At 34.8% G+C, this 72,089-nt stretch overlaps 6 protein-coding genes across 6 annotated transcripts in view; 1 reads left to right on the top strand and 5 right to left on the bottom strand.

The window, feature by feature from the left end:
• LOC130816044 (protein BIG GRAIN 1-like A) overlaps positions 1 to 1,613 on the bottom strand; it is a 1,955-nt gene extending 342 nt beyond the window's left edge. Inside the window, exon 1 of the mRNA XM_057682615.1 lies at positions 1 to 1,613. This exon is cut by the window's left edge and continues 342 nt beyond it. Within this exon, the coding sequence (XP_057538598.1) occupies positions 1 to 1,104 (1,104 nt within the window). The 5' untranslated portion in view covers positions 1,105 to 1,613.
• A 20,429-nt stretch (positions 1,614 to 22,042) lies between these two features.
• Positions 22,043 to 31,887, bottom strand: LOC130814450 (protein Brevis radix-like 4). The gene is made up of 6 exons (XM_057680515.1): positions 31,627 to 31,887; positions 31,372 to 31,538; positions 30,860 to 31,287; positions 25,289 to 25,424; positions 23,852 to 24,261; positions 22,043 to 22,578 (listed from the first exon to the last, which is right to left on the bottom strand). The coding sequence occupies exons 2-6, from the start codon at positions 31,510 to 31,512 to the stop codon at positions 22,500 to 22,502; spliced, it is 1,194 nt and encodes a 397-aa protein (XP_057536498.1). The 5' UTR covers positions 31,513 to 31,538; positions 31,627 to 31,887; the 3' UTR covers positions 22,043 to 22,499.
• A 2,122-nt stretch (positions 31,888 to 34,009) lies between these two features.
• Positions 34,010 to 39,845, bottom strand: LOC130814451 (nuclear transcription factor Y subunit A-7-like). Its single transcript, XM_057680516.1, has 6 exons — positions 39,505 to 39,845; positions 37,385 to 37,767; positions 37,189 to 37,298; positions 37,013 to 37,084; positions 35,633 to 35,800; positions 34,010 to 34,653 (listed from the first exon to the last, which is right to left on the bottom strand). Exons 2-6 carry the CDS (start codon positions 37,629 to 37,631, stop codon positions 34,294 to 34,296), a joined length of 957 nt encoding a protein of 318 aa, XP_057536499.1. The 5' UTR covers positions 37,632 to 37,767; positions 39,505 to 39,845; the 3' UTR covers positions 34,010 to 34,293.
• A 6,638-nt stretch (positions 39,846 to 46,483) lies between these two features.
• Positions 46,484 to 47,997, bottom strand: LOC130815695 (uncharacterized). Its single transcript, XM_057682183.1, has 3 exons — positions 47,964 to 47,997; positions 47,544 to 47,851; positions 46,484 to 46,582 (listed from the first exon to the last, which is right to left on the bottom strand). The coding sequence occupies exons 1-3, from the start codon at positions 47,995 to 47,997 to the stop codon at positions 46,484 to 46,486; spliced, it is 441 nt and encodes a 146-aa protein (XP_057538166.1).
• Positions 47,998 to 54,146: 6,149 nt separating this feature from the next.
• Positions 54,147 to 59,896, bottom strand: LOC130815321 (flocculation protein FLO11). Its single transcript, XM_057681746.1, has 2 exons — positions 58,815 to 59,896; positions 54,147 to 54,685 (listed from the first exon to the last, which is right to left on the bottom strand). The coding sequence occupies exons 1-2, from the start codon at positions 59,787 to 59,789 to the stop codon at positions 54,527 to 54,529; spliced, it is 1,134 nt and encodes a 377-aa protein (XP_057537729.1). The 5' UTR covers positions 59,790 to 59,896; the 3' UTR covers positions 54,147 to 54,526.
• Positions 59,897 to 61,434: 1,538 nt separating this feature from the next.
• LOC130815215 (alpha/beta hydrolase domain-containing protein WAV2-like) lies at positions 61,435 to 71,094 on the top strand. The gene is made up of 8 exons (XM_057681603.1): positions 61,435 to 61,781; positions 64,351 to 64,386; positions 64,510 to 64,588; positions 64,673 to 64,727; positions 64,823 to 64,939; positions 67,640 to 67,804; positions 69,393 to 69,637; positions 70,418 to 71,094. Coding segments are annotated over exons 1-8 (936 nt in total). The 5' UTR covers positions 61,435 to 61,543; the 3' UTR covers positions 70,419 to 71,094.
• The last annotated feature ends 995 nt before the right edge of the window (positions 71,095 to 72,089 follow it).

Here is a 72,089-nt window from a genome sequence, read left to right as displayed (position 1 = left end):
AAGATCTGAACTCGCACAACTATCACCACCATCATCATCATCTTCATCCTCCTCCATTTCTTGATCATGATCTTTGACAAAACTTGAAACATGGCGGCGATGATTTTTGTGATTATTTTTGTTACAATTGTTCTTGATCATCATCAACAATGTATCAATTTCTTTCTCTCTTTTCTGCTCATATTCACCATTTTTGTTAACAGTTGGTCGTGGTGAAACTAGCTTTTTCGGTTCGTCATTTTCGTTTTTAAGCAATGATTTATGGCCGCAAGGTCTGGAATCTTCATCGACGATTACACTTATTGGATAGAATCGAACTGATCGAGTAGATTTTCCTGACGACGACGTTTTGTTGCTTAAACATGACCTAGCAAACGACGACGCCGATGAACAAGCTGAGTTTGAGGTTGTCGTCGTGGTTGGTGGAGGTGATGGATTTATCTTAATTTCCGGCGAATTTCTCGCTGGAGAATTACCGGAGTTTCGAAAAATTGAGTTTAGAAACGCTGCGATTCTTCTTCCAGGAGAAATCGGAGTGTTTTGTTGTTTCGATTTCTTGAAATCGCCATAGATCTTCAGCGCACGAGATTTGGTCTTGGTAAAAATTCGCGAAGATGATAACTGATCGCGCGAAGATCGTGGAGTGAGATTAGTAAAGCAAGAGGATAAATCATTCGAGGAAGAGGAGTCATCCAAAACTCTTGCTCTATCCGGGACAGATTTCTGTCGAACAATTTTAATCTTTCGATCAATTACATCCCCGAGATTAAAATGTTTCCGTTGTTGTTGCTGTTGTTGTTGAGGTCGCTGGTGTGGTTGTTTCTCCATCCATGATTCAATCATAATAGCACGACGAAGATCAACAGTCTCCAAGGTACTATCACTTTTCATTTTAGTTCTACGTTGGTTGGATGATGCACAATCATTCTGTTTAACAATGCTATGAATTGGAGATGTTGGGGTAGTATAAGGGTATTCACCATGGTTGTGATCATCATCAATAGACCTATAAATTGCATCTAGAAGGATAGAAGAGAAAGATGGTGTTTTAGTTCTTTTTCTATGTGAAATACTGGTGTGAAATGGGTCTAATGTGGAAGACATTTTGAGATATCTTTACTATATCACTTATAGTAGGTAATGACAATGAACAAGAAGGATATATTTGATCTCATACTATATAGACATAAGAATCCTCCATTAGGGAGCTAGGATTAGGAGGGTAAGTAAGCATGTGAAAGAAGAATGAAATGGAAATTTGGAGTTAGCAATTGTCTGCTAATACAATGTCAAAAGCTGCAAAAAAACATTACCATGTGATATACAAGTATATATTCAGACGAACAACATGAAATTTCTTTGACAACCCAATAGATTAGGAGTATTTTTTATACAACTAGGAGTAATATAGAAGTATAGAACAACAAGATAGACTGACAGATGCTTAATGTTGGGTTTCTGTGTGAAAAAAGAGACAGGTTTGGAGAAAATGAAGGGAAGGTTGAAATGGGGCTGAATCAGATGAAGAGAAGAGTAATAGAGTATACTCTTATGTGAATAGGGAAGGTACTTTAAAGTGGAAGGGAGGGAGGAAAGAGAATCTGCCGCGCGTGCGGGTAAGAAAGGAAAAAAGAGAAAAGGCTGACAGCTATGCCTATATTGCAGAATTGTCTAAGCTAGTGAAATGAATAATAAGGTACTTGTATTATTACTAGTCAGATTACTGTTGTTTTATTGCGCCTTTTCATAGATTACTGTTTGTGTAGTTAGTGTTTCTTTACAGTTTACACGTACGTGTGGGTGGTTTCCCTTTGGTCTTGCCTGTATCCCTTCAGCTTGAAAATAATGCTTGTATGTTCCATTATTGTCTGTTGTTCTACTATATAATACTCTTTCGTATTAACCTTAAGAGTCCTATTTGATTTTTCATGCATTTTAAGGAGAGTCAAAAGTGAGATCCTAAAGATAGAAAAGAGAGTAGTATTATGGATTTTTAATGTAAGGGAGGAAAATTAGTATGGGTAATGGAGTGTATAATTGAAAATAGGATAAAGCTACTAAAGGCATAAAAGTCAAAAACCCATACCAAAAGTAAAAATGGGACAATTAAGGTGATTTGACCATAAAAGGAAATGGGACACATAAGCTGAATAGGAGGGAGTATATTTTAGGGTCTTAACCATTAGCTTAAACTTTTGGTTAAGTTGGTTCCTTGAAATGGTATCAGAGCCAACGTGACATGAGGTTACGGATTCGAATCTTAACCACCTCTTATTTAAAGTGGAATATTTAGCGTCAGGTATGAAGAAAGTTTATGCTGTAACCACATTTCTAGCCCAAAAGGCTCTCGTATAAAGGGGCGTGTTAAAGCATACAACTTATCTAAAGCCTTAACTATCTGCTTAAATTTTTGATTAAATTGATTCCTTGATATTTGTCGACTCTTAGGTGCATGCTAAATCTTTCTTCATTCCATGTTGTGTATTGACTCTTTACTGTTTCATAGGTTGAAAATTGAAATTTCAACCTAAATCATTAGTTGGTCAAGGTAGTGTGCTTTTATTTTTTGGGAGTATTTGCAAATTATGAAATGCCATATTTTCAAACACATTACTCAATTGCATAGATATATTGTGTCTCGACAGTTTGTAAACGAACATACTTGTCATAGCAAAGTTTTAATAAGTGTATATACTGAGTTAGTTTCTTAAAATACCATATTTGATATTATATGCATTGAAATCAAAGCTTTTTAATTTGAGAGTAATTTTTTCGATTAAACAAGAATAAAATTGTTCTCAAATTTTTTAAAACCTTGAAAAGACTAGCATATGGGTGAATAGTTATTTGTGCAGTTAGAGCAACAAAACAAATAAATACAAGCATCCTTTATACATGTAAAATACGAAAAATTGATATTATAATAGCTTTGCTCGATCGAGCAGATGGAATCACCTCCTGCTCAATCGAGCAAAACAATAGAAAGCTAGTGCATGCTTGTTGCTATTTGGCTCAATCGAACGGGCCTTGTATTAACATATTTTGCTCCTTTCATATGTGATTTTTTCTTGCTCATCGATATCATGATCATCAATTCAACCATTGCTTGCACAATGAGATGCTCAAACACTTCATCTTCAATTGATGAATAATGAATTGGTTCTTGATTCAATAGTGGTAATAAATTTTAAGAAACTATAAGTTGATATATGATAATTAAATTTGGTAAATCATATGGGACGCAAATATATATGCAAGTAAAAGCATTATACTTATGATGAAAAAGTGAAAGTATATCTTATGTGTTTAATTAACTATAATAATAATAATCATCAACAATAATAATAATGCTAAAGTTTTAATTAATCCAAAAATTAAATATCGGAATCGGCTACATGAATCAATATGTCAGTTTCAATGGTCGTTCACATGGATTTTCTTCTCCATTCATTTTAATTTTCTACAATCTCAATATATAAGTCTAGATCCTTCATTTCATTTTCTACTCTTTCTGTTTAAGTCATCTTCGATCGTCCTTGTCCGCTTTTCAAGTCCCTCAAGCTCTAACTTTCAATCTTTTTTAACGGTACTCTAGTACCCTGTGTTTGCACATATTCAAACCATTTTAAAATTTTCTTTTAAATTTTCTTTTTCTCGATATTTACGTGTCTTAAACCCTTTCTTATATGTTTGTTTAGGCTAAGGTATCATTTTAAGAAAAATAATGTAAGTGTACGAACTCATTATTGAAATGATGTGGTTTGGGTATAGCTATAGAGGGATTAAAAGGAGTCTAAGGCTCAATTAGTGGTCCAATGTTAGGTAGTTGAATAGAGTTTCTACAGTAATTGTTGGGCTGTAACTGTAAATCATGCTAACTTTTTGCCATAGCACATGGCAGCCACTACATTATAAATCAATCCTGTGAAACTACCACACTACATTTTCATACTATCCATGAGTTAAAGGCTCTCAAATCCTTTGTTGGTAACTTAAATTCGCTCTTCTATTAGTTTTTCTTTTTTGTTGTTTTAATAATCAAAGTAAAGAAAGTGCGTTTGTTATACGAATAAAACTAGTTAAATATTGTCTATGCACAGGCACAGCAGAGGATTAACACCTATAAATATATCCATTCATATGTACCTTATGGTACTTATTAATTAGTGGTCCATTAATCTTTCGGCTTGTGAATGTATGTTAAAATTTAACCTTTCGAAACAAACTTTTTAATATATTTACTTCTATGAAGCTTCCAATGTGAAAAACTAATACATATCAAAATTAAATTAGTTTTGTAATATATAAGATTGTAGTTTTAAAAAGACTTTTTCATGAAATTATTTAAAAAAATAACTTTGAACCAAGCTAATGATTATCTCAAAAAAAAAGCTAATGATAAGAGGGTGGTTCTCTTCATAATATATCTGTTTATGGGCGAGTTACCCACCAAACTCGACCCACCTGGCGCAAAAAACAGATGGGCTTAAACAACGTTGTTTAATAAAATTAAAATTTGGACAGATAATACCCGTCCGTTAAGATAAATAAGCGGGTAACGACACAATAAAAATACCCGCATATCCGCCCACCCATTTAGTTTAAGTTGGCCCATTTTGTAGAAATTAAGTTGATTTTGAGATTTAATTGTGTGATGGTAAAAGTAGAGCGGAAAAGGTGGGTTTGATGGAGATTATGGTCATAAATTGTTGATCAATTTGATGCATTTCTGTGTTGGAAGCAGCCGCATCTCGCATTATAGAATTTTGAATAACTGAGCCCGCATCAGCTTATCCGCGGGTCCCGCTTGCTACGAAAACGGGCAGATAGCGACAAAAAAATAGGTCTGCAAATACGGGCAGACTTTTGAATAATTAAGCCAGATGATAGATATTTAAGGCGTTACCCGATTCGCTACCACCCATAAACATTTCTACTTCATACCACTAATGTTCAATTTGACGTAACTGTTTGAGATGAGTTGCATTCCTTAGGATATGTCAGGGTTGTTTTTGACCCTAGACAATATAGATATTTGCTTAGGGCTCAAAACTAAAAAGAGGTTCAATACCTCAATTCAATAATATTATCATATAAGATGTAGAACATCACTTGTAAAATTATAAGTTTACTTTTTAAAACATCCATTAAAGATTGAATTGATCCTCTAGCAAGAATGAAGCGAAGCAAACAAACTTTCAATTTTTGGCATGTGCTCAATCTAACTATGTCTATTAAGGTTTGGCACTATAGAAACCTTTTTTCAAAGTAATCTATAGAAGGATACTATTGAGTCTTGGCACTCATGGTATATGGGTCATGCATCTTAAACATGATTCCTTAAAAACAAAAGTAGAGCATTTTATAGGATGGTAGGAGTAAAATAGAAGGATACTATTGAGCACATCATTTCCTGGATAAGAGCACGCTCATGCTCTATAGCCATCAAACAGATTGCTACATTTGAAAACAAAAGGAAGAGTAGCAATGCCATTCTTTATGCTTATTGGCCTAACTCATAATGTTCGACTACATTTTTCATAATGAGTTCAATCTCTTAGCTTCTTAGAACAATTTTTAATGGTTTCAATAGTCATAAAGGGCGGCATGTTCACAATGTTTGATTTGATCTGGTTTTATTCTCATCTCTAAAACATATCAGTCGACATATTTCACTTGAAAAAATAAATATAATTAAATTTAAATTTATTTTTCTAATGATAACTTGACTTAAATTAACATCAATTTTTTGTTTTCTTTAATATGTACTCCTGTAATATACTTTAGTACACATAGATCTATTAAATTTAGATTCATAAAAATTTCGAGTGATTAATAAATTAAAAGTACTAGTTTTAAACAGTAGATAGCAAAAAGTATCTAAAAAGTCATGATTGTTTTTTTTTTATATTTTTTATTTTATATATGTTTGTATACAATTCAAGTTAGAAAAACATATAAAGAATATGCATTTCCTAATTAACTTTAATTATAACTCACAAATTTTCTATAAGACGTTCTCATTACAAAAAATTATAAATCATGCTAAATATTGCAACTACATTAATTAAAATATCTATATTCTTATTAAAAATACTCATTTTTTATTGTTTAATGTTTAAAACATTATTTTAAATGTTAAAAATGAACTTTGAATATTTAAAAACTCTTTTTTCTTTTGAGCTCCTTATTATATACACATGTCTTATTATAAGGCAATCTTGCACAAGAATTGTTTGTTGTTTATAGAGAGTAATGAAATTGAATATTTATCATGTTTATTTAGGATTAAGTTATTTAATCTACTTGATGGAGTTGTGAATTTAATCATTGGTGGTTAGTTTTGTTATTTAATAAAACAACGATTATATATTTTGTTATTTTCTTAGATTCTTTTCTTTTATCATCAATTTTCCAATAAAGGAAATCTCTTGTGTTTTGAATTCGTAATTTTAAAATTGTTTCAATGTAGAAGAAAGGGATATTTTAACCTTTATTTACAAATTAAAAAAAAAAGATAAAACTTAGAAAATTAAATAGATTCACTTAAAAATAATTTCTTAAAGTAAAAAAAACATTTAATTTAGGTTGTATTCTTTATTCCTGTACTTTGGTTTCTATTCCCCATTTAAATCCGAATAACGTATTATATATATCACTTGTTAACCCAAGTATTTAGTAAGTAATTCTGAGTCAATTTATGTAATTAGTTTTTTCAAGTAAATAAGAAAAATCTCTCAAAAGTGTATTTAGGAAAATATAGTTGATGGACTTCCTAGACAACTACTCCAATAAAGCTTCTTAGACTACTCTCAAATTGAAAAATAGGCTTAATTGGATATCTTGGAGAATTGAATAATAATGTATATAATTGTTGAATAATATTTCCAAAATAGTAGTATACGTCACATCATTGACATTTTTTTCATAAGTTTGTGTCTCTTACTTGGCTCACCAGGGTTGTTGCCGACTAATTAAGATTTAAGTGATCAATCAACATAAATTAAGCTACCAGAATGGGCTATTAATTGGATTTGACTTAAATTAATTTGAATATCATAGCTTTCTTCTCAAATAGACAAAAAAATATCACTAAATTAACTAAGAGTTAGATAATTAATTAACATATTTTATGAGTTAGGAATTTCAAATCAATGTAAATCACTTTATCAGACTACTTTCAATATTTGAACTTCTTTAAATCTGTTGTAGTTGTGAATTGAAATTCAATAACTCTTATTCATCATTAGAATTAGGACAATTATCCAAGGGTTTTTTTTTTTTTTTTAATAAAAAAAAGCTTCTAATATGAACTAATTTAGTCATGATTTTTATTTTACTAATTAAAACAAAAATTTATTATCTTACACCTTTCAAAACCGAATTATATTTTTGTTTATCTAGAGCAAATACTGTAATGCTTTTGAAATAGCAGTAAGGACATTTGACACAAAGATTAAAAATGAATAGAATCATTTAAATTGTGTTGATGATATTGAAAAGAAACAAATTATGTGTGATATTAAAAGAAAAAAAAAATGGTAATCGCATTGAAAAAAATGTGATGGGGACATTATCACATCACTAGAAAAGGAAATACAATTCTTTTTTTAATTTGTTCTTCTTATTTACTTTTGTGCAAATCTCAATGTAAACTTAAAAATCAAATAATATTAATATATTGTGAGTTTTTAAAAATTCTAAAAAGTTGATATTTAGAAAATATATATTGAGACGTATTTATTAAAATTCCAAATAAATATGTTTTTCATATAGATGATGAGAAATCATAGTCAAAGTTTGACACTAAAATTTGTAAATTTTATTTAATAAGAACATATAAAAACAGAGTATGACAAAGTAGAAAAGACAGACTAAAATAAAAATCGTGGCAATTTTAAAGAGACATAAAGTACTTATTTCGAAATATAATTACATAGCTGATTACAGCAAACACAGCTAAGTCTCAGTCTGTAAACCAAAAGAGGTACCAAAAATAGGCAAAAAAATAAAAAAGCAGGAGAAACAATAAATAAATAAATGTACTTGGCATTAGAATTAATTAAGACTTAACAAACATTAATTGGAAGCAGTTATAGTCTATGGGCCAAGAGCAGTAATGCAATGCATTACAGACTACAGAGTATTGGAAAGACTATTAACCATTTATAATCAACAGCTCACTAAGAGCCCACAGGGCACAGGCCAACTCCACTAAACTACTTCTATTATTGGAATATACTGCTGCTCAATGCAGATCACCAGTTTCTCTGTATAATTGAGTTGTATCATACTGCTACTGCTAAATTCCAAACTGTTGTGTCACATTTTACACAGAAATATTTTACAAGATCTTTCGCCTAATCATCCTAGGAAAGAGGGCAAAAGAAGCAAAGTGTAACATAATTAGCTGGCTAATTCCATTTTGCATTTGTGATTCGCTTAAAACTTGCCAAAAATAACCCAAAATGAATATAATTCGCTTTTCGATTCGTGATTTGCGAGGAGATCAGAGAATTATGTGACAATGAAACTATAGCTACAAGGGTGATTGGCGATTTGCGAGTATCATGAGGTAGCCTTGGCATTCAGTCTCTCAATGTCAACTAATTGGTAGAAATCACCTCTTCTTTGGTTAATGAAGGGTAGATGTACTCTGCACATTACATTTCACAGAAGGAATTTCATTAATAATCAAGGATTACGTTAGAAACTAAAGCAAAGTTGAAACCTTTCAGAAAGTAAGCGCACATGATATTTTAAAAACTTAATGGGGCGTTAATGGGGCGTTTGGTTGTTGGTATTAAATCGTGATAATGAGAATAAGTTTTAGTTTTAGTGTTTATAAAATTTGTTATGCCATTCCTATATCAATGAAGCTCTTTCATTTAAATATGTGTTTTCTTTAATAATTTCTCATTATAGCTAATACAATCTATCTAAATAGTAATAAATGAAAAAGAATTTTGTGAAGAAAACAAAAATAATTAGAGAAGGACAAGCATGATCATAAATCTTGTCAAAAATATTTATTCTAGCTAAATTACATTAAATTTTTATAACCATTTCCCCCATTTAATACTAACCAATCAGGCCGTTATGGAATGATATGGATGATAATAATAATATTATGATAGAGAAGATTAGAGCAGGAAATATCTAAATATCCAATCCATATTAGCCAAAACAAACTCCAACTCAAAGAGCGAGTTGTGACTAGTGTTTGACATAAACCTGGTTGCCTCCTCTTGATACCAGAAACATACCAAGTACAGGAAAACGTACAAAGAGAAGTTACCTTCTTTGCTCAAGCAGCGAGTAGTCAATCTCTGCTATAAAAATTGCCTCGTCATGATTGGTCGATGCAAGCAGTTCCCCACACTGCCTAAAGCAATTGAGATGCATTAAAAACAATCGTGCGTCTATACTCATGCGATAGCCTAAAATTGAAAAGGGTGACAGCTAAGCCGTGGACAGATGACTTACAGGTCCAACCAAGGTAGGGTGTCCACAGCGACTTAACTTGAGCTAGTATCACGAGCCGTTGAACATGTGGCCACATACAACTGTTAAGAAAATATTGAATAGAACATCATCCACCTAACTGTAGGCTTGTTCAGATGCAGTATCTGTATAAGATCATGTTAACCACACATTCTAGGACATGATATTCAAGGGACATTAGAGTCCAAATTTCTGAGGGGCTAAATCAGTGTAGCATAATTCGCTAGCTAATTCTCTTCGTGAATTTGCGATTCGTTCAAATTTGCCCAAAAATAGCTCAAAACCGACCATAATTCACTGTTGTGCGACAGCGGAAGCAAGGCCGATGAACAACAATGAAACAACAAGAAATTCAATGCAAACAATAAGAAAATGACACAAGAAATTTAACGTGGTTCACTATCAATGTGATAGCTACGTCCACCGGCACCGAGAACAAACAATTTCACTATAATCGCAAAGAATACAAGATGAATTACAATCACGCTCACAAATTATGATGGCTCTCTTGTGATCTCTCTCTCAATTTGTGAATCATACATCCCTAGTGCTAACAAGAAGGTGTATTTATAATAAAACAACTTGAAAGACGGTTTTAGGAACTAAGTAACCACAAATAACCAACCACAAATAAAGGTAACCGTCCCAAAAGACGTTTCCAGTGAAAAGAAACTGGCATCTCGTGACCCGTGTAAAACTACGCGAGCCGCAGAGTGAGATCAGACCCAACTCCGCGCCCCGCGGAATTCTACGCGTCCCGCGGATCAATGCAGTGTGGACTCCGCACCCCGCGGAGGTCACTCTGACCCAAATTCATCTTCTTCCAATGGTGCTAGCAAGTTTGAGTCACCATTTAACAACAATCTCCACCTTGACGAAAACTCGTATTCAGCAAACGATCTCATCAACACATAGTGAACATATCTCAAGCCAAAACCCGATGTAAAGCTCATGCATAAGCCGTACATCTCGATAAATCTTCAACCAAGACTCATCCCGACAAGTCTCCAACCAAGACCTATCACCTACTTGTCACCAAGTATAACAACTCATAATGCTCTACCTGCATCACAAGCCCCGGGCAAGCTCCACCTTAAGGCCAACATGCCTACAACAGGAGCTCCCCAACACCGCCCCTAAGGGCCTACTACATCACATAGTAATCGATATTTAGCAAGTCTAAGCAATGTTTAAACTTATTAAATGGAACAGATTTAGTAAGAAATCAGCTGGGTTGTCAGCGGTCCCGATCTTCTTTACCTTTATCCTCTTGTCAGTACGCGAGAAATGACACCTGACATCAATGTGCTTAGTCCGATCATGGTGTACTTGGTCTTTAGCTAAGCAAATGACACTTAGACTATCACAATACACCGTAGCAAAATCCTGTGCGATACCCAGTTCACCTACAAGGCCTTTGAGCCATATAGACTCCTTAGCTGCAGAAGTTAATGCCATGTACTCAGCTTCAGTAGTAGACAACGTAACTGAAGACTGCAGTGTAGACTTCCAACTAACTACAGAACCACCCAAAGTAAATACATACTCGGTCACCGACCTCCTGGTATCCACATCAGCTGCATAATCAGAATCACTATATCTAGTTACCAAACACTCCTTACCATTCCCATACACAAGAACAATATCAGCTGTCCCTCTCAAATAGCGAAAAATCCTTTTCACCCCCTGCCAGTGCTCTCTCCCAGGTCGAGCCATGAACCTACTCACAACACTGACAGCGTGCGCAATTTCCGGCCTAGTACAGACCATAGCATACATCAAACAGCCAACAGCGTTGGCATAAGGGACCCTAGACATATAAGCCAACTCCTTCTCAGTTTGAGGTGACATAGACAAAGACAATTTGCAGCTCATAGATGTTGGTGTACTTATAGGCTTCGATTTCTCCATCCCAAAACGAGACAAAATTTTATCGATATAACTTTTCTGAGTCAAGAAAAGCTTACCTCTAGCCCGATCCCTATAGATCTCCATACCCAAAATCTTCTTAGCTGAACCCAAATCTTTCATGTCAAATTCCGAGCTAAGCAACTCTTTAAGTCTAGCAATATCCGATTTATTCTTTGTGGCAACAAGCATGTCATCAACATATAGCAACAAATAAATCATGGAACCGTCATCCAGCTTACTATGATACACACAGCAATCATACGAATTCCTATCAAAACCATGCGAAACTATAAAAGAATCAAACCTCTTGTACCACTGCCGAGGGGATTGCTTAAGTCCGTACAACGACTTTAGCAATATGCATGCATAGTGCTATTTCCTTGGAATCTCGAATCCCTCGGACTGCTTCATCAAAATCTCCTCCTCCAAATCGCCATGAAGGAAAGCCGTCTTAACATCCAGCTGCTCCAACTCAAGGTCATAATGTGCTACAATTGACAATAGCACACGAATAGAAGTATGTCGAACCACCGGTGAGAATATCTCCACAAAGTCAACCCCTTCTACCTGACTGAACCCCTTTGCTACTAGCCTAGCCTTAAAACGAACTTTCTCAGATTCAGATGACCCTTCTTTCTTCTTAAAGATCCACTTACAGCCTACAAGTTTTCTCCCCTCTGGTACCTTCACAAGTTCCCACACTCTGTTTTTGTAAAGACATTGCATCTCTTCACCCATTGCAGCAAGCCATTGCGCAGACTCACTACAACTAATTGCTTGTTTATACGTGGCAGGTTCATATGACTCTACATCATCAGCTACACTCAATGCATAACCTATCAAATTCTCAACAAAGCAATTCCTTCCTTCCATCTCTTCAATCAACCTAACAGGCTTCTTGATAACTCGTCTAGGTCTCTCAAGAATGGTGTCAAATTGACTAGATGACCCCTGATTAGACTGCTCCACCTCCTCCCTAGAGTTAGGAGAAGATGGAACAACCTCAGGTTCAGGAGTACTCGGCACTGGAACCTCAGCATCATCATCAATAAATTGCACTCGAGGTAAATCAGCAATGGGTGACTGATGTACCTCAAGTACTCCATCTGTCTGCAGCAAGTTCTCCCCTTCTTTTCCCAAATCAGAAGACTCCGAGCTCTTCTTGGAATACATGGTGCTCTCATCAAAAGTGACATCCCTACTAAGAATGACCCGACGCTCCAAAGGTGAATAGATCCTAAACCCTTTCACACCATCACCGTACCCAACAAAACACCCCGTCTTGGCTCGTGGATCTAGCTTACCCTCACTCACATGATAATAAGCAACACAGCCAAAAACCTTCAAATTCGAGAAACTAGGCAACTTACCACTCCAGATCTCAAACGGGATTTTGGAGTCAATTCCTGAATGAGGATCCCTATTGACGATATAACAAGCTGTCATCACAGCTTCACTCCAATACCTCCTCCCAATCCCTGCATTAGAGAGCATGCATCGAACTCTCTCAAGCAGTGTCTGATTAACCCGCTCTGCGACACCGTTCTGCTGTGGTGTCATCCTGACGTTATGATGCCGACCAATACCCTCATCTGCACAGAACTGATTAAACTCTTTTTTGCAAAACTCTAGCCCATTGTCTGTTCGTAGCTTCTTGATCTTCCTACCCTGTCGATTCTCCACCAAAGCTTTCCATTGCTTAAAAGCTTTGAAGGCCTCATCCTTTGACTTAAGCAACCTAAGCCATGTGTATCGGGATTTGTCATCTACAAAGGACACAAAATAGCGGAAACCTCCCATTCCTTCAACCCTAGATGGACCCAGCAATCTGAATGGACATAATCGAGCACTTCATCAGTAATGTGAGCACCGTTGCTGAACTTTGACCTGTGTTTCTACCCAAACACACAATGCTCACAAAATTCAAGGTTGGCAACCTTGATCCAGGATAGTAGACCCGTCTTAGACAAAAGCTGCATCCCCTTCTCCCCCATATGACCAAGCCTCATGTGCCAAATCTTGGTCATCTCCTGGTGAGATACTGATGCACAAACCGCAGAACTAGACAGTGTGACACCCTCAAAGACATAGAGGGTGTTTCTCTTGATACCCTTAAGTACCAACTCCGAACCTCGATAAATGGACAGCTCCCCATCTGAAAACGTTCCATTATACCCCAAATCATCTAAGGTACCCAATGAAATCAGATTCTTTCCCAAATTAGGGACATGTCGCACCCTAGTCAATGTCAACTTTCGCCCATCTCTAGTCCTCAATCTAATGGATCCGATACCCGTAACCTTACAAGGTGCGTTGTTACCTACAATAACATTACCCCCATTGCAAGACTCATACGTGTCAAACCAATCTCGACGTGGACTCATACCCCGAATCTAGAACCCAATCATCAGAAAGATCCCCAGACTTAGCAGAACTCACTAATGCCAAGTCTTCCTCCGAATTATAGTTCTCCTTCGGTTTTACTTCAACTATAGCAGCTTGGGACTTGCCCTTCCTTACTGGACAATTAGCCCTAAAGTGACCCGGTTCTTTGCAGTAATAACAGGTTTTCCCCGCAGTCTTACCAGATCCCTCATTGCCGTTCCCAGCACCCGACCCAGTATTGTTGCCCTTGTTATCACCTATAGCTTTTTGACGAAGTTTCCTAGTATGAAGTGCTGCCTTCACTTCTTCTAGGGTCAGGGAGTCTTTACCAACAACAAACGACTCCACAAAATTCTCATAGCTAGACGGTAGAGACACAAGTAAAATCAACGCAGCATCCTCATCATCTACTTTAACATCTAAGTTACGCAAATCTAGTAAAATAGAGTTAAGTTTTTCAAGATGTTCTCGTAAGGGAGTACCTGACTGCAATCGGAGGCTGAACAACCGTTGCTTCAGCAATAATTTGTTGGTCAGCGACTTAGTCATATACAATGACTCCAACTTCATCCAAAGTTCCGCCGTTGTAGCCTGATCAGCGACCTCCGTGATGATATGATCATCAAAACTTAGCAAAATGGTAGAATAAGTCTTTTTCTCCATTACTGCTAATTGTGCGTCAGTTAATCCTTCATCCGACCCCACAATGGTACTCCATAAAGCCAACGAACGCCAAATTTTCTGCTGTTTCAACAGAGCCTTCATCTTTATTTGCCATAGCCCGAAGCTATTTTTCCCGGTAAATTTCTCAATTCTTATTTTAGAATCTCCAGCCATTGTTTCGCTCAAAAAACTCTCCAAGGACTTTAAACCTGAGCTCTTGATGCCAATTGTTGTGCGACAGCGGAAGCAAGGTCGATGAACAACAATGAAACAACAAGAAATTTAATGCAAACAATAAGAAAATGACACAAGAAATTTAACGTGGTTCACTATCAATGTGATAGCTACGTCCACCGGCACCGAGAACAAACAATTTCACTATAATCGCAAAGAATACAAGATGAATTACAATCATGCTCACAAATTACGATGGCTCTCTTGTGATCTCTCTCTCAATTTGTGAATCATACATCCCTAATGCTAACAAGAAGGTGTATTTATAATAAAACAACTTGAAAGACGGTTTTAGGAACTAAGTAACCACAAATAACCAACCACAAATAAAGGTAACCGTCCCAAAAGACGTTTCCCGTGAAAAGAAACTAGCATTTCGCGACCCGTGTGAAACTACGCGAGCCGCAGAGTGAGATCAGACCCAACTCCGCGCCCCGCGGAGTTCTACGCGTCCTGCGGATCAATGCAGTGTGGACTCCGCGCCCCGCGGAGGTCACTCTGACCCAAATTCATCTTCTTCCAATGGTGCTAGCAAGTTTGAATCACCATTTAACAACATTCACTATCATCAGATTAATGCTTTCAAATTTTAGCAAATGACAGTCAATGGAGTACCTTATTATCTGCTGCCCTGCAAAATTTTTTTTACTGGATTTTGTCAGTAAAAATATGAGTCTTTCAATTTAGAACTAATTTAAAGGTTGGATAAGTCGCTTAAGGTAAAGCAAATATATGCCTTCTTTTCCGATTGTCAAATACACTTTTGAGTTTTGAACGTTATATTATCAGCGCAGTGTCAACTTTATAGAAAGAACATGTAATCATATTCTGGAATTCTAGAAAAGCTTAATTTCAACATTTCATTTCTGTGGAAAACGCTATATGCCGATATTCTCTCTATATATATGAAAAAACAAGGTGGTAATTCTTATTGACATTTAAAATTTGACCTTTAAAATTTTCAGTATAGATAAACAGAATTAAAAAAAAAATGTGAAACTAACTTTTAGTGCAAATTTAATGATATATTGATATTCAACAAATTCAGAAAAATAAAATAGAAAGTCAAAGTTTGGCCACAAAATGTATGTTGTGCCTTACATTAAGAATAAGGAGTACTCAAAAGGACAAAGGAGGTACATTACATTAATCCTCCATTCCATCATAGCCTAAAGTGTTTACAGTTTTGTTTTGTTTTTCAAAACTCAAATTGGTGGTACACATTTCTAAGACTACTTTATTGCTCCTACATGGGTCCATCTATTAATTTATCAGACATCATTTATTTAGTAGCATTCACAGAAACTTGCAAATAATGTATTAGAGATACATTCTGACATGGACTAATTCATGAAATATATGAAGAGCCAGAGTGGGTGTTATTCAATATGCATGGCTGTTTCAACTTGTACCAAATGTACATACTTGTCCTCAACTCATTTCCCTCTCTTTTTCTGCACAGGGCCGGAAATGGGGAAGATTATTGTAGAAGATATACACACGAACTACTGGAATAAATCTTCAATCATCTTAGGGCTGCCCCATAACATAATTATCAGTTCTAAAGTCTAGCTGAATCATGGATTGCACAGATACGACAGAATACCAGACATCAGACATACTGTCATAAGAGTATTAATAACTCGATGGCTATTTCCTTGTCTACTTAGCACCAAAAGACGTTTATTATTGTTTTTACCAAAATAACAGCCTACACAAATCACAAAACAAGCTCTTTCCATCTACAAAGAATAGGTTTTTGATCCAAATAAAAGCATAAAACTGCTTAACTTGCTCTCTGTAAGTAATAGCTCCCAGTGTAATGGACCAGTAGTCATATTAAATGTGCCAGGATAACAGAGTAAGTGAGCACCTAAAACGATAACATTCACAACAGAACTCAAATCAGCTAACAAGGTAGCTGTTTTTGCAATAATTACTACCCACTGTGAAGACACAGGAACAAAACTGAATTTAATAACCTATCAAAAATATCAGGATATAACAAGCATACTAAAAGTCAAAGAAGACCGTTCATGCTCAAAAGGTGTGGCATGCGTGAGGGACGAAGATTCCAACAAACAAACAAATATGATTGAGGAACAATATTCAGCTACATTTTTCCCAGATTATGCATACTCACTGACGTAGAGAGAAATTGTGCAGCAGCCGGGGAAAAGACAAAGAGGAAGGGAGGGGAAAAGGTGTCAATCACATACTGCACACTGCAGAGCATCTAAAACAAACCTGGCAACAATAAAGTGATGCAGGTATACAACTTTGTCCTCTAAGGGTTCTTAAATTTTTACTTATGCAAACATAATAAAAGGTTCTGGCAGCCCTTTCCGACTAACCTCATGCATATGCAAACCTGCATCATATGTGATAAGATATCTCTATTGTTTCATGTAGGGTTTTATTTGTGAGGTTCAATAATAAATTTTAACATTTGTGTTGGACATTCCGATAGGCTCTAAGCTTAGAAGTTAGTCATAACGTTTTTCGGTTATGATTGCTTAGTCATCTTTAGTTTGTTAAAGGCTTGTATTAATACCTTCTCCTTATATATAGCTCTGTTTTTTAGATATCAAAGTAATAAGAAATGTTTTCTGTACTAAGTGTTTGATGATGTCTCCTTTACTGCATTCCTTCAATTCGATTTAACCAAGGAGTTCTAACATGGTATCAGACGCCATTAAAGGTTTTTTGATTTTTTTCTCTATTCCGTTGTTGCTCTTTCTCTTCTGATTCTTCTGCCTCATTGTTTCTTTTGCAATTTGTTTCTTGATCACCCTTCGTTGTTGAAATCATCTTTGCATGTGTTCTTTATTCATTTCTGTTTCTTGCGTTTTGTTTTATTAATTCAATTGTTTTTCTTTCTTCTGTTCTTGATCTTCTTCTTTCTTTGTCGACCAAATGTTTGTCGAAATGTCTGAACCAGCACAAAATCCACCAAATAACAACAATAATACTCAACACAATCAAGATCCTTGCACCATTTATGAAAGCCATTTCTACATTCATCCCGCAGATACTACTATTATTAAACTTGTTCCTGAGCCCTTAAATGCATGGCACAGGGTTTATTGATTGGAAAAGATCAGTTATACTTTCCTTATCCCCTAAAAACAAACTTTGTTTCATTGATGGCTCCATTCCTGAATCTCCTTTAAATCATATCAATCATGCAGCTTGGCATAGATGTAATGACATGGTCAAAAATTGGTTACATTGTTCATTGGTAAAAAATATTGCAAAAAGTGTATATTACTGCAAAACTGCAACTGAGATATGGAATGAATTGGAAGAAAGATATGGCCAAGCTATAGCTTCACAGTTATATTCTTTAAGGCAAAGTCTGTTAGATGTTAAAAAGAATCTGATGAATCAGTTGCTGATTTCTACACCAAAATCAAAAGCATTTGGGATGAAATTGATATGCATGATCCTTTATCTGTATGTTCAAAATTGATAAGGTTAATTATTAGGTCATTTAGTTAATTTATTGGGCTTATAATCCGCAAGCTAAATTTGAATTTGAAACATTAACATTGTTGAATTAGGGAAAACGGTAATTTCACCTAAAAATAATGGTAGGGATATCCTGATTATTGGAAACCGATTATTATATCTTGTTCTTAGATTGGCAACCAAACAATATAGAGACTTTAAAGACTAATCCCTATACCAACCAAACAAGAAAACTTCAAAGCACAATCCCGAAATTTATTTGTTGCATGTTTATCGCCTTTCGCATATGACCTTAGTTTTAAAAAGTGTGTATGTTTGTGCATTGTGCGCCTCGAGCTAGGCTCGACTTAAAACGCCTCAGCTAGGTGAAACAAAGCCCACTACAAGAGGCGTGAACTTCAATGCGTTTCGTGCCCCGTGCGCCTTCTCATTGGGTTGGGTAATTCACTTAAGCGTGTATGCTCGGAAAAGAAACATAAGTTGTTGCTTCATAAATAAAACACTGTAGAAAGCTAGTGATGAAGAAGAAAATAACATTTGTTATTCTTCATACACTCATTATAATAATGTGCTAAAATAGTGTTTAGCGCAATGATAGAGAATATTTTCAAGCTTGTTGCTATTATAATATAAATGTCATGTTGTTTTAAGTAGTATATATGTTTTAAAATTGTTTTTTAAGCTTAAGAAAAAAAGTGCATCTCGCCCAAAATAAGTTCGCACCTTTACCCAACGCTTTGCACCTAAGCTCTCTGGACCTTTTGCGCCTTATAGCACCTCGAGCTTATTAAAACTAAGCATATGACATACTAGTGGACCAAATTAGAGATGTAAAGATTGATGTTAGAATTTAAAGGGTTTAAACTAAGCCAAAGTAAGACAAAACATATAGAATATTGTATTTACATCGAGGATCACATGAAAGCTATTGTAAAATTAGATATAAGGAGCTCCATCCGGATTGGAGGTTCAAGTACTTAGGCTTAAGCTTTTATAGCAAAGACATTAGTCAAGATGTAAAACATAAAATTCAATAGGGTGGTTCAAAAGAAAAGTTGCGACATTAATAGTATACAAGAAAGACCTACCTAAGGTTAAAGAAAATAATCTACTACATTGTCGTTAGACTAACACTACTTGGAGAGATCATAGGAAGATAGAGGTGATTAAAATGCGTATGTTAAACTGGATCGGTGTACAATTCCTAAGGGATAAAATTTTTAAATGACAAACAAAGGATAATTATACGCACTGCGTATTTATGTGAAGTTGCACATGATATTATCAATCAGGGGTCAATCGAAGACAAGCTCTTTGTTAGTGTAATCACTGACGAGTGACAAGAGTAAGGTTGCATACATCTGAATCCCCCAAACCCCACCCTAGGTAGGAGTCACTTAATGGCATTTGAGTAATGGATTGTAGTTGTAAAGTTAGATATTTTTAAGACAGAACAAGAGAATTAGTTACATCTTTATGTTATTTTGGCCATGTACAAAGAAGATCGAAAAATGAACCAATTAGTAAAGTAAAATGTTGGAACTTCGGGTGGCTAATCATGCCTAAAGGCCCTAAACAGAAACCAAACAAGTGTGCCCTCAAGTTAATGAGGGAACTTTAGATTTTGGGTTATAATCAAGGCCATATTAACTCAGTATCCAAAAAGACTTCCGTTGAGACTTGAGGACCAATAAGCTGTCTAACCCCAAGTTACTGGACCAAAATCCAGCCTGGCCAAACCGTTTTTCTAAATCTACTCAAAAAGTAACTTGAGACACAATATCACTTATGTAGCCAAAAGTGCACTTCATTTCCTAATTTGATTTGCTATAAAACCACATCTTAGGGCGCCTAGGTGTAGAACGCACCCAGGCACAAGAAAATTTTCAGTTAACACTGAATAATTCCAAACAATTACAAAGTGTTTTTGCGCAAGCTATTTTCACAAAGTGCATAGCTAAGCTACAACATTCTCTATTTAACTTGCCACATCAACTTTCTATGAACTCTCACAATGATCCTGCCAAAGCTTCCTATCCTGACCAACTTTAGACTACTTTTTTTATTCAATTTACAATAATCTAATTGCTATATACAAATAATCATTTTCTATAACAGATTAGTTAAAGCAAAAAAAATTAGAGCTCAAATCAATGGGAGCCACAACATAACTTTTTAACCCTAAAATATCATTCCCAAGTCTCGTGTATGTTTAATTCACTCCTCAATCTTTAAAAATGAATCACCACACCTTATTTTGCTTTGTGAATAATTGCTTCCAAGTTCCTCAAGCTATATCGCTAGAGAGACATCCTCCAGTAGTATGAACAAAAGAAAGTTTCTTTAATGGTCAAGCTTACCTACTTAGCATTCCCTATCTTTGCAAGTGCATCCTTTAATGGATTGTTGAAGCTGCTCTAAGGTTCTTGATGCAATAAAAATGCTAATGGCTTAACCCAACAATATGGGGTGAACCACATGAACATAAACAAATCAACAATGGAAATTCCTCGCTAAAGAAAATCATTTAACCCTCAACCCCATCTAATACTTCTAATAAGAGTATAATATTAATCTACAAGTAACAAAATTAATTTCAATCATCATCTACATATAATCTCTTGCAATACGCTCTTGAAAATTCCAAGTGTTTTTGATGCTCAAGTACCAACCTTTTACTCTTCTAACTTGTGCATTTTTTCGTCTTCTATGCACATGACAAAACCAATTAGACATTTTTCTTCTCGAATTGCCTTCAGTATTTGTATCTCCAATGTATTTCTTATGTCTTCATTTTAAATTCTACCTTTTAGTATATGCACATTTATCCATCTTAACATACGCATCTTAGCGACCTCTATTTTCCAACAATAATCTCTCCTAAAAAGCCAATATTCTAACCCATAAAGTTAGATTGGTCCAATGGCAATCCAGTACAATTTCCCTTCAACCTTGGCTCTGTTCAACAACATAATACTACGGTCGCAACTCTCTATTAAAGTCAACTGAATTCTATGCTTAACATCTTGATCAACATTTCATATTTTGTGGAAATTTGAGCCAAGGTGCTTAAAACATGCACTGAATGGAAGCTTTTTCATATCTAATAAGCATCGACCACATCTTAATTTTGTCCACTTGTACAATGTCATTTACGAACAACAATCATATCTCACTCAATAAGGTCTTATTATCAAACAATAGAAAAGGGCTCAAAGCATAACCTTGATGTAACCCAGTCAGCCTAGCAATTGATAACTAGTAATAAAATTTTTAGTTGAAATTGGAATTGAAATTGGAATTGGAATTAGAGGATGGAAAAACTACAGATTGACAAGATGAAAAAGAAAGGTTTCTGCTATGGCGTTTCAAATATTGCAGTTTGATTGAACTTCTTGGGGCTTCAAATTCATTTATCATGCCTCTCGGCTCTCATGTGATATTGCTAACACTTGAAATTTGAATTTACAAATTTGCTTTATATATTCGGAGAGTAATTTAAAAGTCTGTTTGAAAAATAATATTTGCTATTAAATTGAGATAACACGTTATTTTTACATTTCTCTACTTTTTAACAATAGAAAAGTAACAAATTTTTTGATGGCTTAGGCCTTTAAGAGCAAATATGTCAATGGAGCACACCAAAACAAGTTTTGAATTTCTCAAATCTTAAAAACTTTTAATTTTATTTAGATATATACATTCTTGTATTCGAGTAGATTTGAAATGAAATTGATTTTGACATGCTTGTTTGTGTTTATTAGTCTAATTTGATTTTTATATGCGACTTATTTTCAGGTCAAATCGAGTCATAATAGATTTTAATTAGTTAAGTTAATCTCTAACTCACATTGGCGCCTTCTCAACCTTTCAAGGGTAAAAACTTGATATTCATTGGACATTAGTATAACTTTCAATATACCAAAAGGAAATATATCATATCTTCCTTTTGAAGAATTTTGCCATTGACAATTCGACATAATTCTCTATTCTAACATCTTCTTATCAACATTCAAGGTCTTATAATTAGTCCTCTATAAACTTACTTTTACTCATCAGTAAACCCTTATACCAGTAGCATACACCAGAATGAACAAAACAAGGAAGAGGATCAAAGAACGACAAAACTCGAAAAAAAAGGGGTTGAGGCAATGCCTTCTATATTTGATGCATGTAGCATATTTCGTACTTATCATAGCATTTCTTCGTTGAAGGCAGCGAACCATTCTTTAGGTATTTATACTGAGGTAGTAACATATAAAGAATGTACTCTAAACACACATTTGTTCTTCATCCATAAGTAGTCGAACTTCTGCACTTGTTCTTTCTGATCACAAATATTGTTTGTGTATCCTTGCTCTATTCTCTTCCCACCACACTCTAGCATGCATCTCGCCAAATTTTCCTCGGCTGCAAATCGAAAAATTTCAGTTTAGTCACCAATTGACATGAATATACTTCATCTATCTTTAAAGTGTACATAAAAGCTTAAAAACAAACAAAGTAAATCTGTACTCTTTCAAGTGAATGTTTATCATTATTATGCAAACCGATATTCTCTTACAGTATGTAACGATATCCTCACAGAAGTCAATGAAGGGTCTTGAAGTCAATTGACTTCGAGTCATTCATTAGCTAATAGTCAATACCATTATACTCAAAGGGCAGAAAATCATATCTAATCTAATGTCTTCGAAAACGAAACAAATATCATCATTGATTAGTAATGTAACATGATGTCATATTGTAATCTTGTTCAACATGATCCTAAGCATTAAAAGTACAGCATCTCTAACTTCTTTGGAAACGGACACAACATCATTGTAGCCCTATTCAAATTTCGGTTTGTAGTCTAGTTCATCTAAATTCAATCGTCAATCTTAGATGGAAAAAAACCTTTTTGCTTTTAAACAACCCCAATAGATAATTTAGAGAGAGGATTTCGATAGAGAAGCAAATTTCCTATAATTTCTCTATCATATCTAGACATCATAGGATTGATTGCACTATGGACTTTAACTAGAACTTCCCAATGTAAAGATGAAATAGATAGGACTTGGAAAGCAAAAAAAGTGGTCCATATGATTTATATTTTTCTATATATTTTCTACTTCTCTTAAGCCTAATATAAGACAGTACATTTATAAGATGGGGTTGCCATGTTTACATGTACTATCATTTTCTCTCATTGTCAACTTAGAATACATTATATAAGATAGCCTATGCAATGGACAGTTAATTCATGTATATCAACTACCTCATAAAATGAGAATTCCACCTTAATTGATATCACCAACTCTTTTAGACATTTTGGTAGCTGAAAACTTTATCAACTATTAGAGTTCAGGAACAGATAAACAGGAATCATGTTCTGGTGTACTAATACCCACAAAACAATTCTTAAAAAATCAAAAAAAAAACCCACTTCCAAGAATTTTTAGCTGCTTGTCTCCATGGAGATTTGAGCTGTTTCGCCAACTTTAAACAATTTATCATAGAAGAATAAATTGTGTTGACCGGATTTCATTAGGCAAAGTTTTGTTCCGAATTTGGTAGTCACAGAAAGTAAGACTAAGCTCAGTTCATAGAAAAATATTGATCTAGCTGTTTGCATTTACTTCAATCTTTCTCCCTAGGACTGACTTGTTTTAACTTAAGCAGATATTAGAAGGAAGTTTAGTACCTGAATCTAACACGTCTGAGCTCCCTTCGGCCACCAGGCAAAGCTCTAATAGTGATGTAAACTCCAGGCTCATCCTCTTCAACCCATTCAGTCTCCATGTCACTGGCATTGCTGACTGACAGCTCTCCAGATCGATCTGCATCCCTGGAAGAGGTAGATCTCAGCGACTCATCCATAGACGAGGTCTCTGTTTTAGCTGTGATTCCGCTGATGTTGGAGTGTTTGGGTGTTGAGGCAAGACCACTTGATTCGTTGTATTGCTGTGATTGCTTCGAGTGTTGCTCAAAGGAATCTGAGGATGAGTATCCCATTGCTACACCTGTTCCACGATACAAGTTGCGTGGTAGACTTTCTTTTGTTAATGGTGGTGTGACAGGACTGTCACCAATTGATGACTCCATTTTTGAGTTCTGTTAAAGGAGAAATTGAAATAGTTATGACAACATAGATATTCACTTCACTTGCTAAGTAAAAAGTAATAATTTGTAAATCTCCTCCCTATATTAGGTATTCAAATTACTATCCACACAATATATAAAAGGCATTTTAGCAAAACAGAAGTAAATAACCCAAATTGCAATTCTAAATTGCAGTTGGGATCCTTCAATAAATTTACCAAGAAACTTGGCCCTTGTTGGGCGTTAGCTCTTGAGGCAGAGTTTATTTTTGATGCACAGACCTTTTTTGTCATTTTAATTAGCCAAATCCAACAGCTACTTTTACTGAAGATTGTGAAAATTAGTCTTTCATATTACTACTTTTAGCAGCTAACATCTAATTTTGGCGAACTACCCTTGCACCCCGATTTTCTTCTCTCGGATCAATAAATACTTAAAAAATGAAAAAAAAACCTTCTAAGAGCAATTATCTAGTTGTATCTGAATACGACAATGTCATATCCTTAATACTTAATGGGGTTGGCTCAAAAAACTAGTAGTTCACTTTTCTTAAAATCATCTATCATCAATCTTCATCTTGCATTGTTTATTTATGCCATTTGCTTACCATATACTACCTCTTTTTTTTTAATAACTACATTTCTCCTTTTTATGTGAGAGTTTTTTGAGGGAAGTATCTTCACTATTTTAATTTAATAGTATTTATCAAACAACAAACAAAAAAAAGAAATTAAATCATTTAGTTGCTATATAAAATTTAAAGGCTATAAAGGCTATTGTAGGCAAGATGGCCAAGTCTCTTAATTCTCTTTAAAAATAAAGTAGGTGATTAAAGAAGCTGATAATTATAATTTAAATGTCAATTCAGTCCACAACAACCTCAATGATTAGTTATTTTAATAGTGTTCCCACTTAAACCAGGGATCTGGCTTATGTGAGTCAAGAATGCATCATCTTGTTTATATTTTGATTAGCAACTATAAACATGACATTCAAGCAATAAACAGGCAGCACATATGACACAAAGTCGTAAGGTTACCTCGTCTTCAGATCTCGGAGGAGTTGGCAGTGGAAATGCATTACGACTAAGCCTTTGTACATTGTACAGCTCCATGATCTTCTCGTAGTTATCTGTCCACCATTTCTGCGCTTGCCATTTATTGAACATATCCCGGCTGATCATAACCAATCAACAATACAAATAATCAGATTTCACCGTAAATATACACAAAAAAAACATTAACAAATATTGATAGAGTACAACCATCAGCTTAAGCTTTTGGTTGAGTTGATTCCTCAACAAGGTATTAGAGTAAACAAACAACATGACTCTAGTACCATGCTAAGTAACTAACTAAACCAAAAGCTTAAGCTAATCATTGAAACCCCAAAATTTGTTATATACTCTATACGATACCCAGAAAATGAATGGTACATAGGATCCTCATCATAAAATTGAGCGTGGTAGTAGGATTTTTTTTCAGTAATATCATGAATCCCCACCATTCAATTCCATACCAAGTCTACAGTAGTAAACTTATACAAGTGTGAATGGCTAAGTGGAGTAAAATCATGATTCATTCTTCTATTCCTAGCTATATTCTTACTGACCTCTACTTTTACTCATGCTTTAGCGCAATAACAAAAAAGTCATAATGAATGTGATTATTTATAATCTTTGATATTATTTTTTGTTTGTAAATTGTAAATCAACAACTTTATTGAACAGTACTGCTAATATTAGGCCACTAACATGATCACCTATAACTACTTTTTGAAAAAATTGTCCTTATTTCAAGGGATGAAAGGCCACCCCGGGTCATGCCATCTGGGCATGGGAAACAATATAATTTTTCAATAGTCTCTTCACATAGATTTTTTATCAAGGAGATGCCAAACAAATCTGATTAAGTCTTCAATATAATGACAACATTTCACAATTTTTTCCCAAGGCTACTATAGTTGTCAATTTGTTGTAATCAGCCTGACAATTTAGAATTACGTTCTCAGTTCTCACCCTTGATGGCTACCACACTAGATTTGTTAATCACATATTGCCTTTGTTCAAAAATATTTAAGGTCCTAAAAATCAGCTTTAACCACTATTTTCTCTATCATTGATTATTGAGGACTTTATTAGAACACTTTAAAAAAAACTTTTAGACTTTTAGGTGCAACTTAACAACATTTTCATGTAACAAATACTTATGGTCGAAGCTTGGACCCCAAAAAGAAACCAAGATACTCCTATTACTTATACAACAAGCCGACTAAATTAAAGACTTAAAAACTGGGTAAACCATCAGATTTACTGGTATTAAATATGGTGAAATAAAAAGGGCAAGCCTAGGAGAGAAAAGAGAGTTCCTTGAATATGCTTTTCGTCGCCTCATCGTCTAGTAACTTGCGTTTCCGATAAGCACCAAGACAAATACTGGACACAACCCATTTTAGTTCACAATGAACATTGTCAAACTCATTAAATTATAAATGGACCCCCCATTTAGAACATATACATGTGTGGTCATTAATAGTTGAAGGCAATTGATGCAAACTTCTTATGTCCTACAACTCAATCACTTTCATGACAAACAAGAGATTTCAATTCCATACATACATCCAATCCAATAATAGACCAATACTCCATGCGCATGATTTTACAAGGAAATAGGAGTAGATTTTTGGGGGGGGGGGGGGGGGGAAGGTTTAGTGTTATGGGTATTTTGTAGGGCAAAAGACAGAAAATTTTGCACAAGCTGCCAAACTAAAACTCAACCTTGGCGTGAAAGAAGCTAAAAGAAAAAGATGATGGATGACCCCACATCCGACATTTAGACATTGTGCATAATGAAAGATTAAAAGGTCATGCAACATACAATCAGTTTGGGCCCACTGCGACCAACCAAGTCTTTCAATGAATTCCATTTTTTGGGAATCTTTTATTGTTTTCTTTTTGGGTGTTTGGATTATTAGTTTCCAGTGGGCAAAAGAGGAGTAAATTTCACAGTAAGTCGTCCTTAATCATTTACACAAAACAGAATTGTCTCCTAAGGCCTTGTTTGGTACAGGATACCAAGTCAAAAAAGTTACTTTGAATTTTTTTACCCCTAATCAAACAAGTTGCAATAAATGGCACAGAGAATACAATAACCCCTCCAGTAATGATCTGTAAATTTTTTCCCTGAATTAATCTTAGTAAAGCATTTTCACTTTCTGTTTGCTTTTCCTTGTTGCACTTCCTATGGAGTTACTAGTCCTACAAATTTGCCCTATTCATTTAAGAAGCTCTTATAATTTTAGGTGAGTCTCACACAAATTCATAAGCACAAAAACCCGCTTTCATCAATCGAACACTAGTGTTTAGAACTAAAAGTCTATATGGCTCTAGTAGAAAGAAAAATTGGAGTAGAATAGTTGTCTTTGTCTGATAAAAAAACTTAAATCCAGCATAATGAAAAGAAAAGAAAATGGTATCAAATTATCAACAATACAAATCAAAATGGTTATCAAGTTTAACTTTTCTTCTTTTAATCCTAGAATAAGGTTATCATCCAAATCACATCAACATCAGATGATACTCAATTACAAATAAGCATACTTAATTATTGAAAAGTCTTGCTCCTCCCATGGTTACTTTCAGATTACACATTAAGCATAGGGCTACTTTTAACTCCCATCTTTTTCTCCAAGGGTAGACCAAAAAATCTTGTATCCCTTTTACTAAGGTAGACTAAGAAAATTACAACCATATATATATATATATATATATATATATATATATATATATATATATATATATATATGTGCTTATGACTTATCCGTTTGCTTTTAATAATTTTTGTCAATTTTTCCCTCTCTAGACATTTTTATTAGTGCAATATCATTAAATGACTCTACCTTCACATTTAACTCGAAAAAATTCAAAAGATAGGATAATGTATACAAGTACACCATAATGATATTAAAGAATATAATAGTACAAATATATAATATATAACAAGTACTAACGACCAAACAATGAAAAAAAAAAAAACACAATCACTAATATTAACATCCAAGGACAATAGACACCGCATCAATAATCATGAAACACTATCACTTTTGTTGACAAAAAAATAATTCTGCATTCCAATAGTCACTATAGAAGTATATTATGAACTATGGAGTATTCTATGACAGAACCAGCAGGTCCAGCACAATTGGCCAAATGTAAAGAAACAGTACTTAGCTTTGTCTTAAAAAAATCATAGTACTACTAGTAGTGGCTGGTGTGTATAATATCCATATTTGATAATTGATACTGTTGAATCTACAAAATATGGGATGTTTCACAACATTGGTTATATTTAACTTTTTTTGCACATTTTAAGTATAATTCTATTCTTGATATCTATTAATGCACTTTATAAAAAATAAAACAAATTATATATAATACTCTATTAAAATTCCATATATCAAGACAAACTAACAAAATCACACATAAATATATTTTAACGTCTCTATTCTTTATACCTAAGAAAAATCATTTTTAAAATTTCTCTCTTCATGTATATAGAATATTCCAAATTTACCCATAATTTAAAATGGAGGCAGTATGAAACGAAACTTTAAACACGCCTTGTTATACCAACCATATTCTATATTTTTAGGTAGAACCAAAGCCCATTATGCTAATTGCTAAATGCCATGCCCATTAATTACCTTCTTAATTATATTCAACAAATCTTTAATCACTGCCAACCATTAATTACAATTTTCTTCGTTCAAGGATTAGAGAATATAAAAATAATTTTAACCATTTATCACAAGACTATTGCAAAAGAGCAAATTTTGTTAACAAATGAAGTACATCTACATAATGGAAGTTTTAATCAAACTTTAGTCCATACACTTAAACCCATTCGCAAAAGAAAAAAACAAATCCACAAAGTCGATCGCTCAATTTAAAATTTAGGGCAAGGCCGAAGATAAAGGCCAACTTTTTTACAGCCCACTAGGCCAGACCTCCTTAAGTAATTATTATTATTATATAAAATTCTTATTCTTCTCCCTAAATTTTTCAAATTTTTCAGAATTTTGTATTATGTTGGCCACTTCACAAAAATTGCTCAAAATTCTTCACTGAACTCATAAATTAATATTCGTTGCAAACAAATTAAGTAGAAATGAGAATTTTAACATTGAAAATACCATTAGTGATCGTTAGTTATACACGAATACTCCATTTATACACGAAGAGGGTTTTACAATGATCAAATAGGAAACTTTCCCATCTCTGTGGCCTTTCAAAAGTAGGTAAATTTCTATTTCTTTAAACTTAATCTATCAAATACTCCATCCCATTTTCCAAATTGTAACAACTTCAAAGACATTTCTTACGTCACATACCTCTTTACAGATATATCATATCAATGTACTCATGCAAGTTGTTTTCAATTAAAAAATACATATACAACATACATATATCATGCATTCCTTCTTTTGACACGTATCTCTTTTCAACGCTAATTGATCTTCAATACGTATAAATACATCTTATAAAAATTATCCAAAATTACATAAATAATATACTTAACTACTGCTTGCAAATTTTATTAGAAAATTTTCATCCAATGATTAATGAGAAATTAATTGTCGAATGTCCCATGAAATTTGCGGTGTCCTATATTTAGGGAAGGAAGGACTAATACTTTTGACGAAAATGTTATTTCCTTTTCCCCTAGCTATAAGCCTATAAACCAGTTGCCAGACCACACATACTCTATAGAGGCTAGTAGCCAGTAGGACTGTAGGAGTACATTAGATGGTGTAACTAATTTCTGTACTTCGAATTCATATCAGTTACTTTTAGAATATAACCTCAATTGAAATGCAACTCAACTAAGCTAATACTCCATTAATTGAAAACTTGAACTGCATAAATGATCTAGGACTCCTACAAATCAATAATGTAGTTTTTATTACATCGACACTAAAATCAATCCACATTTAATATTGACACCATAGGAATTAGTCCTTTGTTCTATTAAATTATCCAGACTTTTATTTTAAATTCTCATAATACTAAATATTCATATAAAATAAGGATGGACGAGATTTGAATATATGACTATATTTCACATTAATTTCTAATATTATTTCAAGTAACCTAAATTGGGAATGAACATGCAATTTAAATGCCTTTAAGTGGTAAGATTAAATCCCCAATCATATTTTGCAAAAAAAAAATCCCCAATCATAAAGACCAAATAATAAATTGAGCTCTAAAGCCTCTTATACCATGACAAACAATCAATCAAATTAAAAAGTTAAAAGCTTCAAATAATGTGTTATATACTCTAACAAATTCAAACAAAAATGATGGTTAACACCATAACAAGGATTAATTAACAATTTATGTGAAAACAATTATCAAAAAATTGGAGACAATAATTGAATTCATTCTAAAAATTTTTATATTAAATAAGAAACTATTCATTCTTGCCATAACATTAGAAATCAATTTTTTAATCAACTTTAGTTATATTTCTTCATGTTTAGTCATCAAAGCAGTAAACAGAAGCAACCAGAAAACTTGCATGATTAAATTAAAGCAGAATTAATAACTTACTTAAACCGAATCCTCTTAAGATCATTTCCGCCACGTGGCAAAGAAACAAATGTAATCAAAACCCCAGGCTCAACCTGAGCAACCCACTCTTTCGGCTCGTTTTCCTCTTCCAACACGACCGGATCGACTCGGCGCCCACTCGCCGACGCTGACATTGATGGCGTTACCTCACTACCGACCGACAACCCCTTTAACCGCGCCTCCATCTCTTTCCCCCACCTCGGCGTAGCCGCAGAAGACGCAGAATTCGCGCTTAACGTCCTCTTATACGTCCATGGCGGCTTATACTTATCAGACCCTGACCCGGTCTCTGACTCGATGTATTTGTTGAGTTGACTCGGACCTGATCCCGGTGCAACCCCAGAGTTAGGGTGTGAACATGGGCTACATTTGTAAGCTCCTGACGCTTTTAATGCTATTTCTTTGATCTACATTCCGAATCCTTACATTATTAATCAGAATAATAAAAATTTATAAACATATTTTAAATTATTAACAGATTGAAGAATTACTTGAGAAGTGAGGGTTTTAATAGCGTGTTTACTGTTAGGAGTGTGAACCGAGTCAGGATCGTCATGCTGATGGTGATGACTCACTGAGTTATTATTATGAGTATGACTTTGTTGCTTTGGTCTTGCTATGCAGGTTAACATTTCAGAAACTTTCCTTCAACCAATTCCTGCAAACAAAAAAAGAAAAAAAGAAAGCACAATTTGATTCCGCCATTAACAACAAAAAGCAAACAACCACCTTAAATTTAAAATTACCTTTCAATAATTGAATTGAAACTGAAATCGAATCTACTTAAGAAATTAATGACGATTATGAGGATGAATCAAGTATGTAAAAGTAGTTAAATGAAATCAAAAGTAGTTTTGGTGAGATGAATTAAGGAAGATTGAAGAAGAGGAAAAAGAGGTAAAAATGAGAAATGAAGGAACAGAAAGAAGGAGAAGGAGGAAGAAATGGAAAGTGTAGAGCACGTTGGGATTTATGGAGTCCGCATCTTCGTCTCTTCTTTATTTTTGGCTCCCACTCTCTTTTTATTCTCTCTTTATTTTTCTTTCTTTTGCGCCTTTTTCTTTTTTTTTTTTTTTTTACTCGATTGTAAAATCTTGATAGGTTAAAAATCACAATTTTAACTGTAAGTAAATTTCAGTTTTGATCATTAAATCACAATTATAATTAATATATTAGTAAAATTTTAGGTTACAAATCACACTTCATATTGTTTTCATTATAAATTCATTTTATATTTTCATTTTTATTTGTTGCCACATTTTTTATTGTGTAGTTATTTTTTAAAATTTTTTTCATTTTGCCATTTCATTTTTGCAATAACTCAAACACATTGTGTTTTGGACATGCTGACCTATGACCACTGTGTTTGTTTCATGACACTATATTATTCATTAGCAACTGAATAAAATGATAATCATTAATCAGCTAGCCTGTTTGGCCCTCCATTTGTTGTGTAATAAGAAGTGACAAAATTAAGATATAAGTCATTGCAACCAGTGTTGAAATTTTATTGGTCCAAAACCATGACCTTTAATTCTAAATATGGCTTCACTTGCTCCTTATACCTTTGAATACAATTTGTTGTATTTTATAAAAAAAATAATTTTGTAACTGTTTACTTGCATTTTCAATGTCATAACTCTCTCTAGTAGATGTCAATTGTCTTCGCCTCCCAACTCAGTAATGACAATTGCTCTAAATTCGCAATCACAACTATTAGGCTACGACAATTCATCACATAATTTTGCCGTGGCCCACTCGTGTGGACATGGGACACTGTAGGCTCGAGCCCACAAACCCACGAATCAAGAGCATTGACTTGCACATACACTTAGTGAGGTTCATTGTTTCCCAAAATGACATTGTAGTTTAAGTAGGTGGATTAACTCACCTAATATATATGCAAGTCAACAAATCATTATTTTATTCATATGAAAATTTTCAACAACAACCTCTGTCAACATTCAACATCAATCCAATCATGAAAAGAGGAACGAGGATATGAGAAATACATTCTAACATGAAAAATTAGGAAAACTATTAACCAAGTAGATGATAAAAGAGAAATGAAAATGAAAGAAAAGCAAAGTGTCATCTTCAATGAAGTAGCCCAATGGTTTAGTGCCCAATAATAAGGCTCCCATTTGTGTTTGGCAAGAATGACCTCAACTACTACTCAGTCTCCATGTCTTTAACACAAATTAACACAAATACTAATTTTCTATTGGTTCATATATAACACGTGTGTGTATATGGGAGACAATGTCAAAATTGGTCAAAAAAGAAATAATGTCATAACGTTAGATGGGACGGGAAAAAATGAAAATCATGTTTGTTCGCAGTTAGTAACTGCAAACAAACATTGCTTCCTCTTCTTTTGTCCCATTTAACAATGACATTGTCTCCCCATTGTTTGCAATTAATAACTGCGAACAAACAATTTTCACATTTTTTGACCAATTTGTTTGTTCGTTGTTTATAAATGCGAACATACTTGACCATAGGCTCGGATATGGAGCCACTTATTTTTGAAATTAGGTTTACCCAAAGTTTTTTTTTTAAATTACTTATTTGTTTCAAATTTTCCAACTTCATGCAAGTCTGCGTCACGCATAATAGCAGCTCACATGTCTCCTGGTTCGAGTCTTCATAATATTAGTCTAGCATGGAGTGATTCGAAGCATGTGTAAGGTGCACGACTGCATGGTCCTCAAAATTTAGGAGTATAATAGTTGACACTAATTTACATCACATTTGCTTTAGTTAAACTAATTAATTTTAAGCTTCAAAATTTTCCAAAAAAATGGTAAAACAAACAAGCTCTTAAATATTTTAGTGTACTTTTGCTCCGACCTTAATACCAGCCAATATATACTTCAATACATGCTACCCCATGTTCGAAACTACCCAACAGTAAGTCAGCAACCCACGATAAGGCTGATCTAAACGAGATTTGAATGGAATAAATATACGCATAAGTTCATTACCCTTGTTAATAATAACAAAAATCATCAACATCTTAACATAAATAAAAATTGCACACAATTACTAATGTCATTCTTATATCGTACTACTTACTATAAATCAATAGCCCATCAAAATAAGCCCATGTTCAACTAAGAGGAGCAGTGAACTTAAATTTTGTGTAATTAACAAGAGCACGACAAAATACACATGAAAGTTTACCAAATCAACAATGTTAAAAGATCATGATGTAACATGACAAATTCACAATCAAAGATCCAAAATATCAGAAACATATGGAAACCTTTTTAATACACAGGAGAGAATAAACTCCATTTTACTCTTTCATCAACTAACATACTTAAAACAGCCTGCATGAGGCTAATATTTTATAAGCCAAGGATGAGTTGCCTAGTCCGCGAGTTGTTGGGTTGTTCTTCCGACATACTTCACTGGACCACTGAAGCCTGATGCTGCTTCGGGGTGTTCATAAACCCTCCGTTGCGTTGCATGGCTCCTCCGGTGTGTGAAGACGATATGCCCAAGAATCCTATGTCTTGCTCCTGGAAGAATGCAGTACCACCACTCGAGATGTTCAGTGTGCTTGATGCCATGCATTGTGATTGGTGGGGTTCGAATACCATGTTATTATTGCCATGATGCCCAAATGCGTCTGAGCTTGAGAATGAATGGTTTGCTTTTGCAGAGGACGAGTCGAGTTGTTCCTGCTTCTTTTGGCTTAGGAAACGGCCGCCTGAGCCTCTGACCCTGTTTAGTGCATGAAGATGCCTCGACTCGTGAAGATAGGGCTGCCAAAACAATGGAAAGTGACATTTAGATTGGTGGTGTTACAAGTTTGCGCACATCAACACAACATCCCATTTCTCAAACACCATAAAACGGCTCCTACATATGTGGGGTTTGGAGGGGTCGGGTGTACGCAACCTTACTCTTGTTAGTGATAACAAAGAGCTTGTTTTCATTTGATCATGATTTAATGAGCCATGAACAAGGTTGAGCACAACTTTTTCGAAAATGTTTGTAATTGAAACCGAGAAAAGTTATCTTTCAAAGACACATGAACACTCCCTCATTCATTTTGTTTTGCTCTTGGTGAGTCGTTGTGCGGAGAAACGTCACTCTCAAAAGCAATATATAAAGCATTGTTTACCTGAAATGACATTCGGTTTGGAACGTGAAACTGGAACAAAAACAAGAAACACAACCTAGATTGACCAATGGACGATTGGGTACGAGATACATTATGCATAAAAAATATATTTGAAAATAAAATTAAATTAAAATGATTTTTTTGAATTGGTTTTATGTGTATTCTTTTAGTTTTTTAGGATTCATCTCGTATTTTCCTCCTTTTTTTGTTTAACTTGTAAATGAAGGCCAAAATACCTTTTAAAAATGGTCTTCTACACCGGGACGTCACCTTGAGCGATTTGGGTCGCGTTTTGTCGTGATTCGGGACAAACGTTCCCGAATCGCGTAACGTGGCTACGTTCCACGTTCCATGTAACTATAGTGATAAAAGGGGCTAAGATGATTTTTTCGAGTGACAGGTAATATGGAATGAGGCTCGGTACAGTTTAAACAGTAGTAGTTACTTAAAACTTGCACAATTTACTTACTATGTGTTAACATTAATTATTAATCAAATAGCATTTGACACAAGATCAGACCAGAGTAGCATTATTTTATCAAATAGCAAACATAAACCAAGAATTCAAGAGGACACCTAAGTATTGATAAAGCGTCCAAGGCAAGAAAAACATGTACCTTACGAACTTTGATGAGTTTGTTTTGGGCCTCCATCTTAGCTCTGGACTGTCGCCTCCTGAGAATCCCATGGTATTGTTTGGCATTGACATAGATGGGTTCATTTTCAGCAATATCAAGAGGTAATGGTACCCTTGCATTTGTTATACCCATCATATGGGACTGAATCTGGTCAATACAAGACAATAGTACATTAAAGTCTATTTTTCCAGACAACTTAAGTTTTACCCAGGTATAGAACTATAGATTTGTAGGAGTATTGAACATATATACTAGTATGTAAAATATTTCACAGTAGAAACCTCAATAATGTTCCATATTCTACGATTACTTAAAATTGTAATGCGTACTATCATGTTGTATTTCTCTCTATCAATTTAACGCACCATACGCTTAATGCATTGATATCCTTTTCACATCCTTTTTTCCTTCCTAGTGTTCTGTTATGGTCCATTGCAAGGTATGGGACTGATCCCACATCAGTTGTGTATGCAATTGGTGTGGGGTTTATACATAAATGGGCTCTTTCACCTAATAGGCTAGTTTTTTGGGTTAGCTCTCCTGTTTATCATATTTGCCCTATAACATGTTCCTACATAAGGAGAATCCTCAAACCATTGCAACCTTAGGTGATCATTCTTTGTCGAAGTATTCACGCAACAACATAAAGACTCATCGCTTTTATCTACATAAAGAGTTATCATGCTTTATGCCATTAATTTCACCATAACAAAAATGACTTGTGCTTGCACACATTTAAAATTAGTTTTTCATGTATAACTCTAGATATAGATAGGCCATTAACAAACACAATTTAATGATAAACAAGGTGTTTTCATTATTAATGGTATATTACTTTGTGCGAACAAAGTTAAGAGATATATTTAAACTTCAAATCTCAAACCAATAGTCAAGTTCACATCAATTGATGGAAGACTTTATATACATCTAGTACAAGATCACTCTACACCACAAATATAGTGTAAAAACAAGACCGCATTGTAAAGGTTTTAAAACAAAGAATCAATATTTTCAGTGTTGTAAAGGTTTTTAAAACAAATAGATCGATAATTCCCGCGTTGTAAAGGTTTTTAAAACAAATAAATCGGTATTTCCCGTGTTGTAAAGGTGTAAAAAAAAGTGCTATAGGCTGTATTAAGGGCTATCTTATGATTCAACCAATATTTAAACGTTATAATAACCGCATTAATCTTGTTACCATATTTTTACAGTCTGACCACAAGTGTACGCAACCTTAGTCTTGTCAATGATAACTTGTCAAAGATAACAAAGAGGTTATTTCCAATTGACCCTTGATAGCAAACAGCATGCAAAACTTCACAAATATAAGAATTTCACATATGAAATTTGAAGACTTACAACAGATGTGGTTCCATATGCTGTCAACAAACCATTGTAGTAGGGATCACCACAAGGATATGGCATGCAAGTCTGCAAAAAGGACATGAGTTCTCTTATCAGCATTTTCCAATAAACAATCAAAACCAAAACCGAGAAAAATGAAACAAAGAGGACACCAATCAGCCTATGCTTACCATGGCATGGTTGTAATCAAGTTGACCAGTACTGAAGGCAGCTTCAGGATGACCCATTAAATAAACTGGTGTCACTTGACCAATGTTCTTACCACAGCTAACTTCTTGGCCTACAAAAGAAGAGAATGAATAGCATGTTAGTTTACAATATGAAATTAACACAATGCAATAAGACAGAAAAGGAACCAAAGCATACCAGATTCTGATGACATGCATTGGTCCTGAGAATTGGTCCCAGCATTAGCAGGCACATCATGGTTGGACTGGGTCGATTGGCTTGAAGACGAGTCTTGATCTTGCAAATGAAAGCCTAACGACCTTGCATGAAGATGAAGTTGTGGTGGAGAATTCACTTTCAAGGTCAGGCTCTTCGAAAAGGAATCAGAAATAGGCTGATCGTTTGAACTCCAATTAGCAGGACAATTGACATAAAGGTGGGACATTTGGATCAACTCGACTTGCAATTGAACAAATTTCAATGAAGTGTAAATTTCTAAGACTTTGAAGTTGGTGGGTTAACGGCAAAAAAGCGAAGCTCCTTATACACAAAGGTGCAAACCCAGTTATCTACGAGATTATCTGCACTTAGGAATCATAAAATCAGTTATCTATAAGGTCTCAAACATCATTGCCATACGGTATTACGAAGAACAACATTCCATTCACCCAATGATAGACGGTTTACGTTGTTAAAATCATTTGAAGACCTTTCACTCCCCTATAATTGATGAACATTCTAGCATGTTTGAAAGAACAGATGTATTCAATTATTCAAGAAGTTATTTCCTATCTATAACAGTCAAATCAGAAGTAGATGAATGTAGCAGCATACACAACAGCACATACTGCCAATGTTTGGAGAAATTCATACCAACTTCAATAAGATTCTTTATTGAGCTTAAAATTGAAGTAGTAACAATGAACATGAGTGTGATTTTACTAGTAATCTATGTTACGTGGACTCTTCTTGCTTTGTGTTCGATCCTTGATGCTCGAACATTGGTTTGGCACTTAGACACATCAATTTAGGGGTAAAAAAGAACATTCAGACATATCCGACTGTTGGACACATACAAGTACCCGACATCAGTATCCGATTCCAAGTAACATAGCTAGTAATGTTCCATACAGATGTCAAAAGTAATGCGACGATAGAATCATGAAGTATGAGAAGACCTCGAAACAAAGTGTTCATATCTCATAATTTGTATTAAATGGGCTATTGAGCGCACGATCTCATACAACAATTTATGGCCAAAAAATGAATGTGAAATCAAAAAATGTGCATGCAACAAGCGCCAATAAGACATGCATATTGGAAAATCAAAAAAACTACACATATATCATGCAAAAAATTTACCTAGCAAAGCAAGGAAACAACAAAGGAGCTTTGATCACCCAAAATTTAGATGCAAGTTAATCATACAGATGAGTTAAGTCAAGCTCATATTAAAATGAAGGTGAAATGTGCATGCAACAAGGGCACAATTATATACAACCCAAAATCATAAAGATGACTCAAAATATGGAATTATTTCCTTACCTAAATAGGTAAGAAGATGGGAAGGAAGGTAGAACGACAAAAAAACCCAGGTTCTAAAAACAGAAGAAACCATGAAACACAAGGCCAATCATAATAGACCATAAAAGACTCCAAAAAGAAAGAAAATTGACAAGTAACTCACTTTCTCTTAACCAATCCTTTGACATAAACACAACCCCCCATGACTTTGGAAGAAAGTGATGATCAAATTAAAAATAATTCTAAAAAAACATACCATAAATAGAAAAAAAAAACAATAAAAAAAGGAAAAAAACATTGGAAACATCAAAAATATATTCACCTAAACAAACCCTTATAAAGCAAAATCCAAATATTCAACAACTAATAGTAGAAATTTCTAGGAAGAGAAACCCACCAATAGGAGACATAAAACCAGAAAACAACAGAGATGAGGGCATCCCTACTACATCAGCTAGTAAGTAGAGTAAGTAAATACAGCAACAGATTTTTATTTTTTTTTACCAATAAAAAAACTTTCCCTCTCTTATTGTTGAATAATAAGAATAACATAATATTATATGATCCCAAAAATAAAAACCCACATGCAAAAAATCAAGAAAAAAAGACCCAAAAGTAACAAGAAGTACCCAGAAGAGAAGAAAGGTAAAGTACAAGAAGAAATCAATTGGTAGTCAAAAAAAATCAAAACTTGATTGATAAAAAAGTAAAAGAAACAAAACTCAGTTTGGTAATCTCACCATTTGTAAGAAAAAATGAAGAATAAAGTAAAGAAAGAAAGATAAAGGAAAAACCTTTGGGATCTGATGAGGAGAGAAGAAGCAAAGAATACAGCTGCTGGGTTCAACTTGGGCATGTTTCCTCTCTTGAAACCCCCAAATCCCAATCCCATCTTTCTCTATCTAGTTTCTCTCTCTAGAATTATTTAATTTATATTTTTTTGGGGAATTTTTAAAGGAAAAATGGGTAATTTGTTTCTCTCAGTTTGGTATTGGATTTGCTTGGGGAAAGAGGATGACCATAAATGATACTGCCCCAATTACCAACTGAATACTGATCAAAACACTAATTGGAAAATATAATAAAAATCCAAAAAAAGACAGAAAGAGAGAGAGAAATGTAAATAAATAAAATAAAGATAAGAGTAAAATAAAGGAACTGTGGATTTTGATTAAATTAATTTAAAACAAATTCCAATAATGGTGTTTGTCGTTTCCCAATGTCATTTTAACGTCATTCATCTTTTGAATGGTCCCTCCAATTGTTACTGTTGCTTCATGGCTGGCTCTTGCCATTCTTATCTTAATACTCACCTTTTTACTATTTTTTAATCTAACTAACAATATTATTGTTAATTTATTAAATAATTTACAAATTACAATCTCAAAATCTATTTTATTTATAATTATTACTAAAATAAAATGTTGTTGATATCATTATTTTGAAAATTTAATTACGTATCACTTCTTTAAAAAAGTTTTCCCTCTAAAATTCAATAATCATGACATTGTTATTATGACTTATTTTTATATTATTGACTTTACTACAATCTAATTATTAATTTTTAGATTCTAGTTCACATTATTTAATGTATTAGAGAGTCATATATTTTATTTTATTTTTTCAACTATTTATAAATTTTTTTCAATTTTATTTATTAAATGAAAATTATGTAATGTGTTGGATATTTTGAGATGTTAAAACATAATACTCCTATAATTTTATCTTTTGTTATGATTTATTTGTCATGAATTAAATTTGCACAATCACCTGCGCGCACAATGTAAAATATCAAACAATATACACAATGTATATAACTATTCAAAATAAAATGAAATATAACTATAATGTAAAATATATTTCTTTATTTAATTTTTTAGTTTATATAAATATGTCAGAAATTTTTTAAAAATCGTGCATCGTACGGCCACTATCTAGTTTAGCACTATTGCGAACTACAACTTTAATGTTTATTTTTTGTGAATTAAAGTCACTAAAGTATCAAAGTCTACAGCGTTCAAGTTAAATCACAATATTCCGACCATTTTGGTAGTCGGAATTATGTGATTTGGCCTGAACAATATATATTTTAATACTTTGATGGTTGTATTTCGCACTAAATAAACAATAAGGCTATAATTTGCAAAAAAAAAAACCAAAACTTTAAAACTGTAATTCGCAAATTATTTCTTATTTATTTTTTATTTTTATAGTATAGTTTAGAGCTAAGTTAAGAAGATAAGATGAGAATTAGAGTTTAAGTCTTAGTCTGAAAAAGTGGTATTCATCCCAATTTAATACTCCTTTCGTTTTCTAATGTTCTTTCCATTTGGAATATTCTAGCTTAGGGAGAAAGAAATTTAATTAATGTTTTTGACACATATTTGGAAAATAAAATATATTTATATAAGATCTCGTTAGATTCGTCTTAATGTATACTTTTTTATGTATTTTTTATAATTTTTTATTATGTGTATTTAGAGATATTGATATTTAAAATTTGCATTAAAAACTGTGCAAAAAGTAAATAGAAAGAACAAAAAGAAACAGAAGAAATATACAATTCAATTTTCCTAACTAGTTAGGCCTATTATTATTACTAGTCTATGGGATCCCTTATTTCACTCTTTTTTCTATTCAAATGTGTCTTATGCTAATGCATCAATTTTAAGAAAAAAAGTTAAATTTATTAGGGCAATAAAGAGGAAAAAGGTTACCAAATAAGAAAATTTGATGTTTAACGGAATATGTTAAAAGAAGAAAATAGACATTTGGAGTGAACAGGAGTATATTGGTGTTTTAGCTTAAGAATTAGGAGTGATATGAAGTTACAATAGTTAAAAAAGGAAATAAGTTTTACCCAACTTAGTGTCGACTTTAAAAAAAATACTCTTTCATTCACCATATCACTATTTTTTTTTAATATTATTCATACATTTTATCTTTCTTACAAACACATTTCACTAATTGATGTTTGTAATGAGATTTGGTTAGCTTAATCACTTTCATAAAGCAAATGGACATACTTCTTTCATTACAAATTACTTGCAACAATAGAATTTTTATACTGTTTGTTCCGCCTGTGGAGAGAATAATCAACACTCTCAACAAAGATTAAGAGAATGTCTTTTACGGTTCACAGTGTATATGAACTACTGGGGAGGTTTGTGTTGCTTTTCCGACTGTTTCACCGTGTTTTCCTGCACAAGGTAGCAAACGAGGGTCGGAGAGGAGTAGGTAGGGTCCCCTACTTCCAGAGTAAGTTTAATGATGTGCCAGCTTGGATGCATCCTGACTTCAACCTCATTTCTCAGAAGTTGTTAACAAAACCGGAGAGGGAGGGGTTGAGGTTGCCTGCCCCAACTGTCCCAGCTCTTCCTCCTCCTCCTCCGTCTAAGGAAGCTGAGAGGGTATCTTCTTCTAGTGATCTTCCATCCGCAGCCCCTGTGTCCGGGGAAGTGGTCTCTTTTAAGGGCCTGCCCCTAGCAAGGGTGAGGAAGAAGAGGAAACAGAGGGAGAACCCTCGCCTTGCTGCAGTTGCGTCTCTTCCTCCTGCACTTCCTTCTCAAGAACGTCGGGTCAACCAGAGATGTGACCATTCTATAATTGCTTCTTCTGATCATGCGGCTTCAAGTAATAAGCTTCTACAGGTTTATGTTGACCCGTTTATGATTTCCTTTATTTGTTCTCTTCTTACTATTTTTCTTCTTTTCTCAACAGTGACGGACACGGCGGCAGATATGACTGAGGCCCCTATCGAATCAGTCCCTCCATCCGTGGAGGAACCGGCTACCTTGGAGGTAGCCTCTACAGTTCCAACTAGGGATGGCAATGGGTCGGATCTGGACCGGGTCCAGGTGGTCCCGGATCCAAATCCGTTTTCAAGAATAGGATCCAGATCCGGACCCAGATCCGCAGGTCCAGTTTTGCAAGACCCTGATCCGGATCCGCGGATACTGCGGATCCAGTATCGGATCCGGGTCCAAAACGGGTCTGACTTGTTTTTGCTTTTTTTTTTTTTTGTATTTTTGAATGTGTTGAGATTGCAATAAAGCGATATTTATAGACTAATGTTAATGATATATATAATTTCACAATAAGTTAACCTTGAGGAGATTAACAATAAGTTCTTAATAAGAAACTAATGAATACATTGATTCATTGGCACCGCAATAGTCCAGTGGGTGGGCATTCTGGAAGGAAATTAACCTTGAGGAGATTGAAACAAATATTTTATTGAAAAGCCATAACTAATACAGTTAGTCAATTTGTGAAGAATTGCATTGCTTTTCAAGAAGCCAAAAATGAAATTATAGCCAATCTTGGTACACGAAATTCCTCTTCTGAGTTCTGCTGCCTACTTAATCTGCAGAACTTAAATTTATTGTAGCAAGAAACTCCATCTTTGAAGAAGATATTCCAGGCCAAGTGTAAAATAAGAACTATTGTAGCACATAAATGAATAATTTAAATTGACAAACATAAATCCCAAGAATGGGGGTAATACTACTTGAAAACACAAGTACTGAATTGATGAGAATTTGAGGGCGTGCCGCAAACGCAGTACTGTGAGGGAGGGAGTCTAGGTAAGCCGTAAGTGCCTAAGTGGGTAACTGGGTAATAGGTATTTTTATATATATTTAATATATAAAAAAAAAAAAACGGGTCCTCCAGATCCGTGGGTCCGGGTCTGGGTATTTTTCTCAGATTCGGATCTGAACCCGTGAAATTAAAACGGATCCGGATCCAATGGGTCCAATTTTTTAGGACCAAGATCCGTGAAAACGGATACGGATCCACGGATCCGGGTCGGGTCTAATACCCATTGCTATCCCTAGTTCCAACTGAGGGTAGGGCCTTCTCGGTTGAAGTCTTTGATTCAGGGAAGTGTATCTTCCCTGATGACGAGTTTGCCAATTTTGACTCCTTTGTCGACGTATTAGAAGACGACGGCGAAGGCTTTCTCTATCCCGACTTGGCTACTGCAGGTTCGTAAAGTATTCATTAAGTTTGTGTTTATTTTCTTAGATTCCGTTGCGTTCAGGACCAAATCCCTCTCCTATGTATGGTTGTGCAGTTCCTCTTGCTGTAGCTGAGCCTATTATCGAGTTGGGGGAAGCCATGGTGGAGGATGTGGCTCCAGAAGCCGTCACCTCTGAAGCTGTGGTGGCTCCCCTGTCCCTCCTCCTGCTCTTGCTGACACCCCTATCCCTGCTCCTACTCGGACCACTCATAAGAGAAGCAAGGGTAAGGGTAAAGCTCCAGCTGTGGCGAAGCAGAGGCCTCCTTTACTTCCCTCTCCTCTTAGTTCTGGTAAGTGACTTCATTTTAATTAGACAATACTTCTTTTGTGAATGGTCACTTTTCTTACGTTGATTTTCGTTTTTCTTAGAGAGGATGTTTTTGGACTCGAGGCAGGATATAGGCGCTTCGTCAGTGGCTAAGCCTGTCACTGATGAGGAAATTACCTCCCTCTTGAGGTCCAATTTTCCTGAAGAGGAGGCTTACAAGCCGATGGGGCTCTTGGTGACTGATGGAAAGGAGTTAACGGTGGCCCCCCTCTCTAAGTCAGATCGAAAATGCCGTTAAACATGTATTCTCTTTTTGTCTTTTGTCAGTTTTATATCTTTTCTATTCTAGCATCTATGCCTGACTTAACCGTATTCTATCTTGCAAACTAACTGTATTCTGTCTTGCAGACTCTTCGGAGTCATTTTATAAGGGTAGGCACAGTTGTTCATACTGAACAGCTGCGCCTACTAGAAAAGCTCAATGAGTCCAAGATCAGGAATCTTCAGACTCAGGCTGCCCTCCAGCTCAGGGAAACCCAATATCAGGAGTTGAGGTCCAGGTATCCCTCAGTTGTTGAAGAGGCTGAAAAGCTAAAGAAGAAGCTTTCTGAGGCAGTAGCCCCTCCTGAGCTCACGCGGAAGATGAAAGACCTCGAGGTTCAGGCTGCTGCCAAGGACGAAGCTCTTGCAAAGTTGGGCGCTGAAAGTGCTTCTAAGGATGAAGCTTATGCTAAGCTTAGCACTGAGTTGGAGGTTGTGCATGTTGTTCACCTCAGGGATGTTGCTCTCTTGGAAGAGGCTCTTAAAGAAACAGAGCAACAGGTGAGCAGGTGTGGTCATTTTGAAGAGACCTGCTCCCAACTCAGGCTGGAGGCGAGTCAACTGAGGGAGAAGTTTGAGGCAGAGCTGGAGGGTGTCAGGGCAGAGATACAACGCTTAATGGACGAGCTGTCCATTAGGAAGTGGGATCAAGCTGTTGCAGAGTCTCAGCTTGCAGCCCTGCAGAAACAGCTTCAGGAGTCTTCCTCCTCCCTGTCAGCCAAAGCTAAGGAGACAGATGAGCTAAGACGCCAAATGGCTGATTTTGAGTCAGAGCTTGAAGTGAAAGCTAAAACTATTTGAAACAGCCCAAGCCAGCGTAAACAATATAATAATATTGTCTACAAAGCATAGCGGAAGACTTATAGAAGTCTGGGCTGAATCCGACCCATGGCTCGATAGCCACAACAACCAATATCAGAATATTTAAAAACTTTACATAACTGTAATACAATTATTTACAAACCAGTTATAAACTAAGTTAATACATTATAAAATATCTAAACTCTTTTAATACAACACATGATTTGTCAAAATATCATGATAAGTTAACTTTCCAAAAACGATGTCCTCGCTATCGCAACACATGACACATAAAGGAGCAGCACATCCATCCGCACTAAAGTTGGCAACCCGAAAGTGGACCTATCCCCCGTATGAGATAGGCCCCATCATAAACTGTCAACAATTGAATTGTTGAGTAATCCAACAAACTATTACATTTATATACAAGTCATTAACAAACATCTCCAATCAAATTCCTTGTTCACTTGGTAACCATTTATAAACATTATTTTATCCAAGTCCAAACTCTTTTAAAAGACCATTTGGTATCGACATAAATACGGCTATGAACCTTTAGTTCATAACGAATCAAAATATGGCTATGACTTTACAAGTTAATAGCGAAATAATACGGTAAATGAAACATATGCTTCCATTGCAAAACAGAAATAACTTTATATAACAAACCTATTTAATCAAAACTCATTAAAAACAATAATGTAATAACAGTTTAAAATGTGGGAATATAATGGACCGTCAGGAAGTAGGCTTGATCTAAATCCCGAGAACACGGGTGATCGTCATCACCGAAAATACGGTTCTTGCAAGAACGGGCTCGAGACCGATTCGAATAACCATTACCTATTATCAAGCTATAGGATTTCACAATAATTCAGATATAAATATCCGTTGCCAATTCCCAAAAACAGATATTTTTCAATGTTGAATATTTTATTATAAAACAAAACAAGAATTCACTAAATTTTCTTTTGAAATCACAATCATTACTTAAAATATAAATCAATTCATCATCATTTAAAATACCAATCAATAAAGGGAGAATAATAACCCTAAATTAATCTCAAATACCCAATAAATAACCTTAAACATCCAATTCATTTTATAGTTCCTACTTAATAAATTCCATTTTAGTACCATATCAGGACACATGTAAGTAATTCGGTCATAACTTCCTCATAAGAACTCGTATAGAGGCGATTCAAGTGGCTACGCAACCATGACTCAGAGCTCTACTATTTTTATTCGGATATTAAAACCCAGAAACAATCAGAACGGCCCCGAAAACGGAAAAACAGAAAGCTTATTATTGATTTTCATGACAGCATGTTGGTATTTCACTATTTCGAACATAACTCTCTTATACGAACTCATTTTGGAGCGATTCAAGTGCCCACGCGACTGCGACTTGAGGATCTACAAATCTCATGCAGACACCAGAGCCCCCAAACGACTCTAACTGTCTCAAAAGCAGAAACACAGGTTCGGACAGAACAAAACAGAAACCTCATTGTCGATTTTCATGACAGCCTACTAGTATTTTTGACATAACTCCCTCATACGAACTCATTTTGGGGCGATTCAAGTACCCACGCGACCGCGATTCAAAGCTCTAAAAATATTATGATAGACACTAGAACTCAAAAACAATCAGAACGGCCTCAAAATAGCCAAAACAGAAAGTTCAGTTTCGAAACTGAAATTTCAAAATCCAAAATACCAAGTTTTATACTAGAAATCAAATAACCCAAATAATCAATACTATTCAACACTAGCAAGAACCCAATCACCAATTGAACTCATATACTCCAATTACACTCAAGTTGATGCTTAAATTCTTTAATCAAAATTCAAAATCCAACTTCAAACACCAAAAGAAGATGGAGATGGTGATAGTACTAAATGTGTTCTCCTTCTTCTACAATGGAAAAGCAAACATCAATTTTTCAGATTTTGAGTTTATGCTTTGGAAGAGGATGAATTTTTAGAATTTTACTCTAATTGATAGTGAAGGAGTAAGGGGAAGGGAGTATACAGGTTTATAAATAAGGAGTTAGCTTGATGAATTATAAATTACATGGCAAAATTACGGGTGACTCAACTTCACACTCATACTCATTAAAGTATGAGATGGATAATACACCCATATTTTCCGTCGTATAATTTATTTGGTCCCCACAAATAATAAAACTAATATCTAAAAATCGTAGTAAAATTTTACTTTTAAAATGACAAACTCATTTTACTTATTAAAATAGTAATTTTTAACAAAGATGTTTTTATAACTGTTTCATTCTCCCCTACTTAATAAATTTCGTCCCCAAAATTTACATACTTTTAAAGCAAATGCGGATGTCGAATTCTCATGTCAGATTTTTTTCCCATGTCGCTTCCTCTTCCCCGTGGTGAGTCCACAGTACTTTCACTAAGGGAATTGACTTATTCCTCAACTCTTTGACCCGCTGATCAAGAATCTTTAATGGTTTTTCCTCATAACTCAGAGTTTCATCAACTTGCAGTGGTTCGTAGCTTAGGATGTGCGAAGGATCATATACATACTTGCGCAGTTGAGAAACATGAAAGACATTATGTACCCCATCCAACTCTGGCGGCAATGCCAATTCATAAGTCACTTCTCCAATTCTTCGCAAGATTTCAAATGGCCCTATAAATTTTGGACTTAGTTTTCCTTTTACTCCAAATCGTTTCACACCCTTCATTGGAGAAACTTTTAAGAAAACTTTATAACCGACTTCAAATTCTAGCTTCCTCTTGTGGTTGTCATTGTAGCTCTTCTAACGATCTTGAGCTCTCTTCATCAAACCTCTAATGACTTTTACCTGATCCACTGTTTCTTGAATCAAATCCGGTCATGTAGGAATATTGGTGTCTAAGTATTCCCAACACAAAGGAGTTCTACACTTGCTCCCATACAAAGCTTCAAATGGTGCCATCCTGATACTCGAATGAAAACTATTATTGTAGGAGAACTCCACCAAAGCTAATCTTGATTCCCAATCAGTTCCGAACTCCAGTACACAAGATCACAACAAATCTTCTAAGGTTTGAATAATTCTCTCTATTTGGCCATCAGTAGCCGGATGAAAAGCAGTACTCAAACTCAACTTTGTTTCGAAAGCTTCTTGTAATTCTTTCCAAAAATGTGATAAGAATTTAGAATCCCTATCAAAAATGATAGTTCTAGGCACCCCATGTAATTTGACTATCTCTCGAACATAGATTTCAGCTAATTTTTTCACCGACCAAGTTGTTTTTACAGCAATAAACCGACTAGTCTTCGTTAATCGATCGACTATAACCCAAATGGAGTCATTACCCCTTCTTGATCTCGGCAAACCAACCACAAATTAAAATCCATTGAAATGGAATCCCACTTCCAATCAGGTATATCTAATGGTTGCGTCAACCCAGCTTCTTTCTTTCTCTCTGACTTGATATCTTTTGACATACCAGACATCTTGACACAAATGCAGCTACATCTTTCTTTAACCCTTTCCACCAAAACAACTTTTTGACTTCGCTAACCATCTTATCGCGGCCCGGATGTACTGAGTAAGAACTAGCATGAGCTTCGTGAAGAATTTCATTCCTTAATTCAACATCCACGAGAACACATAGCCTTTTCTTGAACTTCAATCCTTGATTTTCATCATACTGAAATTCATTGGTCGATCCCTCTCTAGCCCCCAACATCAATTCTACCAAGTATGGGTCTTCAAGCTGCTTCATCACAATTCTATCAAACAAAGTAGGTCTCATAGATATCGCATTGATTGTTCCCTGAACTTATTCTGAAGTCACCAATTCAATACCCATCTTCTGAAGTTCTAACCATAACTCTCTCGGCAAACTTCTCATGGAATGTAATCCGCCATGAGGTCTTCGACTTAAGGCATCTGCAACTTTATTCGCTTTACCAGGATGATAAAGGATCTCGGTTCCATAATCTTTAATGAGCTCAAGCCACCGTCTTTGTCTGATATTCAGTTCCTTCTGAGTGAATATGTATTTCAGACTCTTATGATCTGTGAAAATCTTAAACGGAGTCCCAAATAGATAATGGCGCCATAGTTTTAAAGCAAATAATACATCAGCCAATTCTAAATCATGAACTGGGTAGTTCCTCTCATGAATCTTCAATTGTCTACTTGCATAAGCTATTACCTTGCCCTTCTGCATTAAAACACACCCTAAACCTTCCTTGGAGGCATCATAGAAAATCTCAAACTCATTCTTTCTATCTGGTAGGGCTAACACTGGAGTGCTTGTCAACCGTTTCTTCAATTCCAAGAATGCCGCATCACATTTAGAGGTCCACTCGAATGTCTTGTCTTTACACACCAGTTGTGTGATTGGTCGGGCTATACTGGCGAAGTTTTCTACAAACTTTTTGTAATAACTCGCTAGACCCATAAAACTTTGAACTTCATGTACATTTTTAGGTGCAGGCCACTCTATGATAGCTTTCACCTTTTCTGGATCAACAGAAATTTCTTTTTTCGAGACTACATGACCCAAGAATGAGACCTGATCAACAGACATTCCTTCTTTCACCTTTGAATAAAGCGCTGTAAGGCGACACCTCCAGGCCCCAAAAATCGAGCGCATCAGCTCAGGAAAAGTGACCCTGTTCTCCAAACCCCAGGAGGAGAGTCCCCGTCTCGAAAGCCGACCTCTTTTAGTCCTCCCTCTGCTCCTCCTTCCAAATGACTTGCCTCCAGTGCTTCAACGTCTAGTTTCTTCATTTTGTATTTTGTATTGTAGAACATGATTTTTGTCTGGCTATGTACATCCATTTTTGTAAACTTGTATATTACAATTAATGAGAAGTTGATTCAGATTTTTGGTCTCTGTTTTACTGTTTTTATTAACTTCTTCATAATTCCCCTTCTGTTCTTTTGTTTATGTTGTTGTATCTTTGCAGACAATATTTTTCTAATGCCAATGTATCCCCCCTAGCTCATATGCTTTAGGTTTTATTCTAAAGCTTTACTGTCTCCTTGAGGAGGTATAATCTTGACATACTGCCTGAAATTCGCGTAGTTACAATTTGGACAAATTGAGCTAGCATGTGATTTCCTATTTCATACCTTTTTTGACTTGTAAAATTATTAGTTATTTTAGAAGTGTAAGGTGTTGGGAATTATTTTTTATCTGTTTGGGATCTGGAAAAGCCTCTCCAGGGTATAAAAGATCTGTCCTGAAGGGTGTTGACCCAAGGATTGTTAGCCTTTACTGTTTGGATTCTGAGACATTCTCTTCAAGGTATTAAGAATAACCTTCCTGTAGAGATGCTTGATCCGAGGATGGCGAGAACCTGTTTGGGGCAAGGAACTGTCTTATCAGGGCATTAGGTAGCTTTCCTGTTAAGTGTTTGCTCCAAAAAAAATGAGCCAGAATTACTTTGAACTTTTGGTGTTGAACTGATCTGATGACAATCAGGACCTTAGTGTCATTCTTAACTGAAAAGCTTTTACTTTCAAGGTTAAGGTAATAGGTTTCATTAACTTGGATCTCCTGTTGCACAACACCCTGGACTTTTATCCTTAGATTCTCAGGGTTGAGATGGATCAATAATATTAAACATGTTAGAAATCAGCTTGATTCATTGAAAGATTACATTCATTACAAAACGAAAATCTAGATTACAATAGAGGCACACATAGTATTTCTTTAAGACCCTAGAGTTCCAATTGTGCCTGAATTCTTCTTGTCCAGGCTTTTTCAGCTTATAAGCCCCATGACCTAAGACTTGAGTTACAACATAAGGACCTTCCTATGTTTCAGAGAGTTTTCTATGGTCTCGAATCTAGGCAGCTTGGGCATATCTCAGGACCAGATCTCTTACTTAAAAGGTTCTTTCTCTAACTTTCCTGTTGTAGCCTGGCCACCCTGTTTTGGTAGGCTTCCATTTTCAGAGCAGCTTTTTCTTGTGTTTCTTCAATAAGTTCTAGGTCAAGCAGCCTTAACTCTAGATTTTCAGCTTCTTCATAACATTGAGTACGCAAGGTTCGCACGCCAATTTCTACAGGAAGCAGGGCCTCTGTACCGTATACCAGTTTGAAAGGGGTCTATCCCGTGGTCTCCTTGGGAGTAATTCTGAGTGACCATAGCACATCATATAGGACCTTAGACCACCTACCCTTTGCTTCATCGAGTTTTTTCTTTAACCCATTCAGAATCTGGTTGTTAGCTGCTTCTGCCTGGCCATTGCATTGGGGGTTGCAAACTGATGAGTACGCAACATTGATCTTGAAGTCACTGAGGTATTCTCTTAAGGCGTTACAGTCAAACTGTAATCCATTATCCGTTGTCAGGACAATGGGTTCCAAAGCTGGTGGTGATGTGTTGCCATATGAGTTTCTCAACTTTTCTGGAATTGATCGTAGCTAGAGGTTCTGCCTCCACCAACTTAGTAAAATAATCCACACCCACTATGAGAAAGTTAACCCCTCTTGGAGCTACAAGAAATGGCCCTAAGAGGTCTAGGCCCCATTGAGCAAAAGGAATTGGGTTATGGATGAATTTTAGCTCATTAGAAGGTGTGTTGATGCTAAGGCCAAATTTTTTAAGCATTTTTCACATTTTTCCACCACATTTTTTGCATCTAAAAGGGCGTTTACCCTGCCCTAAAAGCTCTGTGGGCCAGAGATTTTGCACCTTTGTGATGACCACAGACTCCTTCATGAATCTCCCTTAATATGTACTCTGCCTCCTCAGAGGAAACACATTTTAGAAGGGGACCGCTCTCGGCTATCTTGTACAACTCATCATTGATGATTGTGAACTGTGTTGCCAGGTTTTTGATCTTTTTTGCCCTAGTGGGATCTTCAGGCAGCGCACCCTCTTCCTTGTATCTCAGTATCTCTTCCATCCATAACGGTAGGATCAGTCTACTAATTGCAAAGACTGAAGTTGCATCTTCATGAATCTCGCTTTGGGGCTTTACCTCCACAAGGACATATCTCTTCATCTCATGCTGACTGGCGCTTCCTAACTTAGAAAGTGCATCAGCCTGCTCATTTTGTGACCTGGGAAGTCTCTCCACTTTGAAGCCTTCAAAGAGTGCAATCCGGCTTTTGATTTTTGCCAGGTATTTCTGCATTGAAGGTTCTCTGGCTTCATATTCTCCCAGGATCCGATTGACTACTAACTGAGAATCCATTCTTAATCTGACATTTTTGGCTTCTAAAGCTTTGCAGAGTTGCAGGCCTGCAATTGCTGCTTCATACTTAGCTTCATTATTTGTAGCTCTAAATTGAAATTTCAGGGCCTATTCTTTGGTGTTTCCTTTTGGAGAGATTAGAACGACTCTAGCCCCTGCCCCCACATTCCTTGAGGAGCCATTTGTGAGCAGCTGCCAAATTCGAGTATCTTTTTTCAATTCAGGGTTGTGGGTGCACTCTACAAATATGTCTGCTAAGGCTTGTCCTTTAATAGCAGTTCTTACCTGATACTTTATCCCGTACCCATTCAATTCAATGGACCATTTGGCTAATCTGTCTGACCTCTCTATCTTGTCCAGGGATTTTTCCAGTGGTAGATCAGTTAATACAATCACTTTGTGGGCATCAAAGTAAGGTTTGAGTTTTCTCGCAGCCACCACAACAGCATAGGCTATTTTCTTGATCAGGGAATATCGAATTTCAGTATCTAGCAAGATCCTGCTCACGAAATATATCGATTATTACACATTTCCCTCTTCTCTAACTATTGCAGCACTTATAGTTGTTTGACTGGCCGCAGCATATAGGTACAACGTCTCTCTTGTAACAGGTATTTTATATTTTATTTTATTTTTTCTATATATAAGCTATGTGTCAACTTAAACTCAAAAACCTTTAATAGGATTTAACACCCCCATAAATTTTTCCTTATACTCTTTGATAAAAGTTTAATTCCTTCTTTTATATAGATTTCTTTTATCGCTTAATTTAATTCTACAAAGATATCATGTTAAGAGAGTCTCAACATATTTGATTAGTAAGGTACGAAGGGAGAAATTAAAAGTTACACAAATATATTTGATATCATCATCATTTATCGCAACAAATAGGGCAAGTTAAGCTTCATTGGCATTAAGCCTAAAATTAACCTAAATAGATCAAGGCTTTGGATGAGCATATTAATAAATGAAGATATGCCATCTTTGCAATAACATATTATCTACAGAGCATAAATAATTTTGTTTTTTTTTTTTTTTGCAAAGAGGATTAAATTGAAATTTAGAGGTAGAGCTAACAAAGTCTAAGGCCCATTTTAGCAAGAATCTTACCACCATGTGTTACAATTTATCATGGGTGTAGTATTTCGGATTTTTTTTAAGAAAAAAACTATACTCTCTACAATTCAAAATAATGTCTCATTTAATTTTTTGATATTGTTCATCGTTTATTTTTAATCTATTCAAATATAGTCAAATGGAATCTTGTATGATTCTTCTCAATGTAAATTTTATTCATACCAAATTTTGGTAATTTTTAAGTATGCACAATTAGAAATATTTAAGATTAGTTCATTAGATAGATTGTAAAAACTAAATAAGACAATTGATGTGAATTGGAGGGAATACCAAAAAAAGCAAAGATTCAACCAAGAGGGAAGGAAGGAAGATGAACATCTAAGATGGACTCCTTCCAATGCCCTAATGAAAAAAGAATAAGATACAAAACCATAGGGAGGATCGGAGGGAGACAAAAATCTAGAATAAATCTCCTCCCAGGCTCAAAACGAATTCAAATTTAAACTACAGTCATTGAAACAAATGGCAAACAATAAAAATAAAAGTATTATCATAAATTCTTGTGAGTGATAGTCTTTTTGAAATATCATCTCTAATTGAGCCGGTCCATTATACATTTTCTAAAATTTTATAAGTAGAGTACGCATTAAAAATAATGTAAATAGGCATTTAAGATATTGAAAGTAAGAATTAAGGAGAATATAAGTAGGCATTAATCTTTAATGTACTGGACTTCAAAATACGTTTCTCAAAAATACGGTTTCTCAAGAGACTAGCTGCTGTATTAAAACGACTTGACAAAAGCCAAAAAACTTAAGTCAAGTTAGTGAAGTTGTAACAAGAGGTTCCGTCTAACAACTTCATGTAAATTCATTTTCAATTTACAGAAAATAAAATTAGAAGAATTACATAAAAGTAAAACCAAGATATTTTACAGTACAGGAACAGAAAACATAAGATGTTCCTAAGAATCTCGAAAGAACTCGTATCAATACACCACGAAACTGGAAAATAATTCATCAACATTCCGGTTTCACAAAACCAACTTGTAATCACAAAGAGCAGCAAGGATCATCTCCAAAAGTAAACAGCTCCAGTACCATGCTTGATGCGCTTTGCTATATAACAAATACTACATATTCACCATCCGTATTTCGCTTGTGTTTCAGCTTTCGTGAGAAATCCTTTAGCACGTCGTTCTTGAAGTTCCATTTCCTTTTGCCTCATATCGAAGTACAATGAACCAATTTGATGCTTTCGTTTGTGCAGCTTTGAAGGTTTCCCTTTATTTGAAACCGGCTACAGACATAATTAAAAGAATTTTAGCAGCTAATCACGTGATAAATTGAACACTAACAGGAACATCAACAGGAAAACACAATGATGCAAAATGGGAGATAATTCGGAAATCTTAGGGTCTTTGCACCCTTGTATCCCGTTTGATTATTTGGGTAATACAAAAAAAAATTGCAAAAAAAAAAAATGGAATCTTTAACATAGAACCACCCAGGTGCATTTCGTGTGTAAGGAGCATCTTTAAACAACACTTTCAAGAGAGAAAACAGTCATCCCAGAAACATAATCACGGATTCAGTTCCAAGAAATTGCTAGGTAAATTGTCTATGCTCCAATCTCTATTCCCACGCTCTGTATATGTAACAGATCAGCCTCGACCTGTTACCGAAACCAGATAGTATGGACACTTCGAGTCTGCCCAATGACTCCCAAAAGACACTTCCTTAATTAATCACAATTCAAAAGCTTATTATTTATTACAAAGGTGGCTCTATATATAGCCTAAGCCCCAAAAGACAACTAAAAATAATAACTATTCTAATTAACAAAATACAAAGACTAATTTATATGAAAATAATAACTATTCTAATTAACAAAATACAAAGACTAATTTATATGAAATGTCGATAATGCCCTTGGACCCCTTTGACCCAATTCAACACAGTATACTAATTACCAAACACCTATGCTATGGAAACCTCTGATCCAAACTTGGTCTTTCAAAATGTTTCAGCTAGAGATGGGTGCAAAATGAATGATCAACACTATGAAAGCTATACCAGCAAAATGAAAAGTGATACTGATACCTTCTGATAGTACAAGAATAATCAGAACAAATTTCTACTAAAATTGGTCTATTAACTTCATGACTCCAACAACAACATGCCATCTTCCGCATAGGTGAGGCTTGAGAGGATCGGATGTACGCAACTTGCAATAACAAAGAGGTTGTTTCCAATTGACTCTTGATTGCAAACCTCTTTTGCAATTTCACATAACTAAGGGAAATTATTGAATATGAGCTATTAAATTTTGGAATCTTGCAATCTCGTTGGGCATGACACTCAAAGATTAGAAGTGGTTAAATTTTGAAATGAAGGGAAGTGATAGGCATCACTCGTTTATTATTCACATGTGATTCGATTGCATTACTCCCAATAATCTCTAACCTGCATTTTACCTCTCTCTGCTAACCGGTGATGCAGTAGCAAAGGGGATGTGAATGACGTACAACCAAATATCAGGTAAAAACATTAAATATCCTTAAACAAAATGAGTGATTTATTCCTTCACAACACGGTACGATCAAAGGTCAATACAATACAATGCAGCCTTGTTTTTGAAATACAATTAGGCTCCTTTAAGAGTTACGAGACAAGAAAGAGCTTGAGATTAATAACAAACTCTCCATAAAAACCCCATCTTTATTATGTATAGAGTATTAGTGTAAAGAAGTAGTTTATTCCAATAAAGCAAGAGTAAGAGTTATACTCATTGTTCAGATGTGCTTAGAGAGAAGTTCAAGCACCAAGGAGCAAGGATTGAATATGTATATACTCAATAGTAGCGAAGGTACAGCCGACAATGTGATCCGTTGTGTTTTTAGCTTTGGCCCCCCTTACTAATTTATGATATATAGTTTAAAGAGTGCAAAAGTATAACAAAAATTACTATAGCTCAATGGATTGAGTAGCAAATTTATAACATAAGGTCAAGATATCAAATCCTAATTTAAACTATACAATTTTAAATAAACTAATAAATTTATATTATAATATCATTACTCTTTATTTTTTATTATTTTACATTTTTCCTTTTAAGTGGGTGTATTTATATTTTTGTTATCTTAATTTTAATTGTATTTTTTTTGGAGACTTACATGGGGAATAATAGAGTTAAAAAACATTTAATTTTTTTCAAAAGTGAAAATTATAGGGAAGGTTCAACTCCATTTGTTTAATATAATTTTTGTTATGATTCATGTTCATTTCTATCTATGTGATATTAATATTCTCATAACTTAACTAGCTTTATATTAGTAAATAATTTACATGTATACCGACTATTTGGCCCCCCTAATTCCAAATCCCGAGTTCGCTCCTGGAAGCCATAGTACCCAACCGACAAACCCCTACAATATGCCCTTCCAAAAACACGCACTTTGGTAGCGAAGATCTTTCATCTCACACCAAAAATTGCAACAACCTAAAATCCTCTCACTTATGTCATATTGTAAGCATAAAAAACCTAAAAACGTCTCCAAGCCAAAAATTACCATTGCAACATCCTTCCACAAACACAAGCAAAGATAGACATTGAGAGAAAGAGGAAATACATCTAATAGAAGACCTACCAACAAGCATAATAGTGATGAAGAATTGAACCTATCCAAATAGCTATAGACACGTGGTGTTCAAAATAAACCATTAAGGAATAATAAAGGCCACAAGTAACTTTGGCAATGTAACTCCAAATGTATATGAAAAGGAAGATGATGAAGGCACTAAAGAAAACAGAAGTTATCAACAAATGATGGAGGTAGTGTCACATGATTCGCCAATCTCCTAACGAATCTAAGCCAGAAAAGGTGAATAATTATCGGCGTTTTGACTTAATTTTGGGTCATTTTAAGCAAATTATGAATTCAAAAAGAAGATTAGGTCACAAACTACGTCACAACTCACACCAAATGGAATTGTGGATAAAGTATCATCATAGCAAAATAATTTGGAGAATTGCCATTCCATTCATCATGATAAATTAAACTTAAATCACTAGTAGCCCGCGTATAATTGCTTTGTTTTCAAAATTTGATTGTCACCTAAATCATACCCGTTGATGCACTCCAAATCTCCTTTAGGCTCAACCTCTGATTCATTTAGTCAAGTTTCCCTTCTGTATATCAATTTGACAAAAATCATATGGACGCAATTTTCTCCATGCTTGGCACTTACAACTCCAAAATTCTGACCACCAAAACAATCTCAAAGTAGAAAAGCCACAGTAGTTTCCTAAAAATAAAAAGGGATAGGCTCTTCAACAACCAAAAGCATTAGCATCCATAAGTTCCATCCACCTCAAAAAAAACTCATTTTAATTCAATAAAATATGCCTTTGTCAGCGACAGTATTAAAAAACTTTATATCAGCTGGAACAATATATTCATGTGTATATTTCCTCTACAACAAAAGGTCTCCAACATGATTTGAAACAATATACCCATATAAAAACTCCATCCTCCAAGATCAACAAAATTGCTACAAAGAGCAAATTTGTCTAAAACCACAACCCACTTAACAAAGCATCGATAATATGTCCATGAAGTATTCTATCCTTGTACCAGCCTTAGAAATATATGAAGGCACCAATTGCATCATAGCATTAAGGGAAAAATCAGATTAAGCCTCCTGGAAAAATCAAATAATTTATCATTCTATTCCTATACCAATTGGCTACCAGTAGTAGATACTAGATAGGTCTCAACCAGTGGCACAAGGTAGAACATAATTCAATCAATTATGCCTAAGACATATAACTTAAGTGTGGCCTGAAATCCTGGGTTTGGGACAAATAAGCATTAAGAAAACTAAAAATCCATATTTAGCTTTGACTGGACGCAAAGCACAAAGGTTAATCAACAACTAAGGATAGACCCACAATGCCAACAAGCTCATGAACAAGATAATACAGAGCTTTGTTACAACACTACAACTGAACAAACTCCAAAAGGTACAAATGGTTTGTACAATAATATAGGTAGCAAGCAATATAATGAAGAGTTCTCAAACCAATCAATTTCTCAATCTAAGGAAAGCATAGCATTAAGCAAATTGATACCTAGCAATAGTGCAAAAACAAGGCCGCATTGTAAAAGTTTTCATATTAACCGAACTGGGATTGGACCATATTTGGGGGCACCATCCTGTCACCGCATCATTGTGTCCGTTACCACAATCACAACCATTGCCACACTTTTACACTGTCTACCTAGCAGGCTATCACAACATACTATGAAAGGAACTTAGAACATATGCAACAATCCAACACTCAAAACATCAAACAAAAATACAAAACAGTCAAATTGCACAACTCCGTTCTTCACTACAAAAAGAGCATGGACAATATAAAATACCTGATAAGAAGGTCCAAAGGCTATTCCGGTAAGCTTTGACTTGTCATCTTTCGGGCGGTTCTTCATCAATTCATCCTGCTTGACCTCAACAATTTCAGGTGGTGGTTGATCCCTCCTTCTCTTCCCACCTAAGCTAGAAAAACCCTCAACTGCCGCCGGTATCAAAGAACCCCCTGAATCTCCAGACGAAGCATTATACCAATTGTTACTACTATCATAATGTCCATAACCTTCATAACTACTACCATATTCACTAGTACTACTTCCATGAGCGTTGTAACCTCCATAACTAGCATACCCTTGGTCCCCTGCAGCACCCACTTCATCATAACAATAAACATTAGTCCCATCTACCAAATTTTCTTGATTACTCTCAACATAAGTACCAAAACCCACTCCATTAGTCACCTCATTATTATCCGAATTCGATGGGGCTGAAGAGGGTACCTCGGTTTCAACAATGGACTTACGACCAGACCCTAATGCAAAGGGAGCGGACCCTAACCCGGAAGCTTTAGGGGTAGGCATGCTTGAAAGAAAGGATTTAACAGAAGTATCATAACTAATTTCTTTTTGTTTGTTTCTCTCTTTCTCTTTTTCTTCTTCTTCATCTTCTTCGTGTTCTTCATCATCTTGATTAAGATTTGAAGAAGGAAGAGGAACAGGAGGACGAAATTGAACAACCCTTTTGGGATTTGGGAGTGGGATAGGGAGATCAGTTGTTGTATCAGATTTAGGAGGAGGGAGATTAGAGAATAAAGAGGAGGATTTTAGAGAAGAATCTTGTTGTTTTGGAAGTTGAGAAGAGGATTTGGGTGGTGGGAGAGAAGGAAATTTGGTAGAAGAAGAAGAAGAAGATTGGGGTTTGGGAAGAGATGAGAAAAGGGAAAGGAATGGTTTAATGGAGGATTGTGGTTGTGGCTTTTGTTCATCATCTTCGTCTGAAGAAGCATAGTTTGCCAGAAGGGAATCCATAGAAACGATTGTTTGGATTAGAGAACGAAATTTTAGGGGAGGAATAACAATTAACACTCAAGATTGAAGAACATGAAGTATGAACAGAACAACAGTCAAGGGCTAAAACAACGACCCATATGTAGGGTTTGTTCACCAAATATAAAATTAAAATATTTGAGTTAAAAAAATTATTTGTGCTAAAAATAAAAACTATAAGCCTTTAAAATAAGTATATACATAAAAATCGTAAATATTATTTCTTTTTAAAATTACTTTTATATATATCCGGTCTAACTCGGATTTTTCTGGATTTAGACAGGATCGGACCGAAAACTCAGAATGAAGAATAAGTAAGACTCTGAGCCCGGACCGAATGCAATTGGTCCGGTCCAGTTTAGGTCCGATCTCAACCGGTTCCAATCCAAATCACCAGTCCAGTCTTATTTTGCACACCCCTAGGCTTAATGCTGATTTGCTGATATTTAAGTCGATTGTTATAAAAAAGTTAATAGCATAAATTAGTAAGTACTTCATTACTTGTTTGTTTATTAAAGAAAAGATGATTTGATTAGCCAGAACTATCGACTAAAAAGTCAATTATTTTAGTCATCTCTTATAAAGATGTTTAGTTAAAATTAATTATTAACAGTTGGTTGATTATTGGAGAAAAAATAGGCCAAATTGACAAAAGCTAATAAAAAAAAATAAGAATATTATGAGTAGGTTTTTATTTTGGCTTAAAAGTCAACAATTTAATTAACTTCAAAATCATTTACAATAACTTATTTTACTGTTTGATCAACCAAAAAGATAAAATGAAAAATAAAAAAATATTTGTCAAATATCTTATAAAGTAATTTTTGAATTTTAGCTTGAAAATTTAAGTCATTTAACAAACACTTTACAAATATTTTACCCAACCAAAAAGACTAAAATAAAAATTCTAACTAAAAAATCATTTTCTAAAAACCCTTATGTTCGACAAGTAAGCAATCATTTAAAATTTTTAGACTATACTTATTATTTTTCATTATAAAGCTAAACACTAAAGTTAATCAATAAACCATTTGCCCATATACCTTGGATCTTCCAAAGTATTGCAATTTCGCCTTTAAGCCCGAAGACTTAAACCTCAATCATCATACTCTACCATTGAATACGACACCACGTCAAAATTCGGTACAAGATTTTCTCTAAGTCTACCTTGTACCCGAGTTAGGGGTGTTCAATAGACTTTAAGGGCCAGGTCGAAAATGGAAGGAGACTGAAAATGGAATTAACTATAAATAAAATGAAACAGATTATAAAAGAGCTCAATAAGGGTTAGAAATGGGCCTTGTAAATAGCATAATTAAAATATTATATATTATAAATGACAATGTCAATGAGAATTATTAATATTTTTCAATTTAATTATTATAAATGATAATTTAATTGTTATAAATTGATAAAGTGAGGATTAAAAATAATTTTTATTAACAAAAAAGGTTGAATTGGGCTGGACCGAGCTTTGAAAGCTCGACCCATTTAAAGCCAATATTAAATTTTAAAGGTCCTTATTCAATCCGGCCCATATTTACTAAAACTCGGCCCTAGCGCACAAGATTTAACCAATAACCGTTAGCCAATAGTCAATAACCGTTAGCCAATAGTCAATAACCAATGCTTAGGGGCAAGTAGCCTATGCCAATAGGCAGGATAAAAACACAGGCAAAATCTTCTAAGTGTACAACTTACAAGTTACACTACCATTTCTACAAGAAAAAAGCAAAATGGTGTCGTACGTCTCTGCGTTACTCTATGGAGTTGGAGGAATTGTAGTAGCAGGAATGGGACTATTGGTTGCTTTTCAAGAGCGTCTCGTCTATGTACCAGTATTGCCTGGTCTTACAAAGTCGTACCCAATCACTCCTGCTCGTTTGCGCTTGAATTATGAAGATGTTTGGCTCAAATCTTCTGATGGTGTTAAACTTCATGCTTGGTTCATTAAGCTTTTCCCTGATTGCCCAGGTTCTCTCGCTTTTTCACTAGATTTTGAACTTTATTTTAAAGCGTAATTTGTGTTAATTCCTTGTTATTCTTGTGGTTTTTGGGTTTAATTTTGTTGGGTTTGAGTTGTAGCTTTCTGGGTATTTGCCTATGTTTGTTGTAGCTTTGATGCAATCTGGAAACATTTTTTTTGGGAAGGAATGAATTTTTCTGGGGGAATTTTAGGGTTTGATGTTGGTTTGAGTTGATGAATATGGTGGCTTTTATGGAACATGGTTGGAAATTTGGTGATGGAGTGTTGAGCAGGTTTATCATGGGTCAAAAATAGACTTGTAAAGTTTGTAGTTTTGCCTAGTTACCCCTACTTTTTGAGATGGCACTTCATACTTACCCTGGCTATTGTTTGGGTTTTAGGTTTTACATTTCTTGGTAAACTCATCTTTTTTTTTTTTTTTTTTTTTTTTTTGCCTCTATTGGATAGTTTTTATTTTGGGAATATGGTATAAATTGCCTACAAATTTTGCAGGTGTGAGATATGGTGTGGAATTGAAGCTAACTATTGAAGTAGGGTCTGCTTATTTAATCCCTTTTATAAGTTAAACTAACATGCAAGCTAAAAACTTGTAGACGGACATTTTGTTTTCTTTATTCTTCCATAATTCAAACAAGATATTTGCAAAACATTACTTATGTACTCCTTTTGTCTTGTGGGGTATCCCCAAGAAATCAAGGAAATGGAGAAAAAGAGGTATATGGGTGTAGTTTATGGGGAATTGAGAGAATAGATGGGATATGAAAGTAAATTAAACGTGGATGAAAATTAAAGAAAGAAAGAGGGTGCTTTATGGCCTAATGTAGAAATAGAATAAATTCATGGGTTTGACTAACAAGGAAATTGAACCCCACGGGACAGAAGAAGTTGTGCAAGGAAGATAAATTTCCGGACCACGGATTGTACCAAGGAAAAAGACAAGGTTGTTGTATGAAAATATATGTCAAGGCAATATTATGTAGCGCATCGTTTTGAATGTTTCAGTTTTGTAACTATATGATCATCTAAATCTTGCATGCAGGAAAAGTTAGTTTCTCTTGGATCTAAGTCAATGTGGTTGTCTAGTATATTATAGATCAAACCAAAACTGGTCTGGTGATTAACCATGTGAAAGATTCGACAATAAAATTGGAACAAAATAATCTTCTAGGCATTGCTTGAGAGCATCATACCTTCGTGGAGTTTAAGTTACTCTTGCTCAGTGTAGGCTAATGCTTTAATAAACTACCTGTGCAAAATCTGTTTTGGGAAACGTAAAGTTCTGGAATTTCTTGATTCCTTATGACCTATGAATACTTTGCTATCTAATGAACATTCTCATGCATTTTTATGGCATATGTCACATCTCCTACTCCTTTTCTTTTTACTTCCCCACGTTTCAAATTTTGTTATAGACTTAGTGGCTTAAATTGCTGATAGAGAACAATGATTAAGAATCCCCGGGCAGCTTAGGTGTATTGGTAAAGGTATTTCCCATCCGTTCAATTGTGGTTTATAAACATTTGAGCTTCACACATGATCTTTTGTGGCATGTCCGCTCTAAATAATCCTCTCATGATCATCGTTCCATTGTGCATTAGTGTCCCACAAATTTCTTTCCTCCATGTAGAGTCCCTCCCTTGTTAGTTAATATCTTTTTGTTTGAAGTTGTTTGCTTGTTGCACTATGAAAGAAAATAAAAAACTCAATAAATATGGATAAAGGAAACATTATGTTCGTAGTCCTATTAATATGATTTGCTTAAGAAGTCAGCAACCGGAGTAAAAAAATAGTGGAATGGGGAAAGTTGTAACATTCAATTGGCTTCAAAATTGGATGATGGTTTATGCCTAAAGGCTCCATAGTCGACACCATAAAGATCCCTGAACCCAAGTTTTGTGAAGAGAATTGATTTAGCATAGAGCTTTTATGTACTTTTGGGAATCAATTTTTGTGATTGAGGATGTGGGAGAAGTTGTTGCTTGTTTTTTGTGATTCCATGTGTGAACATGCTCTTTGGTTCTAGTTGAATATTCTCTCCATTTGTTCCTGTTAGTGGGATTCTGTGTATGGCGAAAATTTTAATCTACCTATAGGCAAGATCTTAAAACAATGATTATGTATGTTGACACTAATGTGAACATGATATGGGGATATATTGTGAAACCGAGAACTCCCTGCTCTTAAATGCGTCTTCACACCAACTTTTCACCTGACAAAATAATTGTTTTCTAATTCTCGAGAATGAGTAATATACTACGAATCAGAGTGTTCTCTCTACTTCTTGAAGGATATCATCAGTGCCTCCTTTATTCCACCAACCCTTTTCTGATGCACCTTCACTATATTACCTCCTTTATCTTTGGTTCCTCGAGTAAATTAAGTTTTTTGTTTTTGTCTTCGCATACTTTTTCTCTTCATCGACATGGTAATTTCTGTAATGAATTTGTAAAACTGTGATCTTGGTAAGAGTTTTCTTTTGGTTTTCTTAATTTTTATTTTTATTGTTTTATAATTTATGTCTATAGATAGTGAATTGACGTTTGTTTTGTTCTTCAGGTCCAACTATTCTGTTTTTTCAAGAAAATGCCGGAAGTATCCTTCTTTGATCTCCACTCTCAATCAACTTCAAGTGACAAGTGTAAAAAGTGACAGTGTTTTAAGTTTGTATCACGTTATGCTGTTATTGTTTAAATGCCTTAACGTTCTTTTGTGTAGATATTGCTCATCGACTTGATATGGTTCGGATTATGTTACAAAATTTGCATTGTAATGTTTTCATGCTTTCTTATAGAGGGTATGTGACTGGTTGATAATGTTCAAATCTAATCTTCAGACACTTGCTCTTAGTGGATAAATGTGATGTTATCATAATTTGCAGTTATGGTGCAAGTGATGGCTATCCTTCTCAACATGGAATCACCATGGATGCCCAGGTTTGCTTCTTTGCCTGACAGTTTGTCCTGTTATGGGTGTTAATTGTAGTGTAAAGTTGTGTTACTTGATGAGTGTTTTGTTTTTTTTTATTTAGGCAGCATTGGATCATTTAATACAGAGGACTGATATAGACACATCCCAGATAACTGTTTTTGGAAGATCCTTGGGTGGTGCAGTTGGAGCTGCTCTCACGAAGAACAATCCAGACAAGGTACCATTATATTTTCATCATAAAATGCCTATTTTATTAAACTTCATGCGATATTCTTGTGTTGTAGGACGTTGACAATGGATTTTGGGTGCTTTCTGCTCTGTTTATATCTCAAGTAACTTGGTTGGTTGACTTTTCAGTGTATGTTCTGTAATAGAGTGAGATGTCGGTGCTTGATCCTCTTTTCAACTAATTTTTAAATTTATTTGAGTTTTCAGTTGGACCAAATATAACAAGTTTACTCCCTCCGATTTATAGCTAGTGTCCCATTTGGGATTTGCACAATTTGGGCAAGAAAGGTACCATAATAAAAAGGTGTCCACATCTACAAATTATGAAAAAGTAAAATATGACAAGGAGAAGATGACCACAAAATGTGTCCATATGTAAGGAGGGGACTATAACAAAAAGGTGTCCACATGTGTCAAAACTCGTTACTAAAAATAGAATTAAGACAATTAGGGCGTGTTTGGTATCCATTTTTTGAAGGTCACTAACGAAAACGAATAATGCAATCCGATACATAGTGTTTGTTTTGACTCCAAAGTAATCGTTTTCGTTACTTTTAGATAAGGGAAACCTCTATTTTGCTACCGCTCATAATAGTGCTTTAACAATTCCCTTACTTCCAAACTTGTTTCCCAAAATAATGTTTGCAATTCAGACAGAATGGATTTTGGCAATAGTGCTGTAATAGTGGAGGATTTTGTCAATTCGAATAGAATGGAAGTAAAGAAATTATGTTGCACTATACTCTTCTGTTCATATGTGCTACTTACCCATCATTTTCTCATTCCCTTTGCTCTTTTCATACCAAATAAATAATAACAATAATGCTTACCTTTACTCTTACCTTTATTTATACATTCCCTTTTCATTACATTTTAACTTATCATACCAAATACCCCCTTAGAGTGAACTCACCTATAAGGAAAATGAGATATTTGCTCTGAATTGGAGGAGTATATATTGAAGGTACTCACATATGTTATATAGTTAGAAAATGATTTTTAATAGAGCTATCCATTCAAATGTCACTGTTTCTGATTCACACCTTAGAAAATAGGTGGTATATAATTAGGAACCCAAGTTTGGATTTGGATAATCTAAAATGCCGCACAGATTAATTTTCACTTGCAAACATAGGTCTACTTTATGCTTATTTTGGATACACACATATATGATATATCTGTATAATCTGTGAAAAAGGATTGGAATGGGATATGGTGGTGGAAAAAAAGAGTCTTTTTGTTTGAAGCGATAGTCTATTAAGGAAATAAAGTATTTCTTCAGTTTTGCGGTCCGCCGGTCTAAATCATGTTAGACTCATACTCATCAATTAAAGGAATTCAATGGAGTGTAATATGTCCATTGTCATGCTCCTTCAAGTCCATGATAAGAATCCTTTATGCCATTTTTTCTAATACTAAATAAGTGTTCCAACTTTTCAACATAAAAGTTGAACAATTTTATTTTCATGTAGGAGAACAACCGCTCTTTTGGGTTTAAGACTTTGGCATTAATTTGAATGCTTACTTTCTCATAACAAATAAGTGATCTTATTAAGTGAATTTAATTCTACTTTTGAGGTCATTGATTGGACTTGGATTTTCAAGATTTGTCGTTACTTCTAAGGCACTGGATCACTTTAATGCTATTTAGAGCTTGTTTTCTTCAACTACTTTTAATTATTACTTATTCTATTGAAATAGATTAAACCATATCAAACTTAAATCAGTCCATAAAGATTTCAGATCTTTCTACTTATTCTTATTCCTTATTTCTTATTCCTTATTCTTATTGGATCAGATCAAATAGATCATAATGTTTATCAAAATATGTAGAATTACCTTTAGCAGGATGATCCTTGCTTGATGAAGCATGACCTTTTGTCTTCAAGTTCTTTTGTTTGTTCTTGAACAAGAAGCAATTTCTTTTGTAATGTTCGGATTTTTCGCGCTTCCAACAATCATTGTCACTGGTTTCTTGTAGTATTTGAAATAACTTTTCAAACCTTGAGTTTTATCCGCTTATCTCCGCTAAAAGATGGTTTTCCTTAATGGTTGACAAATTGGGATTATCTCCCTTTAAACTTTCTTGTTCCCTTATATTCACTTTGTTTTGTATTCTTTGGGGGAGTGAGCTTACAACTTGAAAGTGAGCAACACCAAGTGACATGGTTTTTACCATTTTACTGGAAACTATCCCTTTTGATATAATCCTTCAAGACTACTCCTTGATACAAGCTTTCCTATTCTACACTTCATCTTCTGCATTTTATCAGGAAGCGTACTTAGATAATTGCAGTCACTTACTAAGACTGAAGCTAAGGAAGCTATAGAATTACCGTGATTTGATTACCTTCTGCAATCTTCGATTCCAGCATCAAAGAACAACAAAATTATCAAAAACATCAACAATAATCTATTGCAAGTTTGCAACACAATCTGCAATTATATCATGTGAGTAGATCTAGTTAATGGGGCGGGTCGACATCATTTTTATTTACTACAATTATACCAAGCGACTGACGACAATTATATCAAAGCATGGAAATCTGTTGCTAACAAAAATTATAATTTATTCGCCCTGATCTAATACTACTTATGTAGAACTATAAAAATTACCATGTAGTCTTGCTCTAAAAACACAGAAGATGTGATACTGCATATTTGATTTATGTCAATTTGCTTATCCCAGGTTGCAGCCTTGATTCTGGAAAATACATTCACGTCAATTTTAGATATGGCTGGAGTTTTACTTCCATTCTTGAAGTGGGCTATTGGTCGAAGCACTGGGAAAGGTCCTAAAGTCATGAACTTTCTAGTTCGATCCCCATGGAGTACCATTGATGTTATTGGGCAGGTAAAGCTATCTCTGCGATGCTTATATTGACTTTTGTACCTTGCTTGACTATACTCCCTTCTAAAACTATCCCCTGATCCAATGTGTTGGATATATGACAGTACCATTTCGTGATTGTTGAATTACATAGGCATGCAAAATGGGCGGGTGGGTACGATATGCCCTTCCTCATACCCATACCGACCGTCTACCTAGTATCCATAGCGAGTAAAATTTTCATACCCATGCTTGCCCACCAAGATATTTATTTTGATCCATCCCTACTCTATGGTCAACTGGGTATATCCATCATAATTTTACCCACCTTATATTCACTTTATGTACGCGCTATATGTGCCCTATACTATTGTCATATTATTTTCTATAAACTAATATTTCAAATTTATATTTCAGAGTAGATTTTATCGATAGCTAAAAAATAATGTACTTTTATCTTGGCAATACAGGAAACATAGTATCCCTAATTTTTGTCAATAATTTTTAGTAAAAATCTATAACTTATGATGAAGTAAAATATTGTGGATATGAGGTCGAGCGGTGCCCATCACGGGTATTGCCACCTTCTATTCTCTTCATGTACGTATCATATGCGCCCTTTACAATCTTCATTTGTGACAAATTAAATGTATATCTAATTTTATCTAAACCATGCAATTTAATAAGATATGAGGCGTGCGGGTATAGAGTTGGGTGGGTGGGTGGGTGGGTTGAGTGGGTATGGGATGGGTTGGGTGGATATGGGGCTGGTAAAACTTCATACCCACAGGCCACACAGCAGGTTGCTTTTAAAGTCTCGTCAGGATACGCCAATTGACGGCGGTGTGTCTTTCAAAACCAAGCAAAAGAAAGAAGGTTCGGGTTGACTATGCTAGCCCGACAGGAGATTCCTTACCCTGCTATCGACGCATTGGCTCTTTTCCTGACATCAAAGTTATATCTTAATATAGTAATCTTTTTCGGTGCGAATGAATAAGTTGAGGAAGAGTACGTGCGCCTGTCATGATCGGTAGTGGGTAGAAGGGTGGGAGTCAGAGACTACCTCTAACTATTGTTTTCTTGTTTGATAGCCTCCGGGTGGCAATAAGCAACTCCAACACGCGCGTTAGCAAAAGTCGTTGCCCCGGGCAGAGGGCATCTAAATGAAATATGTGAAATAAAGTAGCAGCCTTTCCAGGTCATTTTCTTAGTGGTCTCATTTCTAAAATGGTCCCCAAAACAACTATGCCGCTGAAACTCCTTATTTTCGAAGTTATATTCAACCTACCCACTACCTATGATAAGTTGCACTTTTCATACCCATATCCACCTACCACCCACCAAATTCATGCCTCATGTTCAATGCAAAACCAATAAAATTTTACCCACAATCATCCTTACTTCCTCTATCTCAGTCAATTTGTTACAATATAACTCAAAAGCTCTCATTGAAAATGTAAATGTAGCAAAACGAGTGAGACATGTCATGACCCTTGAAAGCTCGACATCAATCGTCGTTCTTGTTAGCGCAGCATTTTCCCTTTGCCTTATTCATTTTTTCCTTTTCTATAAGTTCTCATATGTAACTAAATTCTTTAATAATTTTCGGCAGATTAAACAACCCATCCTTCTTATCTCTGGATTGAAAGACGAGATCGTTCCTCCAAGTCAGATGAAAATGCTCTATGCCAAGGCAGCTGCACACAACAAACACTGCTCTTTTGTAGAATTCCCCGTTGGCATGCATATGGATACATGGCTTACTGGTGGAGAGCATTATTGGAGAACAATTCAACACTTTATTGAACAGCATGTATCTGGAAAACTACATGATAAGTCTAACTCCAGAAAAAACTGGTAATATATCTTTAGCTCAGTTGCTCCTTTTTAATTGTTTTCCGTCATTTTACTAGCTTTGCATATGCTAAGTCAAAACATTTTAATGGATCTTCTCATGGCGTAAGCCAATGCAAATTAAATCCTTCTTTTTGTTGGGATGGTTCTTCCCACGTCGATAAATTAAAGATAGTGTGCACACTTGATAAGTTCTTGGAGTCCTTCCCATTGCCATATGGTTTTTGGATGATATATATCTCCTTGTCTTATGAAGTGTGTGCACCTCGTTTTTCCCGCTGACATTTACAATAAATCCAGCCTAATTTAACACTTTTTTCCGGGTGAAGACTTTGGAGTGTTTGGCAAACGACAGATAGCTGATAGCAAATTTGAGTGTGATTTTTTGTAATTAAGCTTATTCATAACGAGATGGTTTGATAATTTTGCAAAACACCCTCTATCTCTAGCATTAGACAGGTTTGACCTATCAATCATCTATTTGTACCTAAATAAGCTTAAACTGTCCAACAAGCTATTTTAGGTGTGTCTCATAGTGCAAAATATCGCCCACATCATTATATCATGATCATATTATAACGTTTTTGAGCTTCCCGCAAAAACTAATTTCATTCTTAATTGTAGCTTTTGATCTTGCTACAGTTTATCCAAAAATGTGACAAGGTTTAACAATCTCAATTTTTACATCTAATTGACTTTTTCTAGGTGCTTCTTTTCTTTCTTATTTCCCCTTTAGTTCATGTCTTACTATTCTAATTTGTTATTATTGGTGGATTTTTGCAGATTCTCAATCCAGCTAAGCATTTCCTGCTGTGAATCTGTCGAGTACACGGCTGATTCTTTTTGTAGCCATTGTTGAATCGTCTTAAAGCTTTCCGCAATGGTTTGCTTCTAGTCGAGAATTCTACACTTGGCTATACATTCGTGTTGTCGATATTTAAACTGTTTATGGTAAGAAAACAGTTAGTGTACATATGGAAAGCAGTTATCAGCCTGTGTTATACATGCAGTAGAGGCAAAATATACAGTGTATAGATTCAATCCCTCTAGAATAGATATTATTTCAGAGGGGCTGAGGCCTGAGAGTAGCATGTTTTTTTGTCGGTATTGATAGTTCGACTTTTAAGTATAAACAAATACTATTGATATTGTTAGAGGTTTCATTTGCTTTGTTTCTCTACTAAATCTCGATCCTAAAATGACTAAGAGTTGAGAAGTTAATTTATTTAAAGATTACATCCAACAGGGTTATGGAGGAATATGATGTTAAAAATCTAATATGAAAATTGTCTTGTTTTAGTGGCGATAAGTACCAGTTTTTTCATATAAGTTTCGAGTTTGATTCTCAATGACCACAACCTAACTTGTTACCGATAAAAATAAAACTTATACAAGTTTGATTTTATGTTAATTGTTTTTTCAAAACACAAATTCATAAATGAGACGGTTTCATAGTGAGATTATTTTTATTGGGCTAATTCATGTACATTTATTGTGTTGAAGTGATCACTTATAATTTTAACATGATCAATTAATTATATGAGTTTGTTTCATGATGAGACGGTCTCATTTAAGACGAATTGGTTTTGAAATAGTTGTTTTATTGATCAATTTAGTTTCACTTTTTGAACAAACTACTTTTATATTTCAACTAAATTAAAAATTTTGTATAGACCTTCTCGTTATCAATGTATTTATAAAAAGAGTTTAAATTCAAAAAATAAATGTTTATATATGCAAAATAAATATTTTAATTAATTTGATTATAATATTTAGTCTAATTTAAAATTAACGCACAGTGAGATCCGCATAATAAAAATAAATTTGTGATTAAATTTCAATATTTTGACTAAAAAACAGACAACTAGACAAGGCGTGAAAATTTGAAAAAAATAAGATTATTTAACAACTTTATTCAAAAAACAAGCTTCGTTCAAACTTTATTCCCAAAATAAACGTCCTTGGCTCCAAAGCTAGGCTTGGTGTAAACTCGCTCTTACTAACAGCGAATTAAAAGAAATGGTCAAAATTTTAGTCAAGGGATATGTCGCTGTTAGTAACAGCGACCTAATGTTTGACTGGTCAAATATAATGTCGTTGTTACTAACGGCGACATATCCCTTGACCTGGTTTGGCTTTTGTTGATCTTTTTGTATGATTTAAACTAACCGTTGTAAAATTGAAAAATAGCCGTTATGAAGTTGAAAATAGCCGTTGTTATTATGTTCTATAAATAACTCCATCATCTCTCTACTTCACTGTATCCAAACTCCATCATTTTTGTTCTAGTTAATCGATTTTGAAGGTAACATAAAGTATTATGTTAGTATTATTCTCAATTTATAAATGTTAATATTATTTTTGAATGTTTACTTATGTTACTATATCATATGTGTTTCGTAGATGTCACAGGAGCATTCTATTGAAGAGCTTTGTGATTGTGGTTATGAAGTTG

This window comes from Amaranthus tricolor, chromosome 6 (assembly GCF_026212465.1).
Source record: "Amaranthus tricolor cultivar Red isolate AtriRed21 chromosome 6, ASM2621246v1, whole genome shotgun sequence".
In the NCBI taxonomy this organism is placed as follows: Eukaryota; Viridiplantae; Streptophyta; class Magnoliopsida; order Caryophyllales; family Amaranthaceae; genus Amaranthus; species Amaranthus tricolor.
The sequence above is the reverse complement of the archived record's forward strand: the minus strand, read 5'-3'. Positions and strand labels throughout refer to the sequence as shown.

Bases quoted from the DNA above. Each gene is read 5' to 3' on its own strand.
- LOC130814450 (XM_057680515.1), bottom strand. From the start codon at position 31,512: ATGTTAACCTGCATAGCAAGACCAAAGCAACAAAGTCATACTCATAAT. The intron at 25,425-30,859 runs GTAAGTTATTAA...GGTTATGATCAG, and splicing joins CTTAAGAGGATTCGGTTTAA to CCGGGATATGTTCAATAAAT. The intron at 24,262-25,288 runs GTAACCTTACGA...CTCCTTTAACAG, and splicing joins CTCCGAGATCTGAAGACGAG to AACTCAAAAATGGAGTCATC.
- LOC130814451 (XM_057680516.1), bottom strand. From the start codon at position 37,631: ATGTCCCACCTTTATGTCAATTGTCCTGCTAATTGGAGTTCAAACGAT. The intron at 37,085-37,188 runs GTAAGCATAGGC...TCCTTTTTGCAG, and splicing joins TTGATTACAACCATGCCATG to ACTTGCATGCCATATCCTTG. The intron at 35,801-37,012 runs GTAAGTCTTCAA...TGTATTGACCAG, and splicing joins CATATGGAACCACATCTGTT to ATTCAGTCCCATATGATGGG.
- LOC130815695 (XM_057682183.1), bottom strand. From the start codon at position 47,997: ATGACCGGATTTGATTCAAGAAACAGTGGATCAG. The intron at 47,852-47,963 runs GTAAAAGTCATT...TTTTCTTAAAAG, and splicing joins TTCAAGAAACAGTGGATCAG to TTTCTCCAATGAAGGGTGTG. The intron at 46,583-47,543 runs GTACTGTGGACT...CTTTTGAGACAG, and splicing joins AGTCAATTCCCTTAGTGAAA to TTAGAGTCGTTTGGGGGCTC.
- LOC130815321 (XM_057681746.1), bottom strand. From the start codon at position 59,789: ATGGATTCCCTTCTGGCAAACTATGCTTCTTCAGACGAAGATGATGAA. The intron at 54,686-58,814 runs GTATTTTATATT...TTATGTCTGTAG, and splicing joins CCTTTGGACCTTCTTATCAG to CCGGTTTCAAATAAAGGGAA.
- LOC130815215 (XM_057681603.1), top strand. From the start codon at position 61,544: ATGGTGTCGTACGTCTCTGCGTTACTCTATGGAGTTGGAGGAATTGTA. The intron at 64,589-64,672 runs GTATGTGACTGG...CATAATTTGCAG, and splicing joins TTCATGCTTTCTTATAGAGG to TTATGGTGCAAGTGATGGCT. The intron at 64,940-67,639 runs GTACCATTATAT...TGCTTATCCCAG, and splicing joins CGAAGAACAATCCAGACAAG to GTTGCAGCCTTGATTCTGGA.